This window comes from Dermacentor variabilis, chromosome 9, assembly GCF_050947875.1.
Source record: "Dermacentor variabilis isolate Ectoservices chromosome 9, ASM5094787v1, whole genome shotgun sequence".
NCBI classification, from domain to species: domain Eukaryota; kingdom Metazoa; phylum Arthropoda; class Arachnida; order Ixodida; family Ixodidae; genus Dermacentor; species Dermacentor variabilis.
Window position 1 is genome coordinate 137,495,590 of NC_134576.1, and position 72,089 is coordinate 137,567,678.

Here is a 72,089-nt window from a genome sequence, read left to right on the forward strand (position 1 = left end):
TCAGTGTACATCTTGTAAGCTTTAAAATGCTTTTAAACCACGTCAAACTAACTAATAATATTGTATTAAATGCATTTGTTTTATAACTCGCTTGTGCGTGTAATGCACTCGGTGGAACGACAAACAAGTGAAAGAAGGCGCGACCATGCACCGACGGTATGATCACGTGAGCCCCAGTTTGTCGACCGCCCAGAAGGCAACGCCCAAGGAATGATAGCCACCCAGAGTGAATCTAGATAAACCAATGAAACTGGAGGCTTGTCGAAAGATAAACTGTGTCTCGGTACCATTTGTGCTTCCATCTTGGGGTGTCGCCAGAGCTCGTGAAGATCCCGAGTTTCGCCAAACTCGGCGCATCCTGCATAGCACCCCAGGACCCGCTGCGGTAGCTTTTAGTGGCTATAGCGTTGCGCTGCCGAGCTCGACGTCGACTGGTTGATCCCGGTCGTGGCAGCCGCATTTCGATGCGGGCGAAATTAAAAAACCGCTCGTATATTTATACCTAGATGTACGTTAAAGTACCACAGGTTGCCAAAATTAATCGGCAGTCCCCCTACGACGGCATACCTCAAAACCGCAGATTTTAATTTAATCTTACCAGGGCAATCGACTTGCTATTTAACTCGCCCAAGAAAAAGTCACTGGGAAAGTTGCTAAGACTCCAAGAATGCCAACTGCTGGTTAGAATGTCTGGAAACTTCCGAAATACAGCGACTTTCCCTCTAAGTTAACGGCACTGCGAGGTGTCAGGTACGTCAGGGAGGAGAGGGGGGTGATCGCACCTATACCAAACGCCCTCCCGTATTTTCTTTAAATAATCTTCTGCTAAATACCTCACTAAATACTCACTGGCGACCGATGCAACAACTGGCTGGACCAATTGGCTCTCTGCAAAAAGTGATAAACGGTAGTGGCTGGATGCTAGTATTAAAATCTTGCACTTTTTTGTTTTTGTTTTCGTGTAGCGCAAACAGCACAAGGACGTAGAACAGAAACAGAGATGCACACAGGCGCCGTGTGTGTCTCCGTTTCTCTTCCACGTCCTTGTGCTATTTGCGCTGCAGGAAAACAAAAACTACAAAATGTTACACCAACAAGCCCTAATATCTGTTGATACTACTAAAAAGCAGCAAAAAAGCTGCAATAATGTAGTTATAAAACATATCTACACGTACAGGGAAATGGTGCAGAAAGAGTCTAGTGTGCAACTGGTGTTCAACTGACACAACTAGTGACAACTTAGTTCAACGAATTAAAGGTTCACGTGCAGTGTTTAATTATTATTATTATTATTATTATTATTATTATTATTATTATTATTATTATTATTATTATTATTATTATTAATATTATTATTATTATTATTATTATTATTATTTACCCTACATGACTAACTTCTTTCGAGGAGTGACGCTTCATCGAGTCCCACTTTCAACTGGGTCACTATGACCTTCCTTATCTCGCGAGAAGGCATGATAGTCGGCAGGAAACTGCATGATTGGTCACCTAATGAGGTCGAAAGAAAATGCCTCCACTTGTATAGTGCGAAAGTGTGGCAGTGTGGATGACACAAAATTGCTCGCTCCTTTTCACTGTGATGGCAAGACGTTCCTCCCGCCTATAGAGAGAAACGCTTTGCCGTTTCTCTTCGCGCTGCGTTTCCTGCCGCATCTAATTGCGAGGGCAGCTTGTACGACCACGTCATAATGTACGCCAAACAATGTCGGAGCGGCAGATGACTAACGTAATTACTAAATGCACATAATGGCTTTGTCCACGTCAAATTGTGCAGAGCTGGATCTTGAGTCGCAGGCTCTCGTTGCAAGGTTGAGGCGACTCCTTTCGCGTAATTCAAATTCAATAGTGTCTACGGATTACAAGGCACGCACATGTGTAGAAATGTTGGCTTTCTTAATATACGGCTTTAGGTTGCTCGTTTTCTTTTTATTGATACCGGCTAATAACACAATTATTCTTTTTCCCTGTCGTGCTAAAGCCAAGTTAAGTTTTCATGTGCAGCAACATTCATTTTCGCAACCTGAGGTAACTTCTTGGCTAGGCCTTTTCTGTGGCTACGTGTCGGGAGAAAGAGGAGCGTATAACAATGAGATTTGAGGCTCGTTAAAATCGTGATTATCATAATTGTCATCAATATCCTGCTATTTATCACTCGATGTGCCTTCTAACGCTTATATGTAGCCTCGTGTCATACATCATGTTTTGTAAAATAAGATGACACTAACACTGTAGTAAAACGACAACATTGAATTAGCAACGCGACAACAGTACACTGTTAGAACAACGGCGAAATGGGAGAGCACTGCTCTCACCAACAGCGTCACACACAGTCAACGTACGAGATGCCAGTGTTGGAGTTTTCATTGCGTTTATTGGCTCGGATAAAACAACCGTTACAAAAACACCTTCAGTAAACAACATGTATATAGAGGTGAAACACTGTAAAAAAAATATTTATCGCACAACGCTCTGCGCTATCAGTATGTACAAAACAGTCACGCGTGAGTTTCCACGGCGTTGAATACCATAACGAGGGTGGTCAAGCATCCACTTTGATAAACGCAAACCGAAAGAAGTACGCTGTGTTGTCGTCGGTGATAAGAGAGTGAAAGGACACCGCTGATAATTAATGCCCAAGCGGCTATCGTCAACGTGATGGGTATGTGCATGACAGAAAAAGGGCGCAATGTTGGTGAATCATGACTGGAGATAAGGCTGTAGATAAGGTAAAAAAGACGAAACAATGAAAAAGGGTGGTGGTCGGCTAGAACTTCAGCAATAAAGGAAACGCCTGAGCTGATGATATTTAAGGAGGAAAGATCGAAGTATTGCCGATTGTGGTCGATTTGAGTGAGAAAGAAAAGACTATCGTAATTTTATTTGTGTGTGTGCATGTGTGTGAAGTGCGAACGCTTAACGGTAGACAAGTTCGCGCTTCACAGAAAAATTATGCAATGCCAGCTAGCCCAATATGTTGCTCTAGAACATAAATCTTCCAGACTGAGGTTGCGTTGGCTGTTCTAACTGTACTGGTGTGTGCGTGTATATATATATATATATATATATATATATATATATATATATATATATATATATATATATATATATATATATATATATATATATATATATATAACGAAATGCACAGCTGTGCGAATTCTCTACGCTGCATAGTCTTGTCGCCGGTCAATCGCTGATACGGGCGAACACCTGATAATTTGACACTGGCATGTTTCACTACTAAACCCGTTAATCTCTTTCTATTTTTGTCAACTGTAATCAATCAATTAATACAAATATGGAGATAAAGATTGCGAGATTATTCGATCACGTTTTAGCCTTCCGACAACACGCCGAGATCTCTGCTGCATGACTTGAGATGCGCATAATAACCTTCATGTCAAACGCTAACTTCACATTCACCCGTACAACGATTAAGTGTGATATGACATATAAAACGGCATTCAAGGCACATACGGTCGGCCGAATCACTCTCATGAACGACCGAAATCTCCTCCATACGGAATAGCGTAGATACAGTGTACACAAACATGATATTCTGAACGAAGGCGCATATTTCTACTTACGATACACATTGCGACCCAGGCATTTTTATCACAAAAAGAACTCCTTTACGGCCACATGTATAGCATGCGCTCATGCATGTTCTCACGCAAACGTTTATACTTCTGCATGCAGCAGAATTTACCATAACAATGTGTTGTAAACCTGTTTTGCTTGGGGCTTTAAGTTCTGCCCGCTGTTGGAGGAAGGGGGGCGGATGTCTTTACACGTGTGTGCAGAATTATTACCGGTCATGTAGATGAAAAATACTACGACGACGCGCAGAATGCCAGGTTATCTTGACGAAATTTACCACGTCATAATAGACTCGCCTTAACAAATATACTGTATGTAATTCTTAAGTAATTTGGCCAAGTTGTTTTTGATAAAAAACCGCGATTATTTGTCGCGTTAAAGAAGGCGAAGTTAAATAGTGACGCTATGGATAAAATACACGCCTTGTATGTTTTTTTTTTTCGTCGTGTGAAAAATCTCTTCCAAGGACATCGCGGCACGTAACTGGAACTTCGTCTGCTTTGCGTCGACATTTATTTTGGGCTGTAAATGCGTCAGTGTGCCTATACGTGTACAGGCTCTTGGAGAAACAAACTCGCTAGAGACAGGCTTAGAGGTGATTCACACAGGACCCAAGGTATTATGGGCCTCAATACGAAAGTCTCTGGTTGTCATCAAGACATAACAGAAGCCGAGTTCAAAATTTTCGCCACGACTGGTTAACTGGCACAAACTTTTTTTTTTCTTCTGGTGAGGGAGGGACATAATCAGCGCTTATGAAAGCGGCAGTAGATTACGCAGCGCTGCCTAATGCGCTCAAAAAATACGATGCAATAGGATGGGAAGGCGACAGGTTGAGAAGAGAGAGAACGTGTGTGTGCGTGGAGACTGTTGCGTAAACAAGAGAGGAAGGTATAACTGATTGTACCGGCATAAACGGGCTGGCTCTATAGTACCGAAATTCTGGTTAGACGTGTCAGTCACAGTTTATTTCGTTCAGCGTCGTGTTTGGGTTCAGGACGTGCTTGTTTCGTCCTGGGTGAACCACGACTTCACGTCGCTGGCATGCGCCGTTGCGTTGCCATGTATTGTCGCTTGCAGTGGTAGGAATGGTTACGACATCTGTCACTATGACTGTTACTATACCAGACACCGAGCGCGAGATTTCTTCTACACGGAACGCACAAGTATGCGTCGAAACATAGTAAACCTAATTCGCTGCGAAAGTGTAGGTATGCGTGTAGTTTGAGCGAGGGTGAGCCAGCGGTATGCAGGGAACGACCATTTATACCTGTCTCTGTTAGCTGGGCAACATTCAGTACAACGTGCAAGCCCGGACTCGATCGACTCGTGTGGCCCTAAGCACAACGGCGGATGTTTGCCCACAGCGTCCCAGAGTGCACATCTTCCAGCGTGGACTATTATAACCAGGCCGGTGCGTGCTCAGCTGCTGCCGAAGGCGACGGTGCGAACCAGGACCAGTGCTACGGCGGCCAGCAGCATGGCACCGGAGGTTTTGGCGATGCAGCCGCTACAGCGGTACGCGTTGAAGTCCCTGCACTCGTAGTCGAGCTCCCTGGTCTGCTGGTAGAGGATGTTGTCGATGACCGCGCTGCCGGCGTCTCGACACTGGTCGTGGAGCACCACCTTGATGCATTCCCGGTAGGCTAGTGTGGCGCTGCGAGCGTACGAAGAGTGCATCGCCAGGATGAGAAAGAGGAAAAACAGATAGTCTAGTAAGTACAATGTATCCAAGGCAGTGAAGCTAATTTTAGCTGACCGATAGTGCGTAATTTTTAAAGCCACATTTATAGCCCTATTTCTCCTGTTTCGAAAGATAAAAGTAGCTGTTGTCGCGACGAGTCCTGTTCAGATCTGTTAGCAAAGTCCAACGCTCGCATGTTCATACCTTGTCTTATGTTTGATCAGAGCTGGAACACTAATACGGTCCTTTCTAGGTTGGCATGCACACGAAGAATACCTTTTAGCCGTACAGTATACAGGTGTCCGTCGCACTGGGAAGGACAAGATTCCCTGTTGTCACTAGCGGTCACGCTCGAAATATCTACCTAACCCTCCCAAGCGTAGATACATCCATCATGTTTGGAAGGCTAGCCTTCCGCATATTTTACGAGTAACCTGTTATCGAAAATGATGCGCGTTGCTGCTCCAAATATAATGGTCACTGTGACGGTGACAAGTGGGAGATAGAGAGAAAGCAAAGAGAGGAAGGGCAAATAGGTGGGCTTCCGGTTTGCTGCCCTACATGGTGTAAATGAGTTATAAGAGTACTGACACAATTTCGAAGTTGTAGAATCTATACCAAGAACTACTCGCACTTAAAAAGAAGACACTTGGCAAATATGAAGCCTGGTACTGAATGTAGTTTCGTCATCGACAGTGTCGTTGCGTTATCATGAAATTGCTAATGTTGCTTCAACAGGGCTGGGTATGATGACTGTCATCATCAGAAAATATAATAAACAAGGCTAATGCGCGCATTTCTTATATCTGCGCTAGCGTGTACAGCAGCAGCCGTCCCTTACAAAATAAGCTACAGAAATTGTGTTAGGTTTCTATTGACCTTCCGATACATTCGAGTCACTTTCTGTAGAAATGCCCCTGGCGTCATGCATGACTTTTCCAAGAGGTAGTGATCGACGGAACTGAGCGAGCTAGTGCATAGTGACGTCATGACGCCGGTCCATATCCTCGGCACCGAAACCCTGGGGCATGCATTATAGTAAATTAATTAGGGCGCTCCAACGTTTGCCAGCAATTTTTGATGAGTTTAGAGCTCTCGGACCTTATATTAGTGCAATAAAGAAAGAAAAGTAAACGGCGTATCATATCAGTACTCATCTAAGTTAGTAGAACATGATGGGAGGAAAGGACTAGAAGGGAGATTGCGCAACGCGACTGAAGCCGGACGAGTCGGCCCAAAACGTGATCGTCACGTCATAGCACACAGCAGCCGTTTTAATGCTCCCATTCTGCGGGCAGAGCTACGGCACAGCAGCCGAACAAGTGCACGTCGATTAAAAACTACCGGGAACCAGACATATCCTGCCCACACGCTTAGGTTCAGACGTCACTTGTTGGGCTTATACTGAAAGAGGAAAAACGAAGGGAATGGCTTCACAGAGAGGACGCTGGTTAAAGCTGGCTGCATGACATATCGCTTCCTGCTATAGCTTATTTCCTTCCTTCATGGGGCATGCAGAGGACTTGTTAACCGACGGGGTGTAAAATATGGGAAAAGGATATATATAAGCACACGTGTCAATACATAGGTCATGCGAGCTGATCTAATGCCCCGGCCAGCGTGCATTATGAGGACAAGCTGCAACTCACCAGCAAGTCTCCTTTACTCGGTCGTCCGAGTGATACCTTCTGGCGTTGTACTGTCGCTTCTGGTGCTCCCTGGAGCAGTCTTGGATGTACTCGCTGGCACGAAGCATGCAGTACGAATCTGTCGCACGTGGAGAAACAAGTGGCATCCGTGTTGAGGGACAAGGCTAAGGTAAACATTCGCGGCACTTATCTAAATACGGTCCGTGATACACGTACATGCTTTTGACTAAAAGATACCTGTTTGACAATTGTGCGAGCTACGCTGGTTGCTTTAATAAATGTGTTGGTTACAGTGTTGCAACGGAGAATGATTTTAGGTATCGTTAAGCAAGATAATGAATTATTGGGCCTGCGAAATGAGCTGAAGTAAACTGGAATCTAGCACGAATTGCTGAAAGCACATAGTAGTGGTAAAAGGTTTTGTCGAAATTGGTTTCTTTCTTGCGCACATTAAGGCAGAATATATGCAGACATGGTGGTATACTGGCGCAAAGCTGGGCAGAAAAAAAAGAAAGCACGTATATGTAAGGAGGCAATCAGGATGATGTAGTGTGCAAAGCTCATAAAGTAAAATGCGCTTTTACTGCTGTGCTGCGAGCTAAGGGAGAAGCTATGTGGAAGGCTCTGGATTCATTTATACCACCCAGGATTCTTTGTATTCTTTAATGTGCACGTTAATCTGCGTACACATACACCTTGCCATTGCGCCACCATCGGAAGTGGCCTCAGCGACTGGAAATCGAGCGCACGACCTCGACAGCGGGAACGCCAGTTGTCAGAGGTCGTGCCTCAAACGACAATGACGCGTTTTCGCGTGAGTCATCATAGGGGTAGGGCACGCGGCAATCAGAACTAGAACACGGAATTTGCCGCTTCTCATCATTTACAAGGCGGGGAAATTTTGCTCGAACAGTGCGTAATACTGATGAAGATAATTTTCTTCTTTTTTTATTGTTGATACATGTTCACAAATGAACGTCATTTTTCTTACTGTGAAACAAATCAATTGAAATGAGTGCATACAGAAGTGAAAGCTGACAAACACTGTTAGAAAAATGGACACCCTTATTATGGTTTATCCTGTCCCGAAACAAGCAAAAGATCGTTATTTATATTGCATGCCTTTTGTTTCTTCAACGCTGCACGCCCGATACTTGTAGGTCACGAAAGGAATGCGCGTAGCAGCATAACTTGTTGCTCGGCGAGTTGATACATCCTAATGACAGCTCGAAGGGCGTCATCACGTGTACATGCTATTACATGCGCATGTGTGTGTGCCCTTCAGGCTGTAATTAAGCGCATCAGCATGACATATCGTTCTTGACAAGAAAGTTGCGCAGCGCAAAGTGTTAATGAAAGAAAACGCGTGAAAGATAGACGATGATTATTGTTTGGGGACAAGATAAGCTCCAAAAGGTATAATTTTTTTTTTTAGAGTGCAGTGACATTTGCGGAAGAGACGATCATATAATGTAGCGCGTGCTCTAAATTTCTACAAAGGGTGTCATCATGGAGTTTCACACTAAACATAGTAGTTGGCAATCTGGTGGTAGCGTCTGCGGGCGTCGGCAGGTTGGCTGTTAATCCAGCGTGGGAACATTAGGCAGTACAAATGAATTTGCCTGAGCTTGGTGCTTCTGGCTTAAAATGGTCTCGAGGTTGTTACGTTGCTTTCCTTCAAGCTCATTTTGTCATATTGAATTCGATAAACAGGTCTCGTTTACCATTCACTGTCTCTACCATTCGATGTATCTTCAGAAGATTACAAACAAATGTACTTGTTCCCAATACAGCAAATAATTATCCATGGTGAGCATTTCTGACGAAATACGTACAATCTAGACTTGACAGCGCAGATATATAAATGTATCGTGATGTTTAACACCGGAAATTTCGCAATGAGATGAATTCATTTTCAATGCAAAGCACTTAGGTGCGTCAGCAGAACTTAACTGGCTTTAAAGAAGCTACATAACGGCACTCAATTGAATCGCAAATGACGATAAAAATATTTTGAACGTTTTTTTTTTTTAACGAATCCATGCCATATCGCAAACGATTAGTACACTGCCTGCGATTCCAATAGTAGATGAACGATTTCAGCACCACATTTCCCTCTAGCTATTATAATCTTAGTGTGAAACAGTATGAGACTTCACAATCAAAGGAAAAGATGGTGCGGCAACTGAACAAGGCCGAGTGACAGCGTGAGTGAGCTAGCTGCTCGCACAGAAAGCACGTGGGAAGTGGTGGTGGTGCGGTGTGTGTAAACAGCAGCGTACCCTCGTTGGAAGACGCCCTAGACGAGGGCGAGGAAGCGGAAACGGCCGAGAAATTGTATCGGTGCAGAGGTGCCAGTGGCAGCGGGGGGCTCGTGGAGGAGGTCCCCAGGTACCGAGGAGGGTAGTAGGCCGGGGCTGGGACGGGTCAAGGGGTCACAGGTCATGCACATGCGGGCACCGTGCGAGCATGCAGGCACTAATATTGGCGAGCTTTAGCGTAGCGGAGACGGGCACCCCCAGACGCACACCGGAGTACAGAAAGCGACGTATCGTGAAACTGGTGATCAAACATAATGCCATATAAAAGTGTTTCGTAAGACGGTCATCGTCGCTATCGGCATGTTTGCGCCAGCGAGTAAGCGAAATGCTGTAGGTCATCTCAAAAAAAGAAAAGGGGTCTCGCATGCATTGTTTGAAAACGGGCCACAAGATGGCACCATCGGTACTCTCGCTTTCTGGTGCATCTTTCTGTATTCCGGTATACGTCTCCGCTACGCTAAATTTCTGTAATTGAGAAATGTTAACGGCCTAATCTAAAAGCAAATAAAACAACACAGAAAACAAGCCCCCGTAACCCCATATTCAACATGTATATCCAATATCTATATCCAATAAAACCAATGTGATTGCATGTGTAGAACAGGAAGGCAAAACGGGAATGTGGGTTTATTGAATGTGGAGATGTTAGGCAGCCTTTTTAACTGCATCTTGTGCATAAATTTGGGCTTACTTGAAGACGCTGCCTACTCAAATTACATCACACTCTTTGTAGAAGCATAGCGCTCTCAATGAACATGTCGTAAGTTTGTGATAGCTCCCCAAGGTTAATTTGTTTTATTGCGACTGAAAATTAGCGCTCACTCTACAACGAAAGATAGGTAGGCGCCATTTAACGCAGACACACTGCGACATTTCTTTTATAAATTTTAGCATGAAGTGTGTGAGCAAATGGAAGCTTTGTCTATTGCCTCAACACTTATCTCTACAGTGGTACAGGGACATTTACGGGCATCATTTTCGTCGATGCCTGGGAACAAAGCATAAGTGGGTACTACAGAAGCTTGCTGTCGTACCCACTGAACAAAGAAAGAACGAAATAGACGTCGGTTTTTTAAGCCTAGACCCATGGTCACTTTCTCACTGTTCACTGCTGGCTGCTCACTTTCAACGTTGTGCGTTGAGGTTTCAGAAAAAAAAGTGTCTGAAAGCGACAAAAATGTGCTGCAGGATACTGGACATTGTCTTTAGAGATGAACCGCGTTGCTATATATTACAGCTACGAAGTGACGTAACAGCTTCTTCAGTATAGTAGCCCACGCAGGTAGGAAGATGGCTAGCCATAACAAGCTCGAATATTACAATAGCTGAACACCATTCAACATTGTCGCTCAATTCAATATGTCCAGAAAGTGCGAAGTGTCCCCGTTCTCGAGCTCTGCGTCGTCATTTTATCTCCCGCACGAGCATGTTTTACAAAGTGGAATAAGACGCTGCAATAAAAAAAATACTATGCAACGCTGTGTAGTAAGAAGAAACAGCAAGCAATAAGAAAATGAGATTCCCAAATAATTCGGGAAGCTTATAAAAGCTCTGAAATAGCACATCCATTCCAAATCTCTCGTCTTCAGGAGTGAAGCGATGACCCCGCAACAGTCAGTCAACAACAGTGAGGGTTCAGTAAAACTCAATTTTTCCGCTGGAATCGCGTGTTGAATAGCGACATTAAGAAGCTCTCTCTTGCATTCTAGTCATTTTGGTAGCTAGGACTTCAAGCTACAGTTTAGATATGCACGTACTGTACTTGGAGACACAAGCATATACCCTGACATGCCTGTTTGGAAAAAGTGAAGCACCGGACATTTCTTTCTTTTTTCCTCTTTCTAAAGTGAATAAATACAAATATATAGGACCGATATGCCTGACAGGCGCTAACAATGGCTACTAACAAGAGAACAAGAGAACAATAACAGATAATTACAATTTATTTACGTTATTGATAAACGGGCAACGTTTCCGGCATTATGCCTTTCGTCACATGAAATGTGAGAAATATTCTTCGATGATGGCTACATGAGCTGAATAATTAACTGAAATTAACTCTTGAGCTGATAACTTTTCTTAGCGGGCATCAACCTTTAACTGGTATTTAAATGGCAAAGGGTGTTTTAACTGCTAAATTATGGCACTTGTTGTAATTGTTGAAGGAAAACCATTCAGTCAATCACACCTGTTCTCCGTTCGTACTCTTCCAATTGACATTAATCACCATCAACATTTCGCTGGTGTTACACTGGCAACTAGAATTTCGAGTGGTATTGTAGGGCACACTTTGTAGTGATTCAGTTACGCTACACGTCTTCGCCGTCTTTCGCGGCGTATCCTCGACGGCGTGCGTGGTAATCGCGCATACCTTGCGTGTAGGGGGCGTATCCGCTAGGGGACCCCGACCGGTAGATGCTGTGTACGTCCCGGGCCTCTCCCGAACTGGCACCGCACTGCCAGCTGAGTTCCCGCGCCCGGTCCACCAGGTAGGAGGACAGCTGGCGCTCCTCCTCCACCGAACACCGACGGCCCGCCACGTCCTTGACGCACCGTTTGAACGCGACGTAGCTCCTGCACCAGGCACACAATGGGGCACAGGTTGGCGCAGTATGTGGACACTCACTCGTGCTCACTCGTCAATATTTTTTTTTTCGGGCAATGTATCCACTCACACTCGTAGCAACTTATACTCACGCTGGCTACTCACGCTCACGCGTGCTCTCTAACACTGGCTCGCGTTCATACCCGCTTTAACTCCCTCCTACCAGCACCCATTTATGCACGTTCGAACCGGCGTCCACTCAACCACACCGTCACTGAGTTTCGCCGACGTTCATGCTATCTGGCACTCGCTTCTCTTCATACTCACGCGCGCTCAGATTCACCGGCACTCAATCCCATTCAGACAAACTCCCACTTACACACTTCGTTACTCAATCACACCCTATGCCACGTCGGTAAAATGAGTGCGATGCCAGTATGAATTGGTTCTCGTGAATGAATATACCGACCTATGTAATGGGACAATATCCGGTTAATGTAAAGTCACACAGAAAGGTTACTTCTCATAAAGACGGGCACACAGAACAGACACATGAATCGATAGGAGGTAGTACAGCCTTTTTTTCACATGTCGCAGCTTCGAATGTCCCGTGAACAACATCCCACGAGTCCACGACTGTATCCTGCATGCCACATGAGAGGGGCCCTTCCGCGAGATGGCGTTACAGTATGTTCTCGCGCACTATGGAGTGCGCCACCGCACATATGAGCCCCGTATGTTCATATCCCTGGAAACAACTCTGACGAAATAAAGCGGCATTCAAGGTGATGCGTGGAACGCATTGCTAGAAAACACAGTTTTCTTCTCTTCGATCCTGTTTGAACAACGCTTGAATACAATGTTATCATTTCATAACCAACCGCGACCGCTTGAACCGTCATGTTTTACTCATTCAACGAGTGGCCGACGCCATGCCCAAGTTTGCTCAATAAATTTCACCGCAATAACAATATCAAAGGCGAAATTCTTCAAATGTTTCGTACAAAAAACAACAAACGGCGCAGTGAACAACAGTGGGCTAACTTTGGAAACCTCAGCCTCGAACAAGGTTACCGACAAGGTCTCCCTCTTAGTGTGAACGCCTTGCCTTACCAAGGCCTGCAGTGCTTATTTGTGTGCACTCTCAGCTATGCTGAGACGGGAGATAATTGTTCGAAAAGGAGCTGCTATAGAGAGTACGGCTAATCAATTCTTGAGCTTTGGAACGATGTCTGCCGACACTCGCGAAGCGGGCTCACGGTATGCGGGGTGGGAAGAAGAGATTACTCAGTGAGAGAAGGTCTCAGAGAAAAGGAATGCTTCTGTCCTTGGAATATAAAAGCGTTTCCGTGACGAACGCCGCCCAAGATGAACGTCCGCTCACGGACACTCGAAGCCACGTACAGCGCCTCCCCCCGCAGATCGCCGTGGTTGTGCAAACGCGAAGAATGGTCGAAGCAGTCGGGGATGGGCGTTGGCCACCCGCCGTCGGCGCCGCGCTCACCTGCACGAGTCGGTGACGATGGACGTCTTGCCTCCGGCCACGAAGTTGGCTTCGCACTGCTTCACGTCGTCGTACTGGAAGCAGCGGCTCACGCGCCAGCCTGCGCATGCGCGGAACGTTGCTCGTAAACATTCCTTTAACATTGCACACGCACGTTTGAATGTCACCTTGAACACAGAGAATTGACTGCGCATTGACACTGTGCTCACGCAGAGCACAGTACTGCTTTTAGGTGACTACAAATGCGTGTAATTTCCAACTAATTTTCATCCTGCTTCCATAAAGAAACCAGAAGGGTGTTCAAGAAGAAAAAAAAAACCGGTGAACGGGTACGCTCCTTATTTGAAATGCACGGCAGAATCCCCTTTTTACAAGGCAGATAGTAAATACATAGAATACAGAAGAAAATGCATTGTTAACAGTATGAAGTAACGCGTTGAAATCAGTATAAATGAAGGTTCCGTTGATTGAATCAGGAGAAATTTGCGTTCATATTTGTAGAATAGATCGTTCACTTTTCTAAATTTTGTGTTATTTAAGCTATCTATGGTTTATTGGTTAATATTTTAAGTTCTTTGTTACGTTCATTGCAAGTTTATTGTGTTGGGTGATGTTAGCTTATTCTGAATCACCTGATCCCGTTAACTTATAGTTATTTTTCTTTGATGCGCGTATTAACAGAAGGTCTCGCATTCAGGCTCTTGCCTGTGTGATCTCCTTTTGTATTTATGCCTTTGAAACGTATATTGCAAATTTATGAGAATGAAAAATGAAATACACAATAAGAGAGACTTCAAATATAGTAAGAAAGAGACCTTTTAGTTTCATGCAACGCGTTCATAAAATTACGCCAGTTAATCGAAAAGATAAAAACGCTTCCTAATAAGGCACAATAATTGAAGAATACAGCTAGTTGAAATTCACGCCACTGAGATGCAGTTACATCTTAACAAGCCAGAAAGACACAGTTACGTTTAATAGAAGTTGTCTAAGGTAACAATTGCTCACCTGGTGAAACTGCAGACTATTATGGCGCTTAAGACAAAGGAGGGGATGGCAGAAATGTTATATGAGCGTTGACAGTGGCTACAGACTTCCGGAAGTCAGCGCTTTCATAATGGGAGCCCGTGGACCAACTTGGAACATTAGTGTAACGCAAACGAAGACGAGTGCATGAGAAGGCCACGCGAAAACACAGATAATGCGCTCATTCGCTGTTCTTGTCTCCTCGCTTTGCTTGCGCTACAACAGTACTCGAGGATGACATACGAACGAGCCCGCATTGCAACCCTACACACTAAAAGATGTTAGCACTCTTCGGAACATCTCTTGTCACCTAGCAATAATCGGCATTATAGTGTTGCACGCGTTTCCTTCCTTTCTACCCCCTCCGCTCGCTGTTCTTCTGTCAAGGAACGCCAAGTCATGTTGACACGCGCATGCCATTCGCGTGCAAATTCAATTTGTTTTCCTGATGCCATGATTTCCAAACTTTTGCTCGCGAGTATACGACAACGGCATGGAGTGTAAAAGAAATGTATACTTATTTTAGCAAATCCTTTCAGGCGCAGCTTCATGCGAAAAACCTCTAGTTCCTTCTTTCTTTTTTTTCAGTTACGTCACATTATGTTCAATACAACAGGTACTCTGTCAGTTATGAGCGAACCGCGAGCAGCGAGGTGCTCACCTGCATGTTCATTACCTTTTCACGCTTTCAACAATAAGATCACACGCCGCGAAACAAGAACTAAGAGGAAATGCGACGCATACCTCCGTCGAGATCACATGATCGGTCCAGGAAGGACTTCGCAGACAGGATGACGTCGCCACTCTTGTCCTGCTGATCTCTGGACTGGCAGTTGGCCGAGTGCCACATCAGGCAAGCCATGTTGTCCCGGGCAGATCTGCATTGCCGCGAATGCGACTTCTTCAGTAACTTGAAGGCGTTAAGGTTTGGGCGCGTTAGTTAAGCGCGTTGAGGATCGTCATCAGGAGCGCTGTTTACGTTGACAACAGTGTGGGAGTCCTGTTCTTCGGCTAAGCTTGCGCTGTTCATTTCACTGTTCAGTTTCACAACCACATGACTAGGTTGCTGGCAAGGTGTAAAATCTCAAGGATAAAAATGAATTACGGTAGAAATAAAATAATTTTCTCTTTCATATCCTTCTGGTGGCATTTGAATGCAGAAACTAAAAAATTTGCTTCTGTCATTCGGTTCAAACGTAAACTAAAATCATTTTATGAATTAATTTTTATATTTGTTGCTGCAGCTATGGCTCGCTTTGATTTCTCGTGTAGCTGCTGTGTTCCCTGCTGGGGAATATTGTCTATTTATTTTTTATTCATTTTTTTTTGCTCGCCCTCGAATATTGTGACTTTATATCTCACTGAAACAGTGAAACATGTGTGTTCTTACCTTTATATTTCTGTTGTCGTGTAAGTGCACTGTTAGCCAAATTATATGATCGTTCGGCCTGTATTATCTCAACGTCCAACACCAATAGCTCTCGTCGGTTCCATGTACCTAAACTTTTGTCTTTTGACACCTACGAAAAGTGTGGTAGCTGGAGCTTTCTTAACCTAGCGCTATATACGTAATTGCGTAGTAGCCAGGGTGGAGATAATGCAATGATTGTATTACAGTGCTACGCCTTATCACGATTCATAGCCTACGTGGTCCGATGGGTGCCCCCCCCCCCTCTCCTAATCCGCCGGTCACGGACAGTGGATGATAAGAAATGGGTAGAATCAAACGAAAGGCATCGTTACACAGCATCACTTTCTCTTGAGGGCCTCCAGTGATTGACTTCACCACGCTGATCGTCTCGTTATCACGCGGATAATTATCTTAGATAGAGTGTGGTCGATGAGGAAACACTCTTGTACGTGTACTCCAGCATTAACGAATACGAGCCCTGAGCCTGTGTTTTGTAATGTTAGCTTTCATTTCGCATTCTTTGTTTCTTATCGTGAGTGGCACCGAGTGGCCGATCCCATTGATAATGGCGACACGGCGGCGTCTAAGCCATGGGGTCGTTTGAAAATATGACCCTTGCTTCGTGGGGTCATTGCCATAAGCAAAATCAAGAAAAAGAGAGCACGTGTGTAATGCTCACCTGCAGAGGTTGGCGATCTCCTGCCCCCTGAAGCTGCGGCTCTCCTGCCGTACTTGCCTCATGAGGTCGTCGCGGCACTGAGCCGATCGCTCCAAGCTGCACGTCTGGGCCATGGCCGGCAGAACGCCTGCGTATATCGGATGATGACGACATGCTTTAAATGCTAATCTCTTTTTAAGGTAAAAGGCGAGCAAACGACCATTTCTTGTCGTCCGTTCCTTGTCCCTAGCCTGTGTCGCGCTGCACGCATACTCAAAAATGTTAACCTACCAACTTTCCCAACTTGCTCTGTTGATTAAGAAGACGACGTCACACAAATATACGGACACACAGAAAGCCGCAAATTTCCATTCTCGTGCTTCAAATGGACAGTCAAATCAATTGTGTGGCTTAACGTCGCAAAACTGCGCAGTGAGTTATAAGGAGTGCTCGATTATGTCTTACCTCCTGGGGTTCCTTATTGTACACCTAAATCGAAGTACGCGAGTGCTATTTTTTTCTTTTCTTTTTGCATTTCGCCTTCATGGAAATGCACCAGCCGTAGCTAGAAAATGAACCACCAATCCCGTGCTCAGCCAAAAAAAAGATTAAATCTACAGTAAAGGCAAAGATGTAGTTAAGCTAGGTTGTTAAAATGCTCTTAATAATTACTAATGAGCCTAGAATAATCAGGGGCACCGAGGAATTCAACATATTAGTAACCACGAGCCAAAACCAGCAGAAACTGAAGCCAAGCAAGCTGCGCTTGGAGCCGCGGTCGTAATTTTGAAACGAGAAACTACCACCACATTGTCCACAGGCGTGTTTTCAGCACCTCCTGTAATGCATACATGTCGTATAATGCACACTACAGTATATAGCAGACACCACCAGCACACACTGACAGCCTAATGAGAACACCGCGGAGACCAGCGTCGAAAAAACCATCCAGGGTATACTCAAAACAGCAGCATTTACTTGAAAATACTGAAAAGAGCCGAGCAAGGCACGCAGTTTAACACAATAATGGAAAAGGACAGATCGCAGTAAGGCTGCTGAAAAGACACCAGAAAGAGGTTAAGAAGGCACTGAGTAAACATAAGGAAAATCAAAGAGATATAATGTGAATGTCGCTCGGAGGCAGTCCGCTAGATTTTTGTATATCAAATCAAATCGAATAAACGCCTTCAATTAAATATTAGCCTCAGGGACTGCTTTAGGCTCATTATGCTACAGCATAAGATCTAGGCCGGATTCCACAATGTAGGTGAGGAGCGAGTCATGGTCTCATGGTGAGTCATGGTGAGGAGCGCGCAGTCATCTGTGCTCGGAGACCGTCCGGGTCACAATACACAGCGGTAATAAAGAACAATAATTCTGCCATTTTCCTTCTATTTGTTCTCTTCCGTGGTTTTATCTGTGTGAAAAGAAAGTGCGTTCGCAACTATAGCAACTAAACATTTTGAACATTGTTTTCGTTTTGTACCCTAATTTGTACTCAGAGGGTGGGTATCACTCTAGGTAACTCCTGCTGTCCCTTGATGTCGTCTGCAAGCTATCGACCGTTCCTTGACGTTCCAGTTACCACAAGACCTCGCTCGCTCCAATGCAAAGTTATTGTGTCGTTTGTGGCTGACCATGGCATTAGGAAAAACATCATTTTCATTTTCCTCGTTGGGAAGGGTGACGCACCTTCGTGCGACAGTTGCGGATGTGAAGAGCCTATCGAACATCTCCATTGCATCTGCCTCCGCTATGACGAATAGCACCTTTTAGTCCACACGACGTCATATCACCTGTATCCAAGGTCGCTGTCGATGACAAGAGATGGGACCGTGGCCACGTGCCTCACAAACCGAGAAAGTGAGCGCGCAGCTAGTGCCGCAGTTCGTGGAGTCAGCAGACCTGATTAAGCACTGTAGTTTTGATTTAGATCTCCTAACGGAGCGACACCCTCAGTAAAGCACATATTTTGGGGAATTGGTGCTCCGTCGACTTAGTGTAGCAAACAATCAAACAAAGGACAGAGGACGAACTGCACGGACGAGCGTGAACTTCTAAGTTACTTTATTGGCCACATGTGCACTCATAAATATAGAAATCCAAAGAAAAAAAGAAACGTATGAACAAAGAAAAAAGACGGACCAAGGAAAACAACACTTTCTTTGGGTTTTCTTTGTTCATTTATTGTCATTTGATGGTCTCGTCCTCGCGCAGAGCAGCAAACAGGAAGTGCGCCTGGCTGGCCTGCCTGTCATCTTTACTTCCCTTCTTTCTCTCTCTCTCTCTCTTATATATATATATATATATATATATATATATATATATATATATATATATATATATATATATATATATATATATATATATATATATATATATATATATATGAGTACTGAGCTCTGCGAACGCTAAAATTGTAGAGCCACTGCTGGAGATGTAGCAGGAGTAACCCGCTACTCAACGACCATTAGCGTGAAAGTGCCAATGCAATCTGAAAAACTAAAAGTCCACAATTTCGAAATGCGTTCCATTGAACCTGAGCGCCAAAAGCACGAAAGAAATGCGCACAGCAAGAACACGTACAAGTGTATGTTGCAAATGCTTGGGTTGTTTTACAAGGGCGTGTTTTATGAGTTTTGTTTTGGTTGTGTAAGTGCGCTCGATGGTGACCATAGACACCTTGCTAGCGATCGTAAAGGCGACGAGTTTTCCGTGGCCGTTTGTCGCACTGCTACTTCGAAAGTTGCCAACGCTGTACGTGCGGAACGTTACGTCCTTTACTGTTCCTGTGCCTTGTTGCCTTTGTGCGGCGCGGGCTATTTTGATTTTATTCTTTCTTCTTAGGCACGTCTTTTGTCGTCTTATGTTTCCTGAAGTAAACTTGCTTGCGATGATGTGATGTGGCAAACCGACAGGCAAATCCAGTATGCCCCACTCTGTCGTCATCACTTTCATTATAGCACGATGCCTTCGGTGTTACAGAGGACTAACTGCCCTGACACACTGTCACATCTAAATCAGCTGGTCTTCAACAGAAGCCTATACAGGGGCTGTGAACACAAATGCTGTATTGTTCTGAGAAAACAAGTTTGTCTACTCTGAACAGCCTAGAAACAGATGTTATTAGGTCCGCGTCGATGGAACAAACTGATACTGATTTCTTTACAGAACAAACGTTAATCTCATTGATCGCTTTCATTTAAGACAGTCCCGTTATTGCGAAAGCTCGGATATAGCAAATGCGTCCAATATGACTGCGATACATGGTTATAAGTGGCTCGACTCCATTATGTCTGTTTTACCACAACGGAAGTCAGAGAACAAACAATGAAGCTAGAGAAACCGTATAGAAATTAATTGCTACGTTTACCTGAAATGTAGAAATAGTAAGTAAAATAGAAATGAAAGAGGATTAAAAGCGTGCTTGCCGCTGATTTGAATCGAACGCACGTCTTCCGCATTATGCTCGCGCGGTGCTTTAACGAATCAAGCTACCGAGTCGGCCATTTTCTCTTCCGCTATTTTGGATATTTGTGTGTGTGTACGAGATTAGCCTTGAGAGTGTCAGCCAGCGCCGCTCGCCGCTTAGGCGGCGGAGGCGGGATGTTCTTGCAACCGCAGGCGTCGTGCAGTGTGCGTTCGCTTGCAAGCAGGCGTCAGGCCAATAAACCCTCGCATGCAAGTTGAAGCCATCAAGGCTGCCGGCGTCGAGGCCGTAGCTTTTTTCGGGAGAATTGCCGCCGATGTAACTCTAATTGGTAAAGCACCACACGCGTTTTGCGAATCATACGTGAGCTCGGCTTTCACCTGGGGCAATTATTTATTTTCTCCTCTTTCATTTCCCTTTAATTACCCTATTACTTCTGTACTTCATTTAAACGTAACAATGAAGCTATTCTGTGCTTTCTCTGGTATTATTGTGTTTTCTCCACATTGTTGTAGTTGACAAAAAGAAATTGAGTTTTTAAGGATCCATTTAATGTTTTCACTAATTATCACAACGAAATAATTTGCAAACCTTACTCTTGCCGAGACCAGTGTCCTGGGGCCGCGATATTGTAGCGGTACCCTAGCTCGGCTCAATTATGTGCCACTCTTATCATCCACCGCCCACGGCCGCGGCTGATCGCAATGATAACGTGGGCGGACTGTCGCTCTGACCACTGACCAAGCGCGAAAAGTGCGATAACGAATCGCATCGGAAAAGACACCGCTACAAGATCGCGGCTCTGGCTACGCGTTCACTGGTTATGACACCATTTCTAACCGGAACCACTTTCTCGTTAATTATTGGCGCTGACCCCATTTTGAATTTCTTTCCTTTCTGTCTTTGATTCATTTGCGTCCTTATTTAAGTCTGCCACAGGAAGCGGCGACTTTCTCTTCCGGTGGCAGTTGCCAGTCTTCTCCTCGCTTTCCCTTTCCTCTCAGTATATATAATGTTTTGCACCCAAGTGACATTAATAATAATAAATTTTCTTCCGCTGCCGAAACTAGCGGGAGTGTAACGCGTCGTCGCCGGCCAGAGACGAGTCCTTTCACTTCCTCTAGTTTAAAAGGCGGCTCTGAAAAATTCAAAACGAGGGACCGATTCGGCTGGCGAACTTCCTAGCTCGGAGCGGCGTTGCTGTCCAAGGCCGTGTGTAAACGGAAGCCGTTCAGGCGGATGCGAGACAATTCTATTGTTTTCTTTTTCTTCGAGGACGGAGTTGGACGGCGGGGTCGAGGACTTTTTTTGAACGCACATACGCAGTAACGGTTTTTGCGACAGCTTTGCGTCGTCCTACTATGTAGGCATTCGCGCGGAGTGGACGTTAAGCCTAACCATACGGACCGAACGCGCGAAGAGTCTGAAGAACAGTGGCCGTCGGTTGAGTACGACGCCCGTGTAGCCCCGCGCGTGTATAATTAGTGGCTGGCGGCCTCGCGCGCTGAGTGCCGGTGACCCGCCTTCTTCCCGTCGCCGACGACGGCTCCGAGTTCCGCGCTGAAAGCGGCGCTCACTGGCGTCGGCGGCGGCGATGACTTTGCGCGATCGAGGACCCGTCGGCGTTGGCGCGCGCGGCCGGGTCACGTCCCGCACCGCTGGCCGCGCGGAAGGTCGCCGCCCAATCGCTCCTCCGTCCGGCCGGCTGGCCGACCCTCCGTCGCTCGCGCAACGAGCACGTTCGCTGCACGCGCGTGCGTACAGGCCGTCCGCTACGACACTGCCCGCGCCTCCTTGAGCGCATTCGTGCGACGTGCGCCCCCTTTGAGCGTTTGCGTTGTGTGTGTGCAATTGTGTTTGCGTGTTTGTGCGTGTGTGTGTGTGTTGCAACTACACGGAACAGTTTATACTGCGACAGTATTTGCGGTCTGCTCAAGATATGTGTACAACGTCTCCTTCTATCTGTGTACAGACCGCACACTCCGTGATTGTTATAGGGTTATAAACAGTTGACGCATGCAATCTGCGACTGAGTGTCGCTGTCGTCTCGGGAGAGGGTGAGCGACGCACCAGACAGAGAGAGAGAGAGAGAAACATTTATTTCCAGAGAGCATCAGTACAGGTTTCCAAGTGCACCACCTATGCTGCCGCTCGCAATCGCGAAACGGCATGCCGAAAATAGAAGGACGCGTTACGTCGTAGCTGTGTGCGTACATTGTAACTGGTATCTTTACGGCATGCCGCTGTTTTCATCGCACTTAACGCGGCTAGCTTGTACAAGTGTCTAGGTAACACGGAACACCACAACTATATGCGACGCTGTGGAAAGGTATCTCCGGCATGCCTTCCTTACTTATACTTTTGCAAGCTTTCGCATATATGCAAAACAGGGCCGTGATTTGAGCGTCTTTTCGTTCCCGTTGCACTGCACGATCGCTCATTTAAAAAAAAATGTGCGTAATATTCAATTGCATGTCAACAGAAAGTCTACCCGAAGTCAACAGACACCAAAAAGAAACGCAACAAGCTTTTTCTAACAACTTCCGTAAGGGGGCTATCCGTTACAGCTAAAGTTCAGGCGCGCAATTACATATAAACACAGGAAAACCAGATACTTAAGGTTTTGCAGTCGATACATATACGCCTCGTTAGCCCGTGCAACCGTTTCGCGTTTGTCTGAGAACGTTAATTTTCGCATCGTTTACAACCTGTAAATGTTGTGTGCGCGACCTCTTGAAGCGGGTCCTTTTGGGGATTATAAATATATGCATGCATATATGAAGTGCTTTTCAATGGCATCGTGTCAAAGAATTCCTTAGAATAGATTCCTGCTGCCCTAGTTGGTGCATTATACATTGAGGTTCCTTTTATTCAGCGCCATAAAACGCGACAACCGGCAAATAAGACAGGCCAGGTGCTTGTCCTCGTGCCAGGTCTTTTTCTTTCTTTCTTTACTTTATAGCTCGAACGGCAACTGTGCGAAATTATTTAGCGCACAGAGGAGCGCGTTCTGGATCACTCAATGTCGGGGTCAAAGTGCTTTCGCCTAGCGTGAAGCCGTCCGCGACGCGTCACACGACGCATTCGAGGACTACGCTACGTGAAAATAACGCCGAGGGGATGTGCCCGACGGCAGAGACATCAGATTCTACAGGAACGCTGATTTGGGTTAGTTAGTCGAGCATCAATTGCGTGCTGAACAAACAGCGCAGACATAATGAACATCTGAAACGACGACGTGTTGCAGCCCCCCGTATTGTCGTCTGGTTGTCGTTTTGTCTGCCCTGTTTGCCCAGTACGTCAGATTATTTTGAAACAAATAATCCTTCGCTCAACGGTTGCTCTCAACGGGCGCGTGCCGAGTGGCACATATATACCATGCTAATGCCAGCGCCGACGGCTCCCAAATAGAGCCGCTTGTAAACAAAGTTCTGCTTTCTCTCCCTTCCGAAACATGGGTACATGTGGCCTTAATAAATGTGAACCTATAGGTTCACAATGCCGCTTACCTTCAAAAATGTGAACCTATTCACATTTCTGAAGGTAAGCGGCATTGTTTATCGTAAGTAACAGCAACAGCCACGCAGGCTTGTATGTTTTATGTTTCATTATTTATGAAGCTATCCTCTATGTTATCAAATCTGCAGGGACATTATAGACTTCACCGCCAGGCGTAATGTTATACATGCGCAAACATCGTACGTGGTGCCTCAGTTGCATATATTGTTCTTTCCTGTAAAAATTTATCCGATTGATATAAACACTAGGCCTCATATTACCGTTATTTTGGGCGTATCACCGGGCAAAGTGCATATAAGAATGTGAAAATGCGCTCACTTTCATGAATTACGTTGTTTAGAGTACACCGTGGGTACCGACCACACAGTGCCCGCCGCAGTCGCATGGTGTACTCTAAACGAACCCCAGGAAGTCAAAATTAATTCAATGCCCTCCACTATACACCATCACTAGTATCCCACAGTGCGGTATCGAGACGTTTAACGCCACAATTTAATTAATGAACTGACCACACAAATGGTTTTCTATCTTCGTGGTCTTGTTTACCGTCTTCATTTAATTATCTTTCCTGCATGCTGAGTGCGAGAGAGAGTGCTTTGTCTTTGAAGAAGTTCTGGGTCGGGACATACTCTGGTTTCTCAGTCCAAGTACACCGGGAAAAAATAAATGCTCTCATTAAACTGCAGAACGGATTCGAATGATAGTTGCTGCATGAGAAAGTTTGTCGTCTCTTTACTGCGTATGTTACGTCGGGTCCTGCCTGCTGAATATTAAGAAACCCCCTATATATATATATATATATATATATATATATATATATATATATATATATATATATATATATATATATATATATATATATATATATATATATATGCTACATTAAGTTTAGAGCTGCACAATTTTCCTAAAAGAATTGATGGCGTAACAAATATCTCCCGACATTCAGCAGCTTTTAATTCTGCCTTTTGCGTGCACAAACCTCATGAAAACTCGTTGGGTGCATGTCGAACAGAACAATTTCTGCGTTGCCACGTATTTAGACAGTATAGTTCTCGAAACGAAGCTTCCTCTTAAGATATATCTCTCGACTCTGAATTTCAGCATCTCACTTTAATTACATGTCCGGCCTGAAGCTCATCAGTTCCATTCCCTTGTGAATCCATCGCAACCTGCAGTAGAGAATCGAAAGGCCTCCCGATTCATGTTACGGAACGTAACTAGCCCTAATTACTCACAATTCTCTCGTCGTCTGTGTGCAACCATAACTCATCCTCCGATGAAGACACCGTGACGCGTCATGTCGCTGCAACTAGTCGCGAAGCTATTAACTAGCGCAACCGCGCTTTCTGTATTGTGGCTCGAACAATACAGCCATTACCGCATGTCGTCGCCATCAATCATGCCTGTTGTTCAGCAGTGGCCTCGCATCCCGTGCCTACGTGACTTGGACGTCTCAATTAACGGGGACTGACGTCGCGGCTCTGACGTCACGCTGCACACACCCGAACCAAGTTCCTGCGGTGAATTCTTCGCCCCTGATGCAGGACTGAGTCGTCCGAATCCACTCGCCCAAAACTCGATGACGACATTTTGGCTCATTCAATATTCCGTTCTCTCTCTCTCTCTTTCAAGTTCTGCGAAAGTGCTACCCCTCGCTACTCGTTGTGGTTTCCTCGGAATCATAAATTTTGAGGAGAAGCCCAAAATACGGAGAACCTTCCCGACTACCGCAATTCCTTCTCTTTCGTTTTCTTTTCTCATTTTGCTTCGTTAGTGAGTCCAGGACTCGCATAGGAACGGCACCTTGGCCTTGGGTCGGTCGTGCATGTAAATAAGAGTGCCGCGGCCGGAGGTGGCCCTTGCAAACAAACGCCGGAAAGGAATTATTTGTGGAGTCGTCATTACTCTGTTGGTCACATCCTCGAACGTGCTCCCGCAGCGGCTTCTATGACATCGGAGTCTCCGACGTTGTCGTGGTTCCCGGCTTCCGCTCGTTTCTTTCGGCTTCGTTCGCGCTTCCTCCAGCCGCCACCGGGTTTTCCGTGCCGTTGTGCACCGACGCCTATACAGAGTGGCCCACGTGACTTGTGCCAAAGCTTAAACACGTGCGAGTGCCACGTAGCTTCACGTAACCAATTTAATGTTGCTTGCCGACGCTTTGAGCAAGTCAGGCTTTTTTGTATTTCACCTAATATACAGTATTAGTTACTGTTAATTAGCGTTTCAAACGCTATAATTAGAGCAAGATTGTCAATTAGAAAATTGTAGGGCATCACCAAAAATTGCCGATCCATTTTTCTGTTGTTCAATATGTGCTACGTACAAGTTCTATTTCCAAGGGTTAAAGAAAGCCCGCAAAACACAATAATGTGCCGCGCGACTAATTGTGCGCCACTTAGCGCGTGCTTTTGAGGGATTTTTTAACATACATACTTCTAAGATATAACATATATAACATTTAGCATATACTTCTTTAAACATGTACACCAGTAATTGGGGGTGCAGACCTCCTCAAGCCTGATGAATGGCTTTTTGTCTCTGCCCACCAAGTGTCTTTGATACTCGATTGATTGATTGATTGATTGATTGATTGATTGATTGATTGATTGATTGATTGATTGATTGATTGATTGATTGATTGATTGATTGATCTTGTATATGTCTCCGACGGTCAGCGTGTTGCTTGCAGAGATCAGTGTGCGCGTACTACGCATACATGTTGTCTCAATAACTGTGTGGATCATTGTGACAGCTAGACCTGACGCCAGATGACGGGGTCGTTTAAGATAGGTACTGCGGGGTACATGTTCTGTGAGATTTTCCGTTTGTTAAAAGACAACTATAAGGAAGGAAGGAAAAAGTTAAGAAGGAAATGCAGGGAGATTAACCAGTTTAGCTTAACCGGTTTGCTACCTTACACATGGGAGCGCGATGGGGGGGGGGGGGGAATGAAAGATGGGGAGGAGTGAGAGAGAGGCAGACAGAGAGCATAACACAGCACATAGAATGTTGCTGAAAGTATAGCCCATTAAGTACACTCAAAAAACAGTTGTGGCTGTCCCAACGACAGCAAAGATAAAAGCGGTGATAAAGGCGCCACCGCGACGAAAATAACAACGACAGCTGCTTGGCGAGGATGATGAGAGGCGACGAAATTAAGTCGACAATTACCGCACGAGACTGATACTGTACGATGGCGACAACTCCAGAACAAGATGACGACGCGGCGCTAACTTATTTTATTTATTTTTATTTGTGCATACTGCAACCCTATAGAAATGCCTATCGCAAGAGCGGCGTGTAAACAATGTGCATTACGAAATACACATTCTTCTCAAGAGCGAGGTCAGCCGCTGTCAATAGCAGCTACTGGTTTCTTCAGTGACAAAATCCGAAGACCACCGGGTAACATGTTCCACCGTTTGACAGCGCGAAAGAAAAGGTTGTGTACAATATTCAGAGGGTGAAAATATCTGCTAGAAGAAGGTTTAGAAAACTTGATGAAATGTAAAGGTGTAAAGAGGGTTGAGCGTTATCGACAGTGTAATGAAATTCAACGCATTTCATCCTGACAACATGCATGAGGAGTATAGTATGGTTGATATTCAAAGAAGACAGGTTAGGAGAGAGGGAGAAGTCGCGGTCGTGACACTGGCATATAAAGCGAACGGCTTATTTTAAATTCAATATGTCCTATTGCAAGCTATGATTTCGGATGACTTGTACAACGACGGTGATGACCGCAGACAACGACAACCACAAGACGACGTTGATGGCACGACGTTGACGATTCCGGAGACGCATGAATACTCGCTCGTCGCTAATGTGGTGGGAACGGGGGAGAAGAAGAGTGTAATTTCTTGTCGGTTCAACTGTGCACAAAATACATGCACGCAGTGAAAGCTTTAAAGCGAAGGCTTTATTCTGCGTTAAGGGGGTACTGACATTTTCCTTTTCTGCTTTATGTGAAGTTCCGATACCTGCAAACCCCAGAAAGAATGCTGTCAAGGCTCACACGGCTCCAAGTAACTTATATAATAGCTTTTCTGCAACTAGTTTATGTTTCGTTTCTACTGTGTAGTGACGTCATGACGAAGTATATGATAACGTGATAGCAGGACACTGCGACGTTTTGACACTCGCTGCGGCTCGCTCGGTCGTCCTATGCTACACCTTCGCTTCTCACAGCGAGTGTAACACTACGCGAGAAGAGTGCCAAAACTTCGCAATGCCCTGCTCAGACATGACCACGCACTGCGTCAAATCGTCACAATACAGTGAAAAAAAAACGAAAGTGGCAGCAGAAAAGCTATATTACATTATTTATGGTTCTCTGAGGCCTGGCACAATTTTTTATACTATTTCGAGACCTTCATTAAACGCAAGAAAAAAAATAATAGTAAAAAATATCATGTCAGTACACCTGTAAAGGGGGGACACGTCAGAATGTCTTACAGCTTCGACAATTCTGCCACTGCTTAAGTTCGACTAGGGCACAAGTATCTCACGCTGGCGTCTAAAACAGCGCTTCCACCCGACTGCTCCTCTCGACCTCGGCGACACCGTTATCTCGACCTCGGCGACACCGTTAAGCTTTTTACATTTACTTATTTTATTTACACATTATTGTTAGCCTTCTACAGGTCTGTAAGCACCAGAGGGGAAATACAGGAATCCTTCTTTGGTTTAACATAAACTGGTGAATAACAGAAGAAAAAATGCTATCGGTAAATCAAAATACGAAAAGAAAATTGAAAGCAGATTTGCAAATCGGTAGATTTACAAAACGACGGCGACGGCATCACGGCGATGGTATGACAAATCCGTGACAACTGTATGCCGACTAAACAATGACGACGATGGCATGACGATGGCTTGACGGGAGTCGGATAATGAGGCTGGCGTGACGCGAATGGAACAAGCACAATGGCATGACGACGGCGGTATGACAACAGACGTGAGAGCGACTCACTGACGACGACGCAATGACATCGATGGCACGAAAACGCCGACATAATGACGATTTACTTATGGCATCGTAAATAGATACTATAACGTAGAAAGGATTGACGTCGATGCAACGATAGAAGTGGTACGACGACGATGGCATGGTGACAATGGGAAGACGTTTATGAAGTGATAACGATAGTAAAACGACAGCGTGACGATTGTATCAGGACGAGAATGGTATGACGACTAGGGCATGACGAGAGCTGGATGACGAAGTTAGAAATGGCGGCAATAGAACGACCGCGACGGTATGGCGACGAATGTCTGACGGCGACTGTATGACGACGACACAGTGACGACAGTGGCACGACAACTGTATAAGAACGTTTGGATTACGACGAGCGCATGACGACACTGAGAAGCTGTCGACTGTATTACGAAGGCTCCTTGACGACGATGGGGGGACAACGATGCGGTGACGAGAGTCGGATGACGTAGCTAGAGTGATGACGATGGAACGACCCCGAAGATTTCACGACGGCGGTGTGACAACGAATGCATGAAGAGTGTGTGACGACGATGGCTTGACGACGGTGGCTTGACCAGTTTCGGATGACAGCTTTAATGACGAGATCACGAGAAGAGACTTAGTTATCCAAGCTATTAGACAACTTGGGCCACTTGGCGTGCAAGTCGAGACAACGACGGCATGACAAGAATAAGGTCAAGAAACTGAAATGACGGCGACAAAACGACCATGACGGCATAACCATTACGCGCACATTTCTTGCTGCCCAAGCTGGCAGACAACTTGGGTCACTGGGTCGGCGTAAGAGTCTGGCTGGCTGGCTGGCTGGCTAGCTGGTTAGCTAGCTAGCTAGCTAGCTAGCTAGCTAGCTAGATAGATAGATAGATAGATAGATAGATAGATAGATAGATAGATAGATAGATAGATAGATAGATAGATAGATAGATAGATAGATAGATAGATAGATAGATAGATAGATAGATAGATAGATAGATAGATAGATAGATAGATAGATAGATAGATAGATAGATAGATAGATAGATAGATAGCATTAAAACATGGCTTGTAGCACGAATATTTTGTAGTATATAGCGACAAGTCGTGTTTAACTGCAGTTACAAAAAAGAAAAAAAGAAATGGGCTAGACAAGCCTTCCACGATATCGGCAAAAAGGCTATTCCATTCTTGGATAGCTCGCTTCTTTCTTTCTTTCAGTGTCTGTGTTGTACGCTTGGTTTTATGCAAACAAAGGGAGAAAGTTGCGTGGTCAGCATCCTCTGAAGAGCCGGCGCTTACTCCGACACGGCACGACACAGTCGTGGGCGAGTCTACATGAAGATTGCCCCATTGTTGACAAGTGCCCGAACGCTGTGCCGGTGTGTACGGTGACTCGGCACCGTCACGCGAGGCTGTCATTTCCTGTCCACTTTAATGGGAATTCTTTCGCTGTGCATTTGCGAGTGCGCCTTTTCAAGCTTTACGCGTTCGTTCTTGGCGTAACGTTATGTTGTGCAGCGCAATGTAATTTAACGAGCGAAAGCGAACAGACTTATACAGTGTTTGAACAAGTGGTCTTTTCCTCGTAGGTTTCCCCTCTCACGGCTCCGTGTCATTCTCTGCGTCTCGGTCTCTACGCATTTCAATTAGAAAAGTAACGGCTCATTTGATGAACTTGTTGGAATAAACGGTAAGCGAAACCTTCCCTGAAACGTTTCGCTTAAATGCTGCGCAAAGAGACACTCGATGCGTGTAGTTTTATTTCATGTCCACGTATGCACGAAAGAAACTATTAACTTTCTTCTCCCTTCATAGAAGTTTTGTGCTGTTTGGCTTCGCCTGTGTGTGTGGTATTTTTTTTCTTCCGTTTCTTTTTTCGTTCTTTATCTCTTTCTCACCTATTGCATCCATCTGACCCTCCCCGGGTACAGGGTAGCCAACTTTGATTAACCTCCCTGTCTTTCCTTTGCCTCTCTATCTCTCTCGGCTTGGCCGGCAAGTTCGTGTTATGCACCGTGTTCTGCAGCATAGCTCCATCGAAATGCGGCCGCCGTAGCCAGAATTTGATCCCGCGTCCTCAGGCCTAGCAGCGCAACGCGAAACACACCACGCCACAATGGCGCGTGCTTTAAGATACATTGAGCGCAGATGTATATGCCGTTGTGTTGGAGGAGTGGCTAAATTCCAGCTCGCAAGTCGAATGTAGTCTGAATCCCGGCACGAGTCGCAAACTCCTGGCTAGGTGATGCTTCTGCTCCTATCCGCTCCTCTGAACATGACAATGTATAGTGCACCTCTTCTAGTTAATTCAGTCGTTAAGCGCCCATAACTGTGCAGCGGGCTACGAAGAAGACCTCAGTGGAGGGCTATGGCTTAGGGGTATTTTTAAGGAGGAAACACTTCATTTAAAAGCCGAAAGAAATGTACAAAAGACTGTTTGGACAGATAGCTTATAAGCTAGTAGCCGGTCGAATAGGTTATGCGTAAGGGAGAAAACACAAACAATGCTCAAATGCAACATGTCTTCACGTGAGTCACTGAAAGACACACTAAAGCAAACCAAACACAAACCAAACAGCCACGAGTTTGTGCTTTATGCAATTAAACATACAATTCTATGAAGACAAACACTCCGTAACATCAAAATTAAGGTTAAAAAGGGTGTAAAAACAACAAAAACAAAGCAAAACAAAAATGAAAGAACAGAGTTGCAGCAGTAACGAGAAATTTCACCATTCTGTAAGATTAGGTAAGTAAGACACTTTACAACTCAGTTTCTATTGGTAGCTCATTCTAAATTTTTATGGCTGCAATTAACCGTTCACGGTACAAGTTGCTACATTTTGGTGGGTTGAAATTGAAGGTATAAGCTTGTCTAGTGGGAGAAAGAAAATACTCGTTCACGGTTTGGGAGAAAGAAAATACTCGATGTTAAGGAAGAATTAGTTTGGATTGTGCTGTTTATCGTGATGCTGATCTTATGATTTCGCAGTGACATAAAGGATAAGATACCGAGCTCTTCAAAATAATTTACATTTGAGAGGCAGAATGGGTTGGAACTAATGCTGTGTAATGCCCGTTTTTTAAGACGCTGTAAAGGCGATACTTACGCTGCGATAAAGGTGATAAGTATATTCGAAGTCTTGTAGCTTGCCCACAAAGTTAGTCATATAAGTTACACCGCAAAAAAAAAAAAAACCCACCGCTGCAACCTCTTCAATATAGTTTTTTTAATAAATATATGATGGTTAGGAAGCGTTGGTGACATTAATTGGCGTATGCTTCACCTTTTCACATACAATGGAAATCATGAAAGCCACATACGTGTAAATATTACCATAAAATCCCAATCAAACTTAAAGTAAACTTATATGAGTAAGTCAAACGTTCGATCTTAAAAGTAATGTCACTGAAGAAGAAAATGCATACGAACACAGAAGCATGAAATAAGTTCCCACAAAGGCACGTGAATCCAGGCAGAGAATGGAACAAAGTGTACTCAATGTTTTACTGTGCTTCTGCCCGTGCGCGTGCGGTTCAATTACTTTAAGATGACCTACAAACAAACCCACATGGTCACTCTGATTGTTTTTAACATGTCGATCCGGCCACCCCTTATGTACTGCGCATGGCAGGCGATTCGATGTCAAGCAGCAAACAGTACGTTTGCGAAGAAGAATTCTTCTTTTTTTTACTTTCCGCGGAGCTAAACCGTCCACAAAGTACTTTGGGCCATATCAAACGTCGTTTTTAAAGACAAAATGTGGGCCAATCAGTTGTCTAGATAACGCAGTGCGATTTACAACGGGGAAAAAGTTCAGGGAAGGAATCAGACACACAGGAAAGGCTTAGTTCGACTATCTCTTAAAGATGGCGTCCTACTTTGTCCAAGAGCTATAGACTCCACATTGTGGCGCAAAGCCTGGCTGAGAGTGCGACGTTCGAAGTTGCACACTGGCATCCCTCTTGAGGTGACCACCACATTTCCTGACTGATCAAAGGCTGACTAACGAGTTTTATTTTCCAAAAGCCACGTCGGCACGATAACAAACGCCGTCGTGGAGTGTTCCAGATTAATATAGACCACCGAGTGTTCTTTAGTCTCCACCGGAGTCACGGTAAATTTGCGTTTCCGCATTGTGCCTAAAAAAAGAAAAAGAGAAGAAAGGAAATGCGGCCACCACGTCTAGGAACCGAACCGGAGATATCGTGCTCAGCACCGGAACGCCATAACCTCCATGGTCATACGAACCTACTCTTTCGATCTACCGCATTTTACCGAATATGATACGTTTTGAACACAGTATATAGCTTTCACGACGTTTCAGCATTTTATTGGTGCAGTTTATGCCGCATAGTGTTGCAATGTGTATTGTTGTCGTTATTCCTCCGCAAATTGAGCTGTGCATGGTGTTACCTATAACATTGACGTACCTTAAGTATACATGTTCGCATATATATCTGAGTTTCCACGAATTGTTCAAATATCCAATCGTTTAATGCTATCAAAGATCAATTACCTCCGCGCTGGCGTAGTGGCTTGGGCATTGCGCTGCTAAGTACGAGGTCGCGGGATCGAATCCTGGCCGTGGTGGCCGCATTTCTACGCGGGCGAAATGCAAAAACGCCCGTGTACCGTGCATTGGGTGCACGTTATAGAATCCCAGGTGGTCAAAATTAATCCGGAGCCCCCACTACGGCGTGCCTCATAACCAGATCATTGTTTTGGCACGTAAAACCCCAGAATTTAATTCTTTATTATCAAATATCAAAGCAGCGTTTTATCTTCGAGCAAAAATTATGGACCTTATAGCTTGCTTAGTTTGGCTATGAACGAGAAGAAGGGGCCCGGGTTTTGTTGATGACAACCATATAAAGCCAACAGATAAAAAAAATGAATTAATGCCCAGTAAAGTTAACGTTGATACAAATGAACGCAGTTGCCAGTACGGCCAAATTAACGGACGGAGTTCCTAAGGCACGGGAAACTGCCTTCTGACTCTTGCGTCATCGTCTCATTTAAAATCATTCATTCATTGAATTATCGGGAGTCAAACACGAATCTAAGGTACCTAATGTCATGTTCATGCCTTCGTTTGCTAATACTGCTCTTTGCGAATGCTTCGCTTTCAACGCTGACGTTTTTTTTTTTTTACGTGGTGTTACGGTGCCCCCGCAAACATGTGAACAAAAAGACTACAGCACAGAAGTGCACTGTATCACGCAGTACTTTAGCCAAGACTGCATTTTTATTGTTAGTTAGAAGCAAATGATCAGTCCTTCGGTTGGGTCTGTCAAAGCAGAACTTTTTTGACTCTGTTTTCTGATTTTTCACGTTTGAAATTCTGAGCGTCTAGAAATTGTAGGCTCTACCGGAACGACTAACACTTCAAATATTTTAAGATCCGTGAAATATATTGTTGATCTTTACGTGGTAGCCTACCCATTAAACTGGCACACTTTGCATGCACATGCAGTCTAATATTCCTGCAGTGTATTACATTCGACCATTATAGATTCTTCTCCTTGTCAACATTTGACATTTAATACACCTATCGGGTGGGGAGGGGCAAGAAGAGTGTTCGATGGTACTCACAGCTAGTGACAATGACGCACGCTGCAGCCACAGTTGTCCATACCCTTGATCGAGCCATGTCTTGAGGTATTGAAGGTGAAGAAGGCCTCAGGAGTGTCGCAGTACTGGGAGGTGCAAATAGCTCCCCAAGTATTCTTGCTTGCGATTTCGGGCAACCGGACACCACGTGCTGGTAACTTCTCGTACAAGCTAAGATAATCACGTGCTGTAAGCACTTGGTAAATCTCTTAAAGTTTAGGAGACACGACTTCTTGAGATCAGTGAACAAAAGCTCTTGAAGGACGGCTTGCTGTCCAGAGCTTAATATATCTCGAGGAGAGAGAGACACCGCAGGCCAGTCTTTGACGAGCACAAAGTCTGATTCACCTGGAAACCACTATTTATCCTCCGGTCATCAAACTTACACAAATTCTTGAGAGGTGTTTCAGCTTCGCCACCTTTTATGTGCTTGAGGTAACATCATCGGCACTCTTATAAGGCGCCAAGACTGTACTTTCGAGTTGCTTGGCTGTCCTCGGGAAGCTTTCCGGACACCCTGGCAAAGACGACTTCACTGAAGAATCTCTCCTGGAAAGTTGGTACCAATGCCGATCTCCAACGGCCTCTTACTTGCAACAAACTGCGCAGCTTGGTTCGAGAACTGCCTAAGCACACCCCACGAGAAGGAAGCGTTTGGTTCGCTGCCACGCCGATTACAGCTCCGGTACAGCCGCGGTGCGATTATGCTGCCGCACAGGTCCTTCGGCTGCCGCCTTCCACGGGCTCCGCTGACGTCCAATTGTTTTGAGCGCCAAGCGTGTTCTTCGGGCTGGCGCGGGCACTTACTTCACCACCATCACCGTCGAGGCGAGGGTGAGTCTCGCTCCTCGCTTCAAGCCGGTAACGGTCCCGACCTCCTCCTCCTCCGCGCATGCGCTGTCCTCACCCCTTGGATACGCATGGGCGCTGGTCCACGCAACGCGCCGCGGGCGACTGTGGGTGGGGTGCCAGCGACGCCCTCACCGTTGGAGACTGGGCCGATGCCTGGCGGTGGAAGCGTCTTCTCGCAGCAGTGGCCCTACGCGTCCTGTTTGGAACCCCGTTTCGGGGACACGTGCTCTGCCAGCGCGAACGGGAGGGATCGTCGTCTCGCTTTTCTCTCTTGCCTATCTAACCTGCTCTTCACTAACGGTTACGATGCATTTCGCAAGCTCCCTAGAACTCTCTATGTTTTTTAATTGGGTTGCGCCTTGTCGCTTCTCGACCTCTTCTTATATTCGAGACCCGCAATTTCGGTGCTTTCGATGGCCTCCTTTTAAAGATGCCCCGTGCTGCTGCACGCTACACTGCTAGAAATGATGTTCCATGTTAGATACTTGGTAGCAAAAACAGCGCTTAAAGGAGACTGAAATAAACAAGGTTCTCGTCTGTCCGGACTTCTAGACGCGTACAGAGAAAAAAAAAAGAAAAGAAAACCCACCCCTACTTGTGGATAGCCTGCGACCTTCAGTGCAGTGTTCCTCATGCATAGTCAATGCAACGTGGGCAAAAATTTCTGCCAAAGAAATCCTAGGTTCCGCAACAAGAGTTCTCCACGACCTCCCCCAGTGACCGAGTACTTGGCTTAGCTGCGCAAAAACTTTATAATGATTCCGAAGCGCTTCTTTCTCCCTTTCTCTCTCCCTTTTAGTTTGCCTGCATGGCGTGCGTTTGCAAGAAAGGGGTAGCACGAAGTAGACGCAGGCTCCACAGCACGGCCTCTTGCCCATGCCCTCGCGTAAGTCAAGTCGCCGCTTTCCAAGCAGGCGCTACGGCGCTCTCCCACTTCAGCCTACCCTTCTGAAAGACCTATTAGAATTCTCTGCAAGGGTCCGCTGCCGCTTTCGCTGAACTGTGAGACAGCTCGAAAAGCGGATGGGACCGATTCCAGCCTACCCGTCTTGAAGGTAGCCCTGTCCCTGAAACAAACAGAAAGGGAAAAAGAAAGATTGAGTGAAAGTAAAACTCTATAGGCCAAGAAAGACAATACGAGAAAGGAACAAGGAGCGGGCTCTCCGTTTTATCTCTGTCGTCGACTGTCGCCGCCGCACCGCGCGCGAAAGCGAAGCGTAGCCTCCTCTTCTTACTAAGAAGTGCGGCTTGGCCGAGGTCTGGCCTTGAAGGTGTGTCTCTTTGCAAGCCGCCGGCCCGCTTTTACTTTCAGGCTTCGTCTTACACATTTGCGTCGCATTCCTTTTCTTTTTTTGCGCGTTTTGATTTGGTTTTCATATTTCGCCATTGGGACAGTCCACGCTCCCGCCGCTTCTCGTGCTGTGGCGCGAAAAACGCGCGGGGTGTCCAAGCGAGGAAGCTTCGCGCGACTGCGGTGCGAATTCGCAACCGCAAAAATGCGGCGGCTTACGAAACGTCGCTGACCATAGGAAAAAAAGAACCGAATAAAAGAGAGAGAAGGGCGGGTGTCCACGTGTGTAATAGCGGCAACAGCGGAACACGCCTGAATGCCTTTATTCACTCCGCGTGCCAGTCTGTTGGGACGCGCCTGTGAAGCATTTCTCCGTGCGGGGGATGCGTACGCGTGGGGGGAGTTGTTTTTCTCCGCTTTCGCTGGAGAGGGAAGTGGGGGCGAGTCAATAGCAGCTCGGACACGACGGCGGATATACGCGCCGAACGGTCACGCTCGTGTGATTTGGACACTTGTGTCACGCGAAGGTCGCGTACTTGCGACTGATTCGCGTCAAAGACGCAGCACAAAGGTATTCCAGTACGCGCCATTCGACGCTTTCGTGTTCAGCAAGAGTGAAAGAAATATTCCCCAATATTTTACTGCGGTTTTCCGGTCCTTATGCTTCTATCAGCGGTGGCTTACAGCGCAAACACACACACACACTTGGTAGGGAACTGGTAATGACCGCGAAAGGACCGATGGATCAGCAATAGCCGCTGCAGCAATGACAACAACAAACTAGGTGTAGCGGCTGAAAGAGGTTACCATGGATAAGATGACCAACTGGTGTGTACGTGATATTTTAGTTGAGATTTTGAAGTGGAGCTCGTCAAATGATGTAGGGCATTAAGCAGGTGGTTTAGTACAGTACAGCCAATTGTAATTCGACCTTGATTAATTCAGATTTTCGCGTAATTCGTATGTACTGAATGTTCCGTCGTAAACAATATATTGCTATGAAAGAAAAACTACTTTAGTTCGAGCGCGAAAGCACGCAGCTTCGGTTAGTTCTTGCCCACCGGCGTCCCCTCATGCGCGCTGCGGTTACTAAGGCAAGCCTTCTTTTCAAAAGATCCAGAACTTTATTTGTCCTTGCATTCGAACACCGGGGCAGCGTTTAAACATATCGGTGCCATTATAGACTACTTAGAGCAATAAAAAAATTGCTGAATTCGGCCATTTTTCCCCCATTCGTTCATTCAACTGCTCGGATAATTCGAATAAATTTGGATAATTCGACCAGGGCCGTACTAATGGACTCAACTGTCTAACAAAATGGGTGCGAAAGGATGGAATACAGGGTCGAGTACTCCAGACTGTGCGGTAGAGATCAGGAAGTTTGCATGGACGACGATGGAGTCTGCTGGCGCAACGATTTGAGTAGGCTGGGAGAGGCATTTGTCCTTGCAGTGGACACGAAATCGCATGACAATTATGACAGCGAGAGATGCTACGAGATCTTGACTCACTCAGGTGTACTAAGAGTATATTTGTCGCTGATAACCATCGCAGCACACTCCATATATTCAATTTTGCATCAGTGTATGCAGCATGTGGGTGCTTAATGAACGTTGAAGAGCAACGCCAATGGTAGTTGGTAAAGCATTTGGAATCCGCATTTTTCTATATATATGTAGGCACATAGTTCCTAGCGTATGGTTGTTTTTGGCGTACTAACTCCCATTATGTAAATAGAGCATATCCCTTCCGTTTTCAGTAAAATGTATATTTAGCGATAGTTATTGCGCAATGATCGTATTGCGGATTATCACAAATTCTGATGCGGCCATGGCTACGAATCATCGTCAGCAACAGTCATTTTGTCTCCAGTCCCCTGGTTCTTATGGTCAGAGGCAGTGATTGCTGGGGAAACACAGGGTCTTCTGAAGTCCTCGCTTCCTTTTTTTCCACTGCACATTGTTCTATAGAACGGCTTGTACCGTTCTGACAATCGGTCGAATTATTTCGACGGGCGTGCAAACTTATATGCGTTTTGGGATAAGCAAGTACACTTACAACACATCGCATGGATATCAATGTGCTTTCCATTTTAGGTTCACAACAGGTGAGGCTTGCACAAAGCAATCAAAAAGAAAACCTCGTGGGAATGACAATAAGTTGACGTGCAGTAAGATGTTGAATGACTGGTGGTTGACGCTTGCACAAGCTTTCTTTTTTCTGTCACTTTGACTGGGCAACCTAGTTTACAACTTTTACAAAGCTCTTTAATTATGTGTAAATTTACTCGCTAATAAAATGCTTCGCGCAAGCTCAGTATACATGCGAGCATTCAAACTTGCTTCGACGGATTTAATTTCACACCTGAGATTCAAAATGAGTGGAGGTTTAGCGAATTAGAAGAGCGCAAAGATTGATAACATTGGTGTTCCCGCACTTGGCCCTCGTGACTTCCCGTGACGTCATATAATGTGATTGTATCCGCTCGATGACAAAGAAGGAATACCTTTTGTTCCAGAGAAAAGATTCCAACTTGCAAGTTTTCTGAACTTTTCCTGCACGAAAATGGTGAAAATACGAGAAAATACTTTCAAATCTATGACATCACCCTTGCGTGTACTAGCTGGCGTTTGGGGTCGAAATTCAAGAAAACAAAGTTTGGCTTTCGCTTACTTCGCTAGAAATGAAGTTAAGAAGTATTGCTGAATGGGCCAGTTGGTGCATCATATCCTTGTCTTGCTTTAGCGTGACTTAGTTCGAGTGTGAAGGAAAAGGACAGAGGACGAGCGCTAGATAGCAAAACGTTTCCCGCCAACTGGACGAGCGAGTAGCGTTATCAAGGAATATTTTACCAGTGCAAACTGTCTTTTTCTTATTTGGTCCTTCTTCTTCTTTCATTTTTTTTATTTGTGGAATTTACGTCAAACCATATGGAGGGAGAAAATTATAAATAAAGGACATCAAATAAACGTATACAATCTGTGTGATTCAGGAACTGCAACAACGAGTTCGCGCACTTAGAATTCCAAATCAAATTTTTATTTCAACGTCATGTATGCATACATGATATTGGAGACACAGCCAAAAGGCCACCAATGGGCTTGGCGGGGACCTGTGCCCTCTTTACGGTGCAACATTCACAGTATCTCAATACAGAAAGACATATGATACATTCATAAAGATTAAATTCAAACACATGTATACATTATAACATTATAAATGAAATGTACAAACCGTCGTACCCATTTGGAGAAATTGGTCGTTAAAGAATGCTATTAAAACTGTCAAGACAAGCGAGAAAGTCAGTCTTCCAGCTGTGGAACCCTAGGCTTGAATTTGGCCTGCCGAGGCATCTGATTTATTAATATAGACAGACTTTAATGCGAAAACATTATATGCCCCATTACGCGAAAATCCGTCGGCGTGACCCAAAGCTGACCCCTAAAATGGCCGACGCCGCAAGGAGTAGAAACACGTTAAAAGATGCTCGAATCGACTTCACATTTCTCATTGAGGTTCCTGTAAACGAAGTAAATTAACTGCTTCGAAAAGAAAATTCAGGTGCTGGGCTGCTGAGCACGAGGTCGCGGGATCGAATCCCGACCGCGGCGGCCGCACTTCAATGGGGGCGAAATGCGAAAACACCCGTGGTACTTAGATTTAGGTGCATGTTAAAGAACCCCAGGTGGTCGAAATTTCCGGAGTCCTCCCTATACGGCGTGCCTCATAATCAGAAAGTTGTTTTGGCACGTTAAACCACATTATTTTAGAAAATTCGGTAAATTTCTGTCTGGGTGGGAATCGAACCCGAGCCACCGGGATGCTAGACGAGCACGCTTCCCCGACGTATGCCTATAGTGAAGTGTGCCTAGTGCGGGCGTCATTGCACACGTTACGTTTATGAACTCCTCGCGGGCAAGCGAGCGCATTGAGACGCTTGGCGCCTTTTGATTTGGCCCTACCAAGGCGCAGTTAGAACTCACGCGAGAGCTTGCGTGGACAAAGAACGAGCTGAAAAAGTCAGTTCACCAAAAGGGACTATAATGCTTTCACATTCCCACACGTAAGCACACGTAAGTCTTTGCCGAATTTTTGTTATTGTTACTCTTTAATTTTCCTTTAAGTTCAATGGCCCCACTAACACCAGCGCACGTTTCCTTCAGTTTTGCAGGTATTCGACGCTGCAGTAGCTGGCTTACCATTAACGAGGAAAATGGCGCGCTGAAAAATAAGTTGCCAGCTTGTTGCCAGCTTGTTGCCAAGTTAGGAGCAAGTTTGTGCCCATCCCAGGGAAAGCAGACATTTCCTCGTTAGGCATATGGACCGTCGAACTTGCTGAAATGCTTGCATTTGGAAGAAAGCAAACTCTTGCAACTGTAAGAAGCATAATTTGACATTGCTTGCCCATACTCGAAGTTTCAAGACGTAAAGGTTTCAAAAAGTCATGGTTTCAAGGTAGCTCCTCCGTGAGAATGATAGATCGTTTGAAACTAAAGAAAGCACAAAAGAGAAACTTTATCATTCAATTTTACGTTAAAAATCTGCGTCGGCTGCGGGAACATTCCGATTCACGGCATAAAAGAATACTTTTTTTCGTGCTGCCTTAAACGCTGCCTGAGGTGAAGTTGGTAGTTTTTCTATATCTGCTTTCAATATGGACCTACAGAGCGTCGTGAACATGCCTATTTCGAACTTTCATGTTCGGAAATTTTCCCGTTTTTACAAAAAGACATATTGATATAAGGTAAATGTTAACTTGCAGATATGATTTTTGCTTCCAGCTGTGATGAGAATTGTCACACTTGTGTCCAATACAACTCTTATGTCAGCACTAAGCTCTTGAATTTCGATTACTGCCACTGCAATGTAAAGTCCAGGGTTTCACGGAAGCCTGCCTGGCCTGAATAATACATGCTAATTCTTGTGAAAAGAATTTAAAAAAAAGAAATTACATGACTAAACACCAAGGCAAGGATATACGGGGTGTGTCTTTCTTTCTTTAAATCATAATTTGTTTTTGAAATTGCCTGCGGTAGATAGCTTAATTCTAGTACTTAAGCTGGGTTACTCCATGCAGTGGACATTACTCGCACAAGCAATAGGAATGCATAATCGACAAATTAACAAAAATTCACTAGTATAACTTTTAAATTATTAACCTTACAGGACATATTGCAATTTACGAACTGTAGCCGGCGAGTTTGCAAACCATGTTCACATGTACCGACTTCTTAGTATCGCACGGGTTTCGAGATATGCGCTGTAAGACACGCAGCAAAAATTCACTATTTTTCCACTTACTTTTCTAACAAACCGCCGTTTTATGCACTTAAGCACAAGTGAAGTTGGAAAGCCTATGCATTGCGTCGCACACTTTGAGACATAATACCTCGAAACTGATGTCATCCTAACATTGGTTCTCGCCGGCTGCAATTTGTAAATTACAGTATGTGGCCACTGTCGCAATCGATGACGTAGTTTTGGGGAGACCGAGACAAGTCCTCAGTGCTTGGGCTTGCACGCTTTGGAGTTTTCGAATATTCGTAGTGCAAGTATTTCCTAATACAGGTAAGCTGTACTGCAGGAAGCCCAAAAACAGTGCTTTATATAGTTGCAACATTGACGGTACTGTTGCGCCCCAGGACTTCCCGCCGAGAAACGCAAGAAGGTCCACAATGGCGGCCAAACGCTTTGTCATGTACGAGATGTGAGGGCCCCAAGACAAGTCTCTATCAATGATGACGCCAAGAAATCGGTGCGTTCGCCTATATCGTATAATTTGGTCATTTATCCGCAAAGCATACGGGGCCATCGATTTGCGAGTAAAAGCAACGACTGCACATTTCTCAGCGGAAAGCTCCAGGCCTTGTCTTCTTAGGTATGTTGACACAGCCGTTGGGTTTTCTGAAGTCTCAACGAGTATGTGATGTAAACTAAATAATTTAAAAGTCAATTTGTGATTTTCTTAATTAGTCGATTGTGCATTTCGATTTCTCGCGCAAGGAATGTCTGCCTCTTTGAGTAATCCAGTCCAAAGATTACAATTGTACTATCCGCCACAGGCGATTTTTATAGGTTCTATATGGCCTAAAGAAATAAAAATAATATAAAACACACAAAATATAGGAACCTAGTGGACGCAGAAGTTAGGCAGAAATAAGAAAGCAAGAAGTAAGTATAATACATGAAAAATTTTAACGTAATGAATAGGAAGAAACGGGGAATGGATACCAGCTAAAGTGATGACTGGAGATCGCGTAAGAAAAAAGTGAAATAAGCTGAGAAGGAAAAGATGAGGCAAGTGTTTTTGCAATGGTCCCAATTAAACCAAAGACTTCATTTACTGGATACGTGAGAGAATCGAGAAATGTTTGTTACTTCTGGAAAAGCGCGCTCAGCAGCACATGAGTGTGTGGGAAAACACGCGTAATATCGGCTTCAATACTCACCGCGGCTATACTTAGTGGCCGTCGCGATCTGCTGGCGAGCACGAAGTAGTGCCGGTTCGTTACCCGGCCACGGCAGGCGCTTTCCGGTGCGGGTGGAATGCAAACACGCTCGTGTGCCGAGAATCGGGTTCACATCAAAGAACACCGCTTGGCAAAAATTAAACTGCTGGCAGCCCTCCAAGCTATGACATGTTTCATTGTCCGAGCGTTGCTTTCGGACGTTTTGCGCACTAACCCGCTGGCTCGCTCGATCGATCGATCGATCAATCGATCAATCGATCGATCAATCAATCAATCAATCAATCAATCAATCAATCAATCAATCAATCAATCAATCAATCAATCAGTGAGAAACGTCGACGCGCCATAGTAGCGCCTGTCACATCACGACTAAGAATTAGCCGTCTCTACTACAGTTGGCGGTGCACTACAGATGGAACTGAATGCTCTGTGCCAGCCACTTTTTCTGAACAGTGCCGGTCGAAGTAACGAGGCCTAGGACAGCTCCCAACCACGTCACAATGTCACTCCTCTAAAGAGACGCGTCACGAGAACCATTCACCGTAAAGCACTGTCATTGGAGGCAAAATTACTGAATTACAAGTTAAACGGAAGCCGCCCGATACTCGCTCTAGCGGACGAGGAAGTCGGTAACCACGCCCATTTCTAAGACCTTCCAGCCGCAGTCACGTTCGAAACACTCTCAGGGCACGCAAGCCAAAGACACGGTCATTATACGGCAACCGGTCAGAGAGCAAGTGAAAAGGATGCGAGCGCCCGAGGGCAGTTAACTCGAAACACCTACCGGAAAGAAAGTAGTTGGGAACGGCGTGGCTTCCTGGACGCCTTCAAGGTTTCGGCGAAAGGATTGTTCGTCTTTGTCAAGGCGGCCCTACGTCCCGATATTGACGTCTCTGTATTACCTCTCCTGCGGCGGCTTAAGTGCCTGTGTCTCATTGGAACGTTCGGCAATCGCCGTCACACGTGTTGTACGTCAAAAAGCGAGGGCACAATCTAACGAGCAGCTGCCTTCTCAATGATCCCCGAACATGCGGGCAAGCCGCGTCGGCTACTTTAATCACGGAAGACTCTCAGTACGCTCTCTTGTATATTAATGGATCCGTGTGTTTCCTAAGATGGAGTTGGTATTGCCCAATAAATCGTCAGACATGTATCCGTTAACGGACTGTAAGCACACGTTTATGCTTCGACCAAGTTGTGATGTTTGTATGTATAATCTGGCACACTCGTATGTTCTTTAGGGTGTGACGTAGGTGTGCAGACACCTGGGAACAATAGAGTACATAGTTTACATTATTGTACTCGCTCATATAAGCTGAATTGATGTTATTGGAGTGGCTCATAAGCTTTCGCTCGTTGACGTTTCTTTTATTATAGTGCAGCTGTTAAGAGCCTGTTCTCTTTTTGATGATGTAAGCAGATGTTGACGCACAATTTAAGGCGCTGGCTACTCCTTAGCTCTTGAATGGGTCTAGCTTACAACATACGGGGCTCGAGATTACATATCAAATAACCTTTTCATACAAGCAGCAGAACTTGTCAAGCAACGTTTTCACAGTAACACTATAACGCGAGAAACACATGGTACATACAATATACAAGTTAAATGACTCCACAGTTCTGCAGAAAAAAATCTCAAAAATACAAATGATAGTGTCGCCTAATAACACGGTCTCTAGTCGGCGGTTGGTACATAAGCCCCTGTTCCTGCATTGAGCGCCGGCGTTGTCGGCGTAACCGAGCGAACGAGCAGAGCTAAGGATGAAAGAGCGAATGCGGAGCGCAGCGGGGGATGAAAAGCGAGGAGAGCGCGAGAAGGAAAGCGGATGAGGAGGCTACTGTGAAAGCGTGAAGCGGAAAGGGGCGCAGGAGGGTATGGCGAAAGCGTGAGAAGGAAAGCGTAGTGTCGCTTTGCGGCGACGATGGCTACGCGATGGCACCACGGTAGCGCGCGTTGTCTGTTCACCGATGGCATGCGTCGAGTGCGTCCAACGATACTATATACGAAAACAAAGCGCTGCATTAGCGGAGGTGTGCTTGCTGCTGTGAATCGCGCCCACGTGTTACCAACACGCTGTCTCTTGCGACCTCCCGATTAGTGAGGCAGTCGCACCACACTTTGCTCTGTTTGCAACATGCCGCACGAGACAGATTGTCCGCTTCAGTCAGTATGTTGCGAAATGAAAACACGCATGGAGCTGCTCTCAAATTTGCATTAGTATCGGAATCGTCGCTGAAGCTTCCTTTAAAACGTGTGTCGATCTATACTGTTCCTTTCCGCCGGATCTGTCGATTTTTATGATTGTAGCATATTACGCCTTTCGCACTTGTGCTCCACTACACAAAACGTCTTCCCTCAATGCGGCATAATAAAAAAAAAAAATCTTTGCGAAGACTCTGGACTAACTGTTCGCACCTTTGTAGAATCAATGTTTACATTTACGAAACTGCAGCGGCGACAATTTTTCGTGAGAGCGATAAAGTCATGACAGCGTAAAGACGAAAGTTGGAAGCCGCTTGACATTTTAATCCCATCCAGAGGCATCTAAAATGGATTACAAACAACTCTAGCGTTGCCTATAGTTCTCCTCGGGGAATACCCAGGAACACTTCCATTTTGTACTTCGCTCTCTGTCGCTGTCAATAAAAAAAAGCAATTACAGGTTCCCCTTCAAAGAAGTCAGACTGCCTATTACGTTCTTTTTCATGTTCGTTCTCCGTCACTCGCTACGCGTAACAGTTTTCATCATTGTCTGCGTGTGGTGCGGGCGATCGTCATGCGTGACCGATGCTTTCCCGAACGAATCCAGCCGTGACTGACGGGTGGTTTCGGCATACATATCCCGGCCACTCTCGAACTCTGGGCAACGTGGAAGCCAGACACTCCCAGGAGAGTGTTGACGACGCAAGCGGCTGGGGTTGTAGCGTACAGGAGTTTGGCGAGAAGGAGAGAATGGTGCTTTCGATGGGCTGGGTGGGTGCGACTGTTTGTTTTAGCGCGCAATGGTTCAGCGACGACGGTGAGGGTGACATCGTGGTGGGCGTTGGCGTCGTGTTGTTTTTCGCTCTCTCTATTTCTTTCTTTAGCTCATTTGGCGTGGCGGATGTGGTTTTCGGTGTCGCTCGAGCGTCGATCGACTTGCGACTATTTCCCGGGTCGTTATACGCTGCCTCACGAAAAGTGTGCAGTACTTTAAAGAAATACGCTTAAAAAAAAGAAAGATCACTTGATAAAGTTCATATATTGCTTATATTTATATATTTATATACTTATATACTTCCTGTAGGCTTCCTGTAGGCTTCCTGTAGACAACTGTGTCTCCCTGCAGAGTTTCCTGTTTTTCCGTACGTAACTGTGAGAAATTTGCTGACACCACTGGGCTTGCTGTGCATAACTCCATGTTGGCTATGAGTGTGTATACACAGAACGAACCTCATAAGTCCCGCATATCGTTCGGGGTAGACAGCAGCCTTTAACATAACGCCGTATGAGAATATTTTCATGGACTGTTTCTGTAAAGCGTCATATGACATCGCCTATACTACTCTGCCTGCCTATAGATATTTTTTTTCTGCCTAGCGCGTAATCTCTGACGCCCTAAAGATAACATGTTGTTAAACGTTCATGCACTCTGTATAACAGTCATATTACCTCTAGAAGCAACAATTCCTTCTTTTGTGCAAGTTGTTTCATTTTGACAGTTTTCATAAAAAACGCGCTAAAAACGAAGACGAAAGGAACACATACGACAGTCCTGCAGTATCTGTTTCTTTCGTCTTCATCTTTTGCGCGTTTTTATGAAAAGTGTCCACCTTTAAAAGCTTATTCCGGGTGGGCTTCTTGTGAACGGTAATGTCTGCTGACGGTTTATATGTGCTATTACACTTATGCCTCCGGACTTCGTTTATTCTGACGGGAAAAAAAAAATTTACAGTGAATACTGCGGTCGATTGTGGCTATCGGTAGGGCTATTATGAAAACTGCTGTTAGTACCAAATAACTCCGTCGATTGGGCCCTTTATTGTGACTGACGCCATCACTAGCTTCTTTGGCGCTGCATGGTATTAATGGGACAATAAACGGACGCGTCGTTCTGGCAGGCCTCCGGGGTCAATGTCTGGCCCACTGCGAGCCATGCAATCCAGGAACAGCGTGGAAAGGGTGAAGGTCGGTGACTGGGAACACCAGAAGTGGTGACGTTTGCAGAGGCCCAAGGCAACTGGGGAAGACAGTTCTAACTGCGTTGACCTACACCTGCAGTGGCTTAACGAGTGAGGAGTTCCAATGTTGTGCTAGAATTTCCTTCTCTTACGCAGGTGCATTCTGATACGGCTGTGTGACGACTATAGCTGCGAAACTGTTGGAATAAACGAAAAAAGAATGAGAGAGAAAAGCCTCACGCGGTCGAATTTATCCCGCGCAACTCACAACGGGGTTTTTCTGATATCATATCTTAGCTTTAGTTTGTAAGACCGAGACCTCTTTTTGTTTTCTTATTCTGTAAGCTGCGTGTCTCATTCGAGCCGTTTAACTTTAAGTTCTTTTTTTTATTTTGTAAACTTTCTTTCGCTCCTTCTTGAAGTACTCGGTCGTAATGTCTTTATCATGAGTCTGTTGCCACTTTTGGGGCAGATATCATAGTTGGTGCCTTCTTGTGGTGCAGCTCTCGTCAGTAGTCATAACTTGGCCAAACCGTTTTAGGAATATCTGCAAGATAAGCAGATCGATCCACCGGTCTCTCTTTTCACATTTATCCCATTTCTGTATCTAACTACGAGACCTCCTTTTGTATATACTTATCATGCAATTATCCCCATTTATGTCCTGAATAAAACTGATTCTGAAATGCAGTTTCAGAATATATATATATATATATATATATATATATATATATATATATATATAGAAATCCGCTTTTTGCGTTAGGCCAAGGGCGCAATGCAGTCTGTCCCCACGAAGGCTTCCAGGTATACTGTGTACCCAGAAGAACTGTTAACAAACAATGCGCGGGCAAATTCTCATCAACATGCGTAAACTCTCAACACGACTCCTTTATGTCTGTTCTTTAGAAAAAAAAATGAATTGAAATTTTCACACAAGATGACATGAGAGGCGCCAGATATCGCTTGCAATCGAGAAGAATTTGCAGTAGGCCGAGCTGGAACGCTTGCATCATGACCATCCCAAAATACGCTACACAAAACAGAGAATAGGACAGATGATTTTACAATAGTTTATATTAGTAAATGTGCCTAATGACGGTGCTGTATTTTCGCCAGCGCGAGCTGAAATCGTTCGAGATGTATGTTATTTTTTCTTTTATATTTATAAATACGCTTCCTGGGAAATACAACCTAAATGGCGAATTCAGCGACTATACTGTCGTTCTCCTCCGCTTTTTGTTTCGTATTTCGTGCTGCTATCTTCATGACGAAGCGTGCGTAGATCAATATGTGCTCGAGTATTCCAAAACATTGTGCCGCTTGCTTTATATAAGCTTGATGCCGATTACCCTGGTTAACAGAAGGCAGCGTACAGAGCTACACCTCGCTTCCCCCCCCCCTATTCCTCCCCCAATCCTTGGTATAAAGCTTTTTCGGTTCACTTAATCACCGTTTTGATATTCAAACACATTCAACAGTTTACGCTGATACCCTGCTGGTTTCCTGTAAGTGTGGCCTTTGGTGGAGTACGTATGTAGTCATACTTTCTTTTTAATCTTTTTGCAGACCCCTTGAGCAGTCTCAATGTTGACACGTTCGAGAGAAATATGCACGAAACACGCGGAAACACAAGCCGCCAGAACGTGGTAAGTCCTACACACTTCGGATCCCAGAGAACTATGGACAGCAGTTTCTAAGCTCTTTATTGGCTTTCTTTCTTTTTTTTTTTCAATTCTTATTTCGCACGCTTTGTTCTGGCTTCTCTAGTGGTCTGTCGAAGTTGTTTTCGTCCCCTCCGTACGGCGTATATAGACCTTGTCCAGACTTAGCTGACTTTCCTGATTGCCAACCTTGGACGTGTAGCACTACATGCGAGGTGCGCATACTATACACACGGTGAGCTTCAGGCGCGGCGGCGGGCAGACGTGCACACACTCCAACGCACGCTCGCATCGCACACACGTGAACGTAAAAAACAGTCGCCATTGTCTTTTCGTCCCCGAATAAGAAAAAGAAAGGAGAATCGAATAGTAACGAACAACAAAAAGAAGAAACAGGAGAATACTCTGTGTACGGTTCCTCTTCGACGACGGCCTCCACTCGGAATGAAAAGGAACGGCAAGCCTCTTTTGTCTTGCCGCGCAAGTGGCACACATACGGCCCTCGACCGATCTTTGCGCTGATGGAGGCAAGAAAATAAGAAAATAAAACAATCACGCGACGCACCCGTGAATATAGTCGAGCCCACAGCCGGTGCGTGTCGCGAAGAAACGTGGCGATCGCGTGCCTCGGCTTGATTAAAACTTGGTGACTCGCCGCTTTCGGAACAAGTGGCCGAGGAGAGCACAGGAGGTGAACAAAGTAAAAAAAAAAAGGAAGGAAATAACAAGGACGGCAAAAAAAAGCACTCAGGCGATGGAACACTAGAGAGTAACGGAAAAATAAAAAAATAACAATTCACTCAATAGGCGCGCCGCAATGACTCGGCTGGCGAAGTTGATGGAACGACGTTAACACCCACAAGCGTGCTGCGACGACATCGTGGCGTAGGTGGGTATGACGCCACGCCGGCGTGAGTGCATGGTGTGCATGTTGGCAGCGGCGTAAAATGACATCGCGTGTAGATTAGGCGCCGGAAGGCACAGGTTAGAACGGGAGAGCCAGGGAGGGGTTGAACTGCGACGATGGTATGCGCCGGCGATGACGACGACAGCGCGCATCTGACTCATGGCGCATCTGACACAACGATAAAGGATAGGATTCTCAAGATCAATTAGGAGCTATTCGCTAAACGTACTGAAAACTCGGGGGCTCGCAACTGCAGTTCGCGTTCGTTAAATTAGGTGATGAAAAGAGCGAGTGAAATTGTTCTTTTTTTGCGTTGCTTTGTCCGCATCACCGTTCTCTATCGGTGATCCTGAATATGCTAGTTATATTGAAAGAGTCGCGTGAGTCTGCCGGTGTTAAAGCGAAGCTTCCTTTGCGAGCTCTTCCTGACTGTCCTGGTCGTGGCGGCCGGCTATGTGCTGTTGCTGTATCGGCGAATAGCTCACACGTAGAACAGCACTACCATTTTACTACCCTAATAGGTGTCGCGACTACCGGTCTTGTTTTCTGCGCAATCACGCTGTGACAGAGCAGATGATACCTAAATATCCTCGTTGCGAGAAATGTGCCTCATCATCAAGAGCACAACTCCATCACTAAAGCAAACCTTCCTAACCTTCCTATGCATGCGTATACTTTTCTAGCAATTGGACCGCAATCGAGCCTATACTCATATCGTGCCAACTAACTCTGAGATTATCGCCGTGTTTTCATGATGACTGCGATTTCCATAGTATGACACATACCGGTAACGGGGGGATCGGCCAAGAAGTGGGTGGTATACAGTTAAAATAAATAAGAAGAAATGAATAAATGCACGACAATATCAGTAAGAGTTATCACACTGCGTAGCGTAGGTGCTCGAGATAACATGCGAGTGCGCCAGTTTCCTTTACGAAAAAGACGCAGGGATTATATGGGCAAACTTATAGCATTTCATTAATTATTTCTCGAAAGCTTCGCTTCGCATAAATTCCAACATGTGCGTTGGACGTGCATTTTTTTTTTCTAAGGTAAGTTGCGGTGTGCGCGATTCCTGGCTTACCAGCATTATGATTTCGAAGAATATATATGGTTATGCCGGTTACCTGCTTATTCACAATGATATATTTCTCGGCTTTTGCGCTCGTTGTGGGCGTGCGTGATCGAGTGCGGACGTGGATGCGCGCGGGTGGGTGCGTCATCAATTTCGGTCGACCTATGCGCGTACAAATTGATTTATGTCCGTGTGCCTTTGCACTTCTACCAAATAAGGTTTTCTTGACGTCTTAACGTCACAAATAACAGCATTTGCACGAGCATAATTTATCCTCTGCCGATAAGCAAGAATTACACTGAATTCTAGAGAAACGAAGTAATCAAGTTGGTAAGATGCGAGAACGACATATTCAGGAAAGCAGCCCAAAGATTGAAAAACAAGGAGCATGAATTCACGCTGTCACATGTCAGCGCTGCAGTATGGGTGCGAAAATAAGGAAAGAATAGCAGCAACTTTGGGCTTCGTTTTCTGCGCCAGTAAGAAACATTTGCCTGCCAAACTAGTGAAAATACAGTCTTTGTCGAATACTTGACCAGTTTTAACTGATTTAGTGTTCCTCTTTCTGGTACCTTGAAAACGTTCATAAGCGCGCGGCCGCTAAGTCAGTCGTCGTCGTCGTCGTCGTCGTCGTCTGCGTCATCATCATCATCGTCGTCGTCGTCATCATCATCATCATTGTCGTCGTCGTCGTCATCATCATCGTCATCATCATCATCATCAGCTTGGCTACGCCCACTGCAGGGCAAAGGCCTCTCCCGTACTTGTCAGCAATCGACAGGAGTGAACTGGCTGTTCGTATGCAAACAGCCTGTTCGCGCAGGTCATCACACGAGAGTGATACGAGCGTGGGAACGAGCGGTCGCGTCGAGTGAAAAGTACACGTTTCGACAACCCGCGTAATTGCTGTCGTGCCTTCCTCGAAGCGACCACCGTGTGGCTGACGTGCACGCCTCAAGTTACTCCTCGTCGCAAGCCGTCATTAAATATTGTCGGTGACGCGTCCCGTCTAAGTTGCCCGTTTGTTCAGATGACCGGATGCGGAGGTGAGTGTGCTGCTATACGGTCGGAGAAAAAACAAGGGTTAATTAGGAAAGAAAGCTACAGGAGCGAGGTCTTCCTCCGTGTAGTTGACTGTATGCATACCAGTGTTAAGAACATTAAGTAATTTGCAATTAGGTAATTTTCAGGCACTTGAACCTGTCAGCAGGTACTGAGAATTGAGTTCGGTGGAAGAGGCCTTCGTCCTGCAGTGGACACAAAAGCGATGATGATGATAACGATGGTGATTACCATCATAATCATCATCATCATCATCATCATCATCATCATCATCATCATCATCATCATCGTTTATTTCTACGCGTCTGGCTTATCCAACATTAACTTGAAATACAGACACAGCGACCAACCAGGGAGAGCGAGATGCTCTAGTCGGAGGAAACACGAGATGAAGAGAAAGAATTACTATAATGATGTTTTTTCTGTAGCATATATATATATATATATATATATATATATATAATAAGAATAGCTAATTAATGACATTACCGGTGATTAGCGTGCATTATCTTGTGTACGCCACTGATCTGAAACGTAATCATAAAAGACATTGGACTTTGTCTCAAATTATCTATTTTTAATAACTACAGGCAGTTTTCGCTTAAACATCTCGTATGCCCCCGCACCGTTGGACAATTTCAACACGATGGAAGGTTTACGTTACCTACATGTTGCGTGCATTGGTGCGAAGAGATGTGTTACGCTCGCGTGCTCCCGAATAGCTTGAATGAACGGCCAACCAATGAATGAATGAGCCAACCAATCAATCTATCTATCAAACGATTATCCTATTTTAGATGATATTCTAAGACCAGCCGCGTGTTGTAAAGATGACGAGTCCGTCAGTTATCCTGATTAGCTTTCCACTGCGACTTCCAACAATTAGTGTGGCCAATCAGAGTTCTCTAAATAAAGTTCATCAGCCTAACAGGCTTAATGGGCCCACGCCTTCGTCCTGTATTGTTTGTATTATGCCGCTCACAATAACCGATTGTAGCAGACAGACGTTTGCACGCTTGCTAATACGGGCGACTCTTGTTTGCAAAGCTGTTCAAGACGACGGTAACGCCAGACGCCTTCGTCAAACGTCAGTACCGATCAACGAGAACACATGCGCTGAAATCGATTGAGACAGATGTAGACGCAAGGACACGGCCACGATCGCATATTACGGCAAAAAGATATGGTGGCCCACACTAAGTACATTCGTTTGTACGAAAAGCTCCGAGGGTGTGCTTTCTGCAGCCGTAATTTAGTTGGCATAACCAAGAAAGAGAAAGAAAACAGGCAGACGATCGCTTCTCTAGACCATAATTAAGCCACTGATTCCTTGCTTACGTTCAGCAGCTTCTAGTGTAGCCTTAGATAAGAAAAATAAGAAAACCTGGGCACAGTTGGGGGCGTAGTGTTCTGTACAGTCTTAGCTGTTGTAGTGGGCTGTTCCCCGCAGCCTAAATTATATACCATGATGACATCCGTCGTCGATTTGGCGCTAAGCGCTATAACCCCGAACCTAGGTGCACCAACTGCGGCGGGACGCAGCTGCAGTGTTGTCGCGAGGTTCACGCAGGTGAACCCCAAGGTTGTCACAAGGTCACTGTACAGTCATTACACACGATGCTACATTATACTAAATGGTCCACTAAAGCGTCATTGCTATCGCGCCTCGTATGTAGAATAAAAAAGCGTTGACTAGGCAAGTGTCTCACACAGACTCCATAGCTTGTTTTTCGGTAGAACTACTCATCTCTGTCAAGGGTGACCTTGTCAACCACGGTAATTTTAGGTCGTCAGTGAGTGGAGCGTTGTCACTGCTGAAGGCAGCGAACTGCCAAAGGGTTTGAAAAGAAGGTAAGGATTTGCAATCCAGCAGTGATAATTGTCTTTTATGAGACACTTTCTGTCCATCGCCCATTTAGTGGTTGTAGAGGAGCAACGATGCGTTCTCTTCAGGACCCGAACACCCTTCTTATGTCAAACGTATACCTCGATCAAGGCCCGTGTACAAGGCAACATCGGTGTGTTACTTGAGAGCCTGCCATGTTGGTGGTACCGCGTTGACAGTCACGTGGGGCACATAAAAGCAAACGTTACATCGGGATGAGCTTCTGCAGCCTTCGCACAAAAAAATTTCAAAGTCACTGAGCTGGTGACAAAAACTTTCGCCTGGTTCTGTGCCGTTGCTGCATCTCTCGAACTATTGGGATTGACACTCTTCTTTAAAACCAAGCACAGTCGCAGCAAGTTAATTGGTAATGGCGGAACCAGTGCAAAGTTTGCGCTACCGAACAATCCTTTTGCATGAGCAGCCCACTCTGCTTACACGAATAGCGGTGGTCTTCTTCCATGCATTTTCTTTTCTTCCTTTGCCTGTGACGGTGAGCAGCCATTGCCACTGAAAGGCACCATCCTCTTATCTAAAATCATCCCATTAAAGAAATCGGTTTAAGTGCCTAAGGCACTTAAGCGGGTTTATCGTCGTACCGGGAACCTCGATATCTCAAGATATCTAGTTCTTATTAAAGAGTATTTCTCTCCTTTTTGTTCGTACGGTCGATTTCCATCTATTGGTTTCTGCAGCTTGAGTCTATACCGTCTATTGAAGCGGGACTACAGAAGGTTCTTTTCCATTGGTGCAACCAATATACCTTCTCTGACCGAGAAGTCAGAGTCATAGGGATGACTGCGACACCGGCAACCGTGTCCAGGTAAACAGCAACAATGTGTAATTACCGGCATCCTTTCTCGGCTTGCGGTCGCGTAGCGTCCGAGCCTTGTGCCTCTGAATGGCCCCTGATTACAGCCATCCCGCTGTCGCACTTCCTGTGGTGCTCAATGCTCTCGTGACCTTCAGGCTCATTAAGAGCCTCCGACACCCCAGCCGGTGTTAAACACCAACCCTCGCATTTGCTGAGGCCGAAAGATGAACACTGTAACTTTCTCAAATTAAACGAAAATGAAAGTGTTTTAAGCATAATCAGCAGGAGGATGCTTCTTACTTTAATGTTATCTAATAACCACGTTAATAAGCTTCAAGAGAACAAAACGTACGAGCATTATGAAGCAGGAGCTGTGTAGTTAGAACACTTGGAAAGTTGGCGCTTAGCGGTGAAAGACAGCCGTAAGTTCCGCCTTGTTTCACATTTGAAATGTCTAAATTTATAAATTAAAATTAACGCTTGTACGCAGGTGCAGCAAGATAAAGTGATGCGCTTTGCTGTTCGTTTTTTCTGTTCCCCTTCTTGTGTGTGCGCTCTCGCGCGTCAACATGTTTCTATACCTACGCAGGTGCGCTGAATAGTGTAATATATGAGTTAAGATTGGTTCAGTTATAGACGTTTACTGTACGCACAGGAGGCCCCATTCAGTTTAAGACTCTGGGACCTCTTTTCGTATAGCAGTATGTAATGACAACATATGGAGAATAATACTCTTGATTCTGATTCTGATCTAGCGTTTCAAAGCAGCAGCTGGCTAAGAGACGTCGAAAGTGGTTGGCGGATGGGGAAGAAGAGGCGAAGTAGTGGTAGAGCTGCCGTTAGCCCTGCTCGAGCTGTCAATAGCCTCGTTGTGGAAATCATCCCGAAGAAGCTGGCTTTTATACTTCATACTTTTGTACGGTTTTTACAGCCGCTGCTAAGGTTTCAACGCCACTGAGCTGGTGAAAAAAGCACTCTCCTAGCTCTGTGCTGAGAATGTTTTTTTTTTTTTTCATCTCTCGAGCTTTGAACTAGAGCTAGCGCATGGTTACGTCCCCTTAATATGGCACAAAGGTAAAAATGAAATTAGTAGTGCTATCGGAAAGAATAGGAGAGATATTTTGTCACAAGCTCACTGGGCTTTGAAACCTTAAACAACGGGTGTATATGCTACATCCAATGTAATGTTTGGTTTATGCGTTCCTCCATGAGTAGTAGGAGTAACCAAGCCACGAACTAGGCTTGGTTACTCGCGATCCCACGACCTTGTGCTTAGCAGCCCAACACCATAGCAACTAAGCAACCACGGCGGGTGACTCCAAGTGGTGAAATTTATTCCGGAGTCCTCCACTACGGCGGCCTCACAGCTCACTGTGCAGTTTTTAAGCGATGAACCTCACAATTTTTAAGTAGGGTGCGCAGATTCGCATCATCTGATACAATGATTCGCTCCTCGCTGTCGTCACCGAGTGAAAAAAAATAATAAGATGTCCTAAGTAAACCGATGACATTTGTCTGCAATAAGCAACGCCTGGTGGATCTCATCTAACGAGGCTGACCGACTTGTCCAGCGAACCACGCAGGCTCCCGCTCTGCGCGCAGTGCATATTCCCGCCGACTCACCGGGTCAAGGGCTGGAGACAGCGTCGGCGGCAATTGGGCAACCGTTACGTGCAAAATATGCTGGCCAGCGAGACACTACATGCGGAACGCTTTTGCCATATGCCTTCCTCCGGTTCGTTAAGGACACGCGCCGTAACAACCGAAGGAATAGTTAATGGGGCACGATCTCGTCGAAGCAATGCGAACACCAAACTTGCACTGAACCATGGAGTACCTTTCTACAGTTGCTGCTACCGTTAGAGAGCCCCCTTCCCCTCTCCCATATACGCGTGCGTGGAGTTGATTGCATATGTGCCGTTGGGATATCGATAGTTTGGTAACACGAATGCGAAAAAACGTGCACGAAATAACACCAAATGAAAGAAGACGCGAGGAGTGCTCGCTTACAGATGAACATGTATCGTCATGATATCGTCAATTAAAGGTGAACAATAAGGAACGCCTTTTAGGCGTAATTACATGGAAGCGCGACGTGTGATCGCTCGGTGGCCGGCTCTAAGCGTGAGTAGTCTCAAGTGCACATTTTGGAGTCTGAATTAAGCCGCTGTTACAAATGTAGTAGCAAATGGAAACGAAATAATTCGTTGTTGCCGTTACGAAATCGTACGCGTTTGAATTTATGGTATAGAGCGTGTACCAACTCGGTTTAACAACTTACTTTGCTAGGCTAACGCTCTGCTAAAATAATTTACGTGCTCTGAGTGCTGCTCTGTAGTTTCTTACCACTTGAAATGTCACTAAAGGGGAACACTAAAATTTATTTTCGGTGGTGCAGAGTATTGTTTCGAAACGTTATCACTCTTTGTTTGGAAAGAGAAGAGAGAGAGAGAGAAGGGAAGTCAGGGAGGTTAGGCAGTGAAAGTTCCGGCTGGCTACCATGTGGCTCTGGAAAGGCTATCAAAGGTGATAGAAGAAACACATTCTTTAAAAAAGTAAGAAAAATGCACACAATAACGCGACGCTGTGCGCTACAACTTTGTCGATTAGGGAACGGAAAATGTACGTCCAGATTTCTCTTCAATTTTGTGCACCCACCGTGGTGCAGATGACGTCATCGTGGTGTCATAAGTTTTGTTGTGTGTATGTGTTCTTTTTAAACACTTGGGAGGTTTTTGTTCAGGATAAGTTTATAGTGTGTCCAGGTTGAGCTACAGCTAAATGTCTCGTTCGGCGTAATTTTTTTTTCAAATAACACTTCTTTTTCCTTCTTGCTTAGTGAACAGCAAACAAACGCTTGATCTTGACTCCGAGGTGTTTGCTGCTGGTAAATTGTCTCCCTCTTTTGCAACGGTGTTAGCTATTCTTAAAACTTCGGTGAATGTTCTGATCCGAGGCGCCCGTGAGATGGCCCATTGTCGAGCGTTTTATTTGTCATATATTAAGAGGAAGCTTTAGAGGAAGAGGAAGCTCTTCATACACTGAATCGGACAAATCGTTTTTCTCCACAAACTATGCACTAATTTTGATGAGGCTTGTTGGACTTAAAAGAAAAAGTTAGAATCTAATGATCTTATCATATTTATTTCGGTCGACAGGCGCTCGTCTAAGTGAGCTGTTGCAGTACGACAGAGTAGGTGATTACCGCTCCCATGACACTGAGGATAAAGGGACGGTCGATGTCGAAGCAGTTCCAGCCGGTGAACGCCAGCTGCCCGTTGGCGACGTCCTCCTGGAGCAGCATCACCTGCAAGGCACAGCGAAATGACAGCTATAGTACACAGATGACGACGGCGGCATGACGAGGGTCAGATGACGAAGCTGCATTTACGATAATGGACACGACGACATCACGACGATGGTAAGGCAACGAATGCGTGACGATGACTGCGTGACGACGATGCAGTGATGACCACGATGGCATGCGATGACATTATCACGGCGGTGTGATGACGACGGGAAGCTTTGAAAGATTTGGTATAATCGGAGTGGCGTAAAGATGACGGACGGACGGACAGACATTGCGCACCTGATTGCAGAGCTCGTCGTCTTCGGCACCGCCTACGGTGCACACCAGGCGGCACATGTCCTGCAGCAGGTGCCTCCTCTGCGCCACCAGGTTGGCGGCGGAGAGCGAGACGAGCAGGAAGGCGACGGCCAGGTACGCGGCGTGCACGTATGCCCCGGACGCCGAGTACGCGTTGTAGTGCGCCAGCGTGTGATACACGGCGCGGACGCTCACCACGATGTTGAGTACAGTGTCCACGTACCTGCGGTACGAGAGGGGTTCAGCTGCGGTATCAACTTCACACGCGCGATGAAGCGTGTGATATATATAATTCACCAACCTATTATCAGATCGGCCTGCTTTAGAAATATCTGTGAGCGGACATTATGTGTTCAAGTCTTGAGTAGCAAGTTTATTAGTAGCAAGGACGGTTATGGGAGCAGTTATTGAAGCGCGACTATGTTTGGAGGGAACAAACATTGGGAAAGAAAAGAAAAGCGACTTTTTTTATTATTAAAGCGAGACAGAGTTAGATTCATTTAACGAAAATAGGATTCCTAGTCAATTTTATATATGCGTGACAAGTAAAGAAAAGACAACTCTATTCTATTTTATTGTTATCGGTAAATACCTTATTTTTTCAGCGCCCATCGTAAGAGGGGGCGTTGACACCGCCATCTCTTGCAATGCAATGCAGCTCTTGAAGTCTGCAGAAAGGCGCGCTCGTTAAGTTCACCTGTTACAATACGCTCCCCTCACACGCTGTGCTGTTTGGTTGTCAACATTTGTCTGAAGTTGGTGACGCAGGTAGCTTCATCGTTTCTTAACCTGTTCAGTCAAAAGTAGTGAGGTACGACCACCAGATAATTGTTTAGTTGTTTTCGTGCGACTGCGCTGGCCGACGGCTTTGGCGTCCGACGATAGGACCATAACTGTACACCTAAAGCTTTCGTCGGCCTCCAAACAAAGCATGTTCTGTGCAGAGGTGCGATTTGGACACCCGTACGGCTGGCCTTTTCCTGCATCGCTTCGCGCGCTGAAATCTCGAAACGCCCATCAAGTTGAATAGCGGGGCATTTGAATATACAGCTCTAATGGCTTGCCACCAAAAGAAATTTCGCGCCTTCGATAACAAAATGAAGTCACTACTGTCTCTAACGGATATGGAGTAACATTATTTTTTTCTTCCGCCGGAAGTGTTCCTCCGGAAGATGGCGCTAATCCCCATAAACCGCTAAAGCCCCTTAATCTTCGTAAAGTAGCGACGCTCTCCTCCTCCGCCTTCACTCCTCCTGGTTTCTCCTCTCTTTCACACTCCCTCCTCGGTCGTGGCGCCGCCTACACCGCTCGAGCGTAGCATACGAAACAACACAGAATAGCAACGGCGCCAACATGCGCTCCTCGCCACTCCGTAGACGCTTCAGCACGACTTGTAAACAAACGAAGCCGCCGCGAGGGCCTACGTGGTTCTATTTCGCCAATAGCGACGCAGTGTCGGTCTCGGCCAGAACGCGCGAGGAGGAGGCGATCTTCATCAAAGCGAGGCGCTACATTACGGAGTTTAAGGGGCTTTATGAACCGCCGATGAACCGTCATGTCTTCAACGTATGGGCTTCTATGGAAGCTTCGCTACCAAGTATGTTTACCTTGTACATTACGTGTACCTAAGTTCAAACATTATCAGTGATCTCGGCACACACACCTTATCGTAGCGAATCACTCGCGCACGCACCAGCAGAATAGCGCAGCGCAGAGCTTCTTGTCCATGTACTGCGCCGCTTCCCAGAGGGCAGCATAGGAGCCCTGCAGCTTTCGCACGGTGCTGACCTTGAGCCCGTCGCAACCGGAGGCGCAGTACGCTTGGAGCATGCTGCGGAAACGGTTTCCCTGTCCGCAGCACGGCGAAAGAGAAAGCGTTCATAGCTGTTAATTAAACAGATGTTAATGTAAACATATACTATATGAGGACTCGCTTTCTAGGGGAGGGTCACACAAATGGGGAAAGTAAAAAGCGAGAATAAATAAAATGGAAGGTGCAAGAAAGCGCGCGTAAATAAAAAAGGCCTGTCTGAGAGTTTTGAATGCGGCTCGCAAGGAAAACAACATGATTCACGCCTTCGCTGTTAGCTCTATGTTCCTCGATTCATGACTCATCAGCGTCAGCAGAGGACAGTGTTTTAGACCATGAGGCTCAGCAAACGCTAAACCTTATGACGTCGTGCACTCTGGCTGAGGGATGGATAGGTGTTGAACGCCAGAAATCTGCTCTATGGGCCATGAGGACGCCGTAAAATTCTGCGGATTAATTTTGCGCTGCCGGAGTTTCTTCAGCGTGTACCAAAATACGTAAAAGGGAGCTTCAGATACATGGGCGCACCAAAGAGATACAACCAGCATTGCCGCATTTCACATCGGTTAGACGATAGCCGAGGTAGCCGTCGAGTGTTTTCAGAATATAAGTCATGCATGGAACTTGTGATTCGCCTCAGGCGCTGTCCCTACTTGCGTGCGTGGCTCTTTCGAAAGCGATCGTGAAAGCTGGCTTCTCTGCATTCGCCTTTAGTGCGTGGCGAAGTCCACGTGCTGAATTTTCCATATCGTTGCTCAAATCTATGAAGAGTAACCGGCTCGAACATGTGATAAGCCCTCCCCATTCTGTCCCGATGACGTCATACTGGCGCCTATGCGAAGGGGAATAAATTGAATGGTTATGTTCTACATTCCAGTGCTGCACAGCACTGAGGGCATTTGGTTCCTGAGGTAATAATATTTTGGAATATAAGAAAGAGAGAGAGAGATAACAGATGCAGAGGCACATGCATAAAAACAACGCTGGAGTATTTGGAGTCCTTCAACTATATCACTTGAATAGAGGGACACCACAAGCGCCTTCGTCACCTTCTGGCGCGAGCACTGCATAAGCCGCACTCCAACATCGTCTGCACTTAAAGCAACCGGTAGTCCAGGCGTGGCAACGCTGTCGCGAGCGTCTGTCCCTTGGAGCTGTAGCGAGGACAATGAGAAATGGAATTTTCTATGGTTTCCTTGCTGCGGCAGTCATCACAGGTAGCATTGCCAGCCATTCTGATACGGCAATAAAACGTGTTCGTGAAAGATAGACACCAAGCCACAGTCGACAGAGAACACTTGTCTCGTTTCTGATAATCCATATAGAAGGCGGAGTCGGAGGGGTGGGTCCAGGTGGTGTTTGGGCTTTCGCATATTGCGTTCTAGTTCTTGCAATGCTATAGGCTCTTTATCGCTCCACAAATCACGTGCCGAGTGGTTTGCCTCAGTGCCTCGGCGGACCACTCGTCCTAGTCAAGGTTCAGAAGATGCGGCTACTACAGTTTTATAATTTCGGCGGATCTACTGTGTGCAGTGGTTGTTGCGCGGAACACTTGTTTCGCACACGAACAGTAATAAGTTCGAACAGCGACAAGGACGATTAATTTTGCCTGTAGCAGTTATTTAATGGTCGTTTTTATAACAAATCTAGCGACACAGGTGCCGGTAAGTAACCACTATAGGTAATTATCGGCATTTAAATTGCTTTGATAGGTCTGGCATAATGCAGCGATTTCATTTCGCTAAATTCTGCTGTTGTTTTTCATTTTCGTTAATTTTAAATGTAGCAACAATTGTATTCCATTCCATACCTAATCTATTACGTTTCTTCCATTTTATTATGTATGTTTTTTCCCCTCATTCACCCTCACCACCGGCGCATTCTAGTAACAAGCCCTAGCAGTGCGCCACTCGGACCGCCGACAGTGTGTGAAAAGGAACATAATTAGAATAGAACCGTTACATCATCCAAGCTAGGTACCTTTATTTTTTGTCCGATTTATGCCGCGCTGCCCGAGCCCTATATGAATCCGCACCGACTCACCCGCCTTTCAGTCAGGCTGTGCTGTGCGGCCTACCTTGAGGACGACGAGGTCGCAGATGCCGACGAAGTGCGCCATGCAGAAGGCCGGCACGAGCACGGCCACGTTGAACGCCGTGAAGTCCACTATGGCGGCGAAGGCGACCACGCTGGGGCGCATGCGCAGTGCGACAGGGTCCAGGCCGTACAGCTGGCTGCGGAAGTAGACCAACGGTCCGTACCGGTAGAGCCAGACGCACTGGTGCACCGCCATGGCAGCCCCGTACGCGGCCACCAGTCCCAAGGCCAGCCACCGCTTGCGCCGCATGGCGACGCTGTTCTTCAGCGCCTGGTGCAGTCCTGCCGGAGACCGTAGCACCGAAGTCGGGTAAGGACACATTTGTAAGGAACATTAACGAGGAACACAGAGTTAGTTTAGTCGGGACTTTTCTTCAATAATCTATTGGCGCTTGTTTAGTGGGAACAGGTTGGTTATTAGAGAGCAAAATGAAGGTCAAAGTCTATCTCATTGAATTTCGCGCCCGGCAATTGAAGTGGTAGCTAGTACTACAGTACACAGTGATTTTTTTTATTCTTTTTTTCTTCGAACAATATTTTTTTTTTGAAGCCTAGTAGAGTTACTCGAATTTCGTCACTATATTGATGAATTTGGCCAGGCGGAAATTCTTTGCAGCAGAACCAAAGCCATTCATGTACTAAATTAAGTAACTGCATTAATTAACTTTATAGTTACGAACTTCACGATACGCGTTTGTACTGTAAAGTTGAAGGCAATAAATCAACGGTTTGCTTTGGTGTACCGTTATTTATTATTGGCTATTTGACATCATCGCGGGGAGACAGGAAATATCCGGGAAGGTACTGGTGATATCAGAATGCTGTGCTTAAATGATGGCTTGACGTCTATTTGAGAAAATATGCAAGAGGAAAAGAGATAAAGAGTAAATACTGCTCACAATGGAAGCCTCTCAGCACACACGACGTGGAAGATGTGCTTTCGCGTGATTTCTCATCTTAAATGACACCTGACGTTAATTATACTATGTGCCTACTAGTTTATTACTGATACTACTACTACTACTACTACTACTATTACTACTATTGCAGTAGTAGTAGTAGTAGTAGTAGTAGTAGTAGTAGTAGTAGTTCTCAGTTGCTGAGTTCTAACCTGGGTCCAGCTTCCGGTCACGGGAAAGGAAGCGGGCGACGTCCGGGTAGCTCTTGTAGTACAGGTGTGACGTCAGTGCGGCGAAGAACGTGCGACAGGCCACGGACACGGCGTCGAGCACGTTCATGGGGATCCGGGTGGAGGCGCACTTGAACGTGGTGGACACGACGTTGTGCAGGGCGACCACGTACAGGAAGCAGACGCCCAACTTGAGAACAAGGCTCTTCTCGCTGGACACGTGTCTCTGGCCGGAGCGCTTGCTCCTCAGACGCGTCGGTCGGTCGCAGCAGGACGAAGCTGAAGCCGGCGGGGGGGTCTGTGCTTGACCCGACAAAACAAGCGTAGTCGACCGAGAGGCTACAGGTTGCGGCAAATGCTTTTGCACTCGAATAAAAAAAAAAGCCCAGTAGCATGGTTGCGACGCACTGTAACTAAATCACTTTTAGGTTATTTTATTGTGTTATAGACTAGATACGCAAATCCAAATCCACTTTTCCAAAAGGCGGGTGTATGTTAGAATGTGCTTATTAACACAGACCATACTGAATAGCCAAGCGTATTTAGAACCAGGATGTTTGGAGGCCATTCTGAAGCGGAAATTAAAGGAAGGAAGTTTTTCGTGCACCATTATTGCACCACGTTCGCCTTGTGAATCGGCGCGGAATCGTGCTCATGCGTCCACTGACGGTTTCCACAGTGATTCGGTCCAAGGAAGGACCTCCTTCTTCAGGACATCTACACGACAACTTGAGCTGTTTACTTCCGCTCCATGTTCGAAAAAAAAAATGAAATTTTCATCTTTCCATCAGAAGTTATTGCCCCAAGAACCATCACTAATTGAGGGTGAGAAGCGCTTGAGGCAATCCTTCCACTGACACTGGCTTCTTTTCAGACTTGCTATCAGTACCCTGTTTGGTTGTTTAAAAACTGAGTAGTACTGAACGCTACCTCGTCTGTGACGAAAATTCTGCGTTGGCGTGCATTGCTGCCTAAACGTCCGCACATCTTTTGACCCTGGTCTCCTTCATATGCTATGTGAGTCTACGAGCTTTGTGACACTTGTACTTGTGCATCTGCTCTTTCGAAATTCTTATGACTGATCGCTCAGAAATTCCTTCGGCTATGGCCATTCGAATATTTTACCCAACTGATTTCTGGAGAGTGCTGGAAGCTTTACCGCTCTCTCTCTCTCTCTTTCCATATATATATATATATATATATATATATATATATATATATATATATATATATATATATATATATATATATATATATATTATTTACCCTACCTGTGTTGCCGACGCCAGTCATAGGGCAGCGAAAAAATTGGAACGACGTTCCGAACGCTGACCGACGCTTGACCGAGTGTCCAACACTGAGGTTTGCCCAGTACAATGCCAGAGCTCGCGTATCGCTCGTGCTGTGACGTTTGAGCGCTACCCTTGCCTCGTGATAAGCGTTTCGAAGTGTCATCGCGAATGGGGTTCGTATAATTTTGCCTCTTATGGCCGCAAGGCTGTGTGTTCTGGCACTGCTGTAAATTGTGGAAATCCTCAGCGCGGGGTAACTCCCACCGTGGTGGTTCAGTAGCTGTGGCGGAGTTTTATTCATGAGCGTGAGGTTGCGGATTCGACTCTTCGATGCTCCATTTCGTGTCACTTAACTGGCAAATACACCACCATGTACCAATGTGCCAATGACGTTGCCCTTATTGAGTGGATGGTCAAACTCAAACTTCGCTCACTTTTCGACTAATGGTTCACGAAATTGTAGCTGCTAGTAAAATCTGGGTTTCTCCTTGTTTGAACTGTATGCTTAAAAGCAAAATCATTACAGTGGCGGTCCTGAAAAAAAAAACGGCCATGCTATTTAAATGAACGCTTTGCAAATGAAAAAGATACATCACCAATTGCCGGTGACGTTAACTCTTCGTTGTAAGCTACCATATTTTAATTTCCTTGCGGTGCCGAAATATAGTGTTCAGGTAAATGTTTTCGTGGGTGGAATAGCGCTCTCCTGTTTCGAGCAATCTTTCACTAGAAACTCCAGGCAAATTAGTATACCACCCGTACATGTGTGATCAGCTGAACTTTCATCCAGTCACATTTGCGATGGTCAGATAGCATTCATGAATTCCATGTTCCATCTTATAGAGGTAAAACTTTCTTGCAGTCGATCTTGCCACGCACAACTCAAAAATGGAACCAACTTCCGACTTTGATTACTGCCACTAAAGATCATTGCAAATTTATGAAAACAGTAGCCATAAGATCGTGCGACCAGCTTATCTAGCCATTGTACTCTTATTATTTGTTTCACACTCTTGCAATCAAACCATCCATAGCGTCTATTCAAGAACACACCATATTTATTAGGACAACAGAAAACATTGTAGAATCAAAAGCTCCATCGTATTATTCTTATCAGGTGCATCGTTCGGCTATAAACTCCAAGCATATATTCAATGAAGTAGGCTTTGATTACGTTGGTCACGTGAAGTGAAGCTGTCTTGGGCAGCTGTACTGAGAATTCCCGATATCTTGTATATAGACCGCCGACCGCAAAACAATTAAATCCGCGTTGTCTGTAAGCCGACACCGCTTTTCACTACGGCGACTTTTGCTGGTCGGTGAAACCTCGCAATCCGCAGCGGTGGCTCAGTGGATATCGCTTTCGTCTCCTGAGCTCAAGGTCCTGGGTTCGATTCCAGACCATGGAGGCCGTGTTCCTACAAATGCTGAATGCAAAAGCACTCGTATACTTATATTTAGGTGCACATTAAACACCCGCGCTGGTCGTAATTCGTCCGGAAATCCTGACTACGGCATCCTTCACAGTCGCTGTGTTTCTGCGAGAAATTAAACCAATTAATTTGATATAGTGAAACCTCGCAAATGGTAATAGTTTAAACCGAGGGTTAGCGTCGGAAGGCAGTACATGTCCCAAGAGAAATAGTTAACAAAGATACGCCGCAGTGTGGAGCTGTGGCTCAATTTCAGCTACCTGAGGTTCCTTGCCCCTTCATTCCGTGTCACACTATATTCTGACTGAAAATGGAGCAATTTTTTTTTGCTTTGAAATCCCAGTAAGAAAGGCAATGTAGACAATATTTTAAGCGTTTACTTATACAAAATATGTACCAGGTGTTGCAAAAAGTGAAGCTTGACAGTACTATAAAAGAAAATGAGAAGTGTATCGTCGATAGCTGAGCTCGTCCTTTCCTTAACCTTTTCTGAACAAAAACGCGTGGACGAACCCAGCTCGTCCATAACATGGGGAGGGGGAAAGGGTGGGTGGAGGTAACGTGCACCTAAACCTAACTACACGAGTCTTTCTCGCATTCCGTCCTTATGGGAACGTGGCCGTCGCTGCCGGGTGTCGGATCCACGAACTCGTATTTAGCGCAGGAACGTCACGGTCACTGATTCACCCCTGCGGGCTGCAAGACTAAGAGCACCTAGCGTGCGGTTCTGTGTGCGTGCACCGATATAGCAGGAGTATATGCTTACGATGATGGAGATAGAAGGGCTCCAGAAAGCGTCATCCCCAACCTTAATGCGTCTCAGCATTGTTATGCGGGGGCTTCTCGACGACGGTATGTCCAGAAGACTGGTTGTCGCTGTCGTCTGGCCTCGTCTTTCCACGCAGTATTGATCGCTTCTCAAGCTACACTGTTCCTTGATGACAATTAAAAACAGCCATTTGTTTCCACTCGCACTGGATAGGCTCGTGCTCGAAGACTGTCCTTGACAACCGAGAACGATCGACGTTGAATATTTTATGAACGACGTCATCGGTATCGCAAAAATAATCGCTCGTCGGAAGGGCGAATGAAGCGTTAATTAGCTGAAGTCTGACCTCTCAGCAATGGTGAATTTGATCAATGCACGATCCTTTGTTTTGTTTCTCACTTCATGTTGATGTTGCTAGCTGCCCCGAACGAACTGCCGGTTCAAGCGTGCAGTCGATCATCACTGCGAGGAACATGGGCAATCTTTCGAGAAATTTTTCCTTACCTATGTGCGAGCACACCTGCAAGAAGCTGCTTCACGAAAACGTTGAAACATTCATAAAAAAAAAAGAAAGCCAAACTTTCTCGCACACATTTCACTGTTATTAGCACGTGCACTTAGTAACGGTCGTCTTACCGATATGAATAAGACAGCTTATAAGTTCTCCACCGACTTCTCTTAAGATTATCGACGAAGACTTGTTTTCTTTTGTTTACAGAACGTCTGAGGATTGTTTCTAAGCAAAAATCATTAGATTTATTGTGCCCCGTGTGTCACGTGCATGGGGTGCACGTTAAAGAATCCCAGGTGGTCCAAGTTAATCCGGAGCCCTCCACTACAGCATCCTTCATAACAAAAACACACTGTGCAGTTTCGGGACATTAAACCCCACATTTTTTTTTCTGTCAACTGTGTTCTGTCAATTATAATTTTTGCCTATAATCGCAATCAACGTACTCATCACAAGTTTAATCACTTAATCTCCCATTCAAACACGCACGCTTTTGCTGCTTTCACGAAGACTGGTTTGCCGAAACAAGCACCGAGATGAACAATATCCAGCTTCACAAATTTATTTCTGGAATAAAAATAAGAGGAACAAAAAACACGATGGAATAACAGAGCATGACTACGCAACCTGGTTTCTCATGAGTTCCCGTACTTCTACTAATTCGTGAACACTTATACATAGTTTTACGCAAGAGAGTCGAATATCTAGACAGAAAATAGCATGACTTAGCATATGCAGGCGATATTTGCCAAAAAAAGAACTGTAGGCGGCCGAAGCTTTCTTCATTTTCTTTCTATCTCTCTTATGATCACGGTCGGTACAATAATGAATCAATATGAATATCGGTACAGTGCTTTCCAATCTTTCCGTAAATTTCAGCGTTGGCCTTGCAAGGACATCGCAGCGCTTGCCTTGCCGAAGCTTTCGAAGAATACATGCAGATTGGAAGTCACACACGCCGGGCAAAGTGTGAGAAGACGGCGCGCGTTGCCACTGGACATGCAGACAACGAAATGCTACATACTAGGCCGCAACCAAGGTTCGTGCTTGGGTTGAGTTGAATCCACTATCATTTCCAGCGTGAGATTTTTTTTTTGCAGAATGTGACGCCACACTGACTTCCCCTCAAGTTGTCGCTCAAGGGCCGGCGGGCGTGAGCTGTACGAGCAAGATGGTGTACGTTGCGATGGCTCCTATGACTCCCAGTATGAACGGTCTGTCTATGACGCAGAAGTGACCGCTTGTGAGCACGAGTCGCGAGGATTGCAGGCCATTCTCCAATAGAAGCACCTGGCCACTGGACTGCCAGTCATTCCCGCTGATAGTTGAGCGCAGTTGCTTGGCTTCCTGAAGGAGCTCTCTGGCTTCAGTGTCTACGCTCGAAGCGCTCAAGGATAGGATAAGAAAGATGACCACGTAGTACGTCGAGTCCAGGGCAGACTGTCGAGAGCTTACGCCTTTGGCGAGACTCCTCACGGACAGAACCAAATTGATGATGATGTCCAAGAACCATAGAAAGGCGAGCGTGCTGTAGATGCTGTCTATGCGCTTCATGTCCTTCCAGACGTCGTAGGACATATCCTGATAGCGCTTCACATCCTGGCTTTGAGTCAGCCCTTTCTTCACGTTCCTCGAGATGATGTCCTTGAAAATATGTATGCGCTCTTTGACCTTTAGGCTTGCCGTGACGTAGTCAGCCATCAGGAGTCCCGGTACGACGCTGAGGACGTCGAAGACGACGAGGTTGAAGAACGCGGCCGCTGTTACACCATCGATTGTTAGGTTTGTCGTGGTTACGTTCGTTCCATAGAGGAAATCGCTGCAGTACTCGCTGATGTTGCTGTTCAGCACAAAGTCAGTGGAAAGAGCTATCTCGAGAACGAAATAGCCGAGCACGAATGCTTTGAGGAGCCAGCCCCAAGTGCAGCATCGCGAGCGAGCATCACCGCTGTCTGCAATCGACAAACGCTGCAGGAGCCTCTTTGATGGCGTGCTGATCTCGAAGGCCAGCTGAAGATTTACAGCCGCGAAGAAGGACCTGGTGACAAAGCTGGCAATGTCGAGCACCTTCATCATGTTGTGAATGCGCATGAAGGTCAGGCCAACGTTGATTAGCGTGTGGAGTGTATAGGCGTAGGCAAGAAGCAGGATCGGCCATTTTAGGAAGGCGATCTTCTGAAGAAATCCTACGGGTCCCGATTCCAAGGTGCGCATGTAGAGATTCGGGGCGAACATGTGTTGGGAATCGAAGCCTTGCATGATGCGAGCTTTTGAGTCGAGCATATTCGTCGAAACGGCAAGTCAGAGCTGGAGTTCGCTCGCACGATAGCTTCCAGGCGTGCGAAGACTGTCTGCACTAAGTTGCAAGGGCGAATGCGAGTGCAGCAAAGCACACGAACCACCAATCAAGTAAGTCACCTTCAGTGATCGCGTCGTGCACGTGTGCTTTCATTTGCGACGCCATCTTGACTCCGCCTTGTTCATTTACATGCTGTCATTTGTGGTCTTCGCTCCTTCGAATTCGACCAGAGTCAAGGTCAGGGATGCTGCCTTTGACTGGGTGTGGCGCAAACTTTGTTGTCGCTACATATGTGGAGCAGCAAAGGAAATAGCGCTAATGGTCATACGACTGCCCGATTCCGTCGACAACATCGAGCCATTTCCTTCTGCGAACACGCGTTTCACGAACATACCCTTGGCACATATGTTGACGTTTGACCACGCCTTTCGCGTGTTATCACTCGTACCATGAGCGCGAACGAATTCGGCTTCAGCTCGTCCGACAATTTGCCATGGTAATCCCAAACATATTATGTAGGTAGGATACGCGAATCAGTCGATGCAGTGCATCGATCTGTTTTCCGTATCGAGCTGTTATGCGTGATTTGTATATCTGGGAACGGTAGACAGAACTACTGACCCCAAGTGTAAGGACTTGGCAGATCTTCTGCGAAGTTCCTACTTGACAGTCCTTGTTGAGTCGGCATTCAGTCCATGCTGAGGCCTCTGCGTGCGTTGCCACCAAAAGGCGAACAAGAGTTCAGGTTAGCACCAGCCTTATCTTACTATGTGCTTCATATTCTCTTAATCGGTGTAATCTGACTGCTGCATGCTGCTCTTTAAAAAGTTTGAAAACTGCAAACCGGTTTTCTGTGCCGCCTGTAATGACTTGCTGCATAATAAGATGACACTAACTAGAAGGCCTTCCGAATATGCGTGTGCGTAATACTGTACACAACACTTTTCAAACTTTAAAATACTTTAAACGAACGGGCGCTTTGTTTCATTACATTTATTTATTTATTTTCGTTTATTCTGCAATTTCCTACTGCAAAATTTAGCGGGTCGGAATATACGCACCTAGGTTACGATAGCTTACATATAGCACATTACAATGTAAGTACAGATTTCAGCAAGTAAAAAAGAAAGAAAGAAAAGTAAATAACACAAAAGAAACAAACTTCAGTGTCAAGTACAAAACGGAAACGAGCATTCATTAGACTAAATTCGACACAAGTAATGTTATGGTAGGACGCAGGGTCTGAATGGATTTTAGATCATTCCAACCATTGACAGTACGCGGAAAAAAGGAATATTTGAAACAGTTGCTTTTGGTTCGAAGAGGGGTTATTGTCAACTCGTGTCTTTGCCTTGTGGTGTATCCGAAAGAAAATTAGATATTTTTTGTGATGTCCGTTTTATAGTGTCCTTTAATTCATTGCTATAGCAATTTTAGTCGGGACTTGCGATTTCTTTGCGGTAATTGGGTTCACGTTTACATCTTTCTAATAATCGCGTGATTGAGGTAGGTCCGAAATTATTATGAATAAAACGAACAGCTCTCTTTTGGACTCATTCAAGTTTAACTATGTTAACTTTAGTGTATGGATCCCATATTATACAAGGGTAGTCTAACGTAGGAAGAATTACAGATGTATAGGCAGGAAGTTTAACGGAAGGAGTAGAAAGTTTAAGCTCTCTTGAAAGAAAAAATAGTTTAAATTTAGCATTTGCTGCTACTGTGTCGGTATGGTTAGTCTGAGATCATTAGTTTTCTAGAGACTTAAATATTTGTATTGCAGGACCTCCGAAAGCAATACATTACAGGTACGATACAGGAACATTACGGGATATTTCTTGCGTGCACTGTACATAAAGACAGCTTTTTTTAACATTGATAGGCATTTGGCCAGGCTTTACACTACGAAATAATTTTTGAGAATGCTTGATTTAACTGCTCCTTGTCAACAGGCTTTTCTATTTCCGAATAAATTGCACAGTCTGCACTCTACGTACAACTTGATTTTTACTGTTTTGTACTTTACAATATCATTTATAAATAGAAGAAATAACAGGTACCCAAGCACCGAGCCCTGAGATACGTCATTGCATTAAATATTGAAGCTACGCGAAATTCCCGTGCTTGGACGGAACGGTTGAGAAAGTTAACACAGCTGGTTTCTTTCTTTCTTTCTTTCTTTCTTTCTTTCTTTCTTTCTTTCTTTCTTTCTTTCTTTCTTTCTTTCTTTCTTTCTTTCTTTCTTTCTTTCTTTCTTTCTTTCTGTGTGGTAGCGAACTTCCACACAGCATGCACAATTCTTACGCTACTGCCCACTCGTCCATTTACGGTTTCCATGCAATACTTGACGAAGCCGATATGCAGGGGCATTCTTTTTAATACCGCCGCAAGCAGCCTACAGTGCTATATGTCCGTCGTTTCGTCCTTCCCACCGCAGAGTATCAAGCGGGCCGATCACTTTGCCTTTTCTGTGAATAAATTATCTCTCTTCTGTTTAATGTGTTGTTTCGTTGTGAAAACAGTCGCTTGATAACTGTGATAAACGACGGTTACACTCACGCTCTTGCAATCCCTTAGGATGTACAGGAGGGACATCTTCCCCGCCGAGGCCACAGTTTTGCCTTTCCAAGAAAAGGCGGCTTCACTGAAACCCGAACGTGAATGGAACGACAAAGCTGCAAAGAAGTCAGGCCCGTCCCCGTGGGTCATCCTAAAGCTCACGTTCATGTACGTCTACAGCATCCACATCGTGTCCAACGCCATAGCCGGCAGCATACGCACCAGTTCGCTGTCGTACATCATCGAAACACTGACCTACACGGTACGGTCCCTCGTCTCTACCGTCACCACAACTTACTTCGTCGTCAAGGCGAGCGAGTTAAGCGGCATCACCGACGAGCTGGCGCAATTCGAGGGAGTCCAGCCGACCAAGTTTCTCGAGAGAGCCGCCTCCAAGCGCCGATACCTCCGCTTCTCCATAGTTTGCTACAGCTGTCTCTTGATC

The 72,089-nt window shown here is 45.6% G+C and overlaps 3 protein-coding genes across 4 annotated transcripts in view; 1 reads left to right on the forward strand and 2 right to left on the reverse strand.

The window, feature by feature from the left end:
* Nucleotides 1–3,147: 3,147 nt before the first annotated feature.
* Nucleotides 3,148–35,137, reverse strand: LOC142557655 (uncharacterized). 2 transcript variants are annotated; one of them, XM_075669653.1, is made up of 8 exons: nt 33,940–35,137; nt 16,438–16,564; nt 15,092–15,225; nt 13,322–13,421; nt 11,644–11,846; nt 9,234–9,368; nt 6,952–7,069; nt 3,148–5,275 (listed from the first exon to the last, which is right to left on the reverse strand). In XM_075669653.1, exons 1-8 carry the CDS (start codon nt 33,995–33,997, stop codon nt 5,041–5,043), a joined length of 1,110 nt encoding a protein of 369 aa, XP_075525768.1. In that variant the 5' UTR covers nt 33,998–35,137; the 3' UTR covers nt 3,148–5,040. The 2 variants fall into 2 exon arrangements, with proteins under 2 accessions (XP_075525768.1, XP_075525769.1); XM_075669654.1 differs by lacking the exon at nt 9,234–9,368 and having other exon boundaries at nt 33,940–35,116.
* A 22,159-nt stretch (nt 35,138–57,296) lies between these two features.
* LOC142557657 (uncharacterized) lies at nt 57,297–62,906 on the reverse strand. Its single transcript, XM_075669656.1, has 5 exons — nt 62,764–62,906; nt 61,633–61,934; nt 59,439–59,593; nt 57,728–57,968; nt 57,297–57,445 (listed from the first exon to the last, which is right to left on the reverse strand). The coding sequence occupies exons 1-5, from the start codon at nt 62,888–62,890 to the stop codon at nt 57,305–57,307; spliced, it is 966 nt and encodes a 321-aa protein (XP_075525771.1). The 5' UTR covers nt 62,891–62,906; the 3' UTR covers nt 57,297–57,304.
* An 8,951-nt stretch (nt 62,907–71,857) lies between these two features.
* LOC142557658 (uncharacterized) overlaps nt 71,858–72,089 on the forward strand; it is a 1,511-nt gene continuing 1,279 nt past the window's right edge. The window contains exon 1 of the mRNA XM_075669657.1: nt 71,858–72,089. This exon is cut by the window's right edge and continues 1,279 nt beyond it. The gene's annotated coding sequence lies outside the window, so the exon portion shown is untranslated.

What these genes read in the sequence shown, in the direction of transcription:
- LOC142557655 (XM_075669653.1), bottom strand. Translation starts at nt 33,997, where the DNA reads ATGGCTCGATCAAGGGTATGGACAACTGTGGCTGCAGCGTGCGTCATT. An exon ending in ATCATGTGATCTCGACGGAG is followed by an intron (nt 13,422 to 15,091) that starts GTATGCGTCGCA and finishes GCGCATGCGCAG; the next exon opens with GCTGGCGCGTGAGCCGCTGC. An exon ending in ATCGTCACCGACTCGTGCAG is followed by an intron (nt 11,847 to 13,321) that starts GTGAGCGCGGCG and finishes TGCCTGGTGCAG; the next exon opens with GAGCTACGTCGCGTTCAAAC.
- LOC142557657 (XM_075669656.1), bottom strand. Translation starts at nt 62,890, where the DNA reads ATGAACGTGCTCGACGCCGTGTCCGTGGCCTGTCGCACGTTCTTCGCC. An exon ending in TGACCGGAAGCTGGACCCAG is followed by an intron (nt 61,935 to 62,763) that starts GTTAGAACTCAG and finishes GGTCTCCGGCAG; the next exon opens with GACTGCACCAGGCGCTGAAG. An exon ending in GCGACCTCGTCGTCCTCAAG is followed by an intron (nt 59,594 to 61,632) that starts GTAGGCCGCACA and finishes TGCTGCGGACAG; the next exon opens with GGAAACCGTTTCCGCAGCAT.